This window comes from Galeopterus variegatus, unplaced genomic scaffold (genome assembly GCF_000696425.1).
Source record: "Galeopterus variegatus unplaced genomic scaffold, G_variegatus-3.0.2 Scaffold2404, whole genome shotgun sequence".
NCBI lineage: Eukaryota > Metazoa > Chordata > Mammalia > Dermoptera > Cynocephalidae > Galeopterus > Galeopterus variegatus.
Genome location: NW_007728515.1, coordinates 158,979 through 231,067, shown reverse-complemented (window position 1 = coordinate 231,067; position 72,089 = coordinate 158,979). Strand labels below are relative to the sequence as shown.

Sequence of the window (72,089 nt, the reverse complement as noted above, 5' to 3'; positions counted from 1 at the left end):
CCACACGTAGCTGGTGGACATACAGAGAACAGAATATACATAGAACAGAACAGATATACAGTAGAATAGAAAGTTCTACTGAATGGGATTGGCCTAGACCATTGTCTGGTAAAGGTACTTACTAAATGAACTGAATGATAGCTCCTAACAGCAATGCTTATTTGGAGACTAGGAAAAATACAGTTTGGTTAGTGTCATAGAACAGACTGATGAAACAGTACTGAGACTAGATTATCTAGGGTCTATTATGCCAGATTATAAATTTGAAATGTATTCAGTAGGTAATGGAAATTAACTAAAAGTTTTTGAATAATGCAGAGGACACTGCATGATGATATATAATACAAATTGGAGGCAATATCCAACAGCAATGTTTCTCAAGGGATGAACAAGCCACTGTTATATTGGGGACCAAATGATTTGCAGCGAAGGCACAGTTAAAAAGTTCATTTAGTTGATTTAATAGAGGATTGTTGAATAATTACTATATGCCTGCCACTCTGTTAGTGCTAGAGATACAGTAAGCGAGGAAACAAAGAAAGAGATAGTTTTGGTTCTCTTGAATCTTACAATGGTATCAATTTACATAAATGAAAGTAAACTAGGTGCTACAGCAGAGGAGGCAGACGGCACTGTAAAAGTAGATAACAGGAATTGACCTAAAGGAGGAGGGTCAGGAAAGGCTTACCTGAGGAAGTAATAAGATCAGAAGGATGAATAAATGATGACAGGAGTGGCAGAGAGAGGAGGGGTAGGTAGAGAGAGTTTGTTAGAGATCATTTTGACTATAGTGTGAACTGAGGAGAGGAGGGCAAGAAGTTATCAAGAACCTATATCAGGATGGCAGCTGAGACAGGAGGAGAAAGAATTTAAAAAAGTAAATTATCACAATTTTAAAACACTGATTATATGTTGAAATAAGATTTTGGATATACTGGGGCTGGCCAGTTAGCTCAGTTGGTTAGAGAGTGATGTTAATAACACCATGGTCTGCGATTTAATACTTATTACCGGCCAGCTGCCAAAAAAAAAAAAAAAAGATTTTGGATATACCGAGTTAAATATATTAAAATTAATCCACCTACTTCTTTTTACCTTTTTAATGTAGCTACTAGAACATTTAAAATTATATGTGGCTCACATTTTTAATTAACCATGCTGGACTAGATTGTAGGAAAAGGCAAGTGACAATAATGTCTAGGTTTCCAGTTTGTATAAGAGGGTAAGATGATGGTAACATTCAATGAGACAGAAAACACTGTAAGAGGGACAGGTTTGGGGAGGGACAATCACAAGTTCTATTATGGACATGCTGTGTTTAAGTTACCTTTGAGACATCCAAGCAGATACATATTTAGGACTAAAATGTTAAAAGCGATGGACTGAAATGTTAAAAGGAGGTAATCCAAGTTACTGTTCTCTAATTCAGATCTGGTGAAAACAGGAAAATAAGGATATAGCAAGAATCAGTGGCTCAGCTGACATCTTCACATCTTTTGCAAATAACTCCTTGATTCAACATATTCTCTGCCAGATTAAAAACTGGCATATCCAATATAGTAATCAATGTGGATGACTCGCATCCCATCCTAAAACTCATCTATCAGAGAAAAAATGGACTTCCATTTCTCAACCCTGCTTATAATTCTCTTTGTTACAAACTCCATTATTTGGATGCACTTCCAAATATTTCTAATTTTTCAATACTAGGCTACCATAAGTTGAATGCACTGAAAATGTTATTCTCAGGTTTTTCTCAATAGTTTAATTTCTGTTAGAACAGTAGATCCAAATAAGATTCAGATTCATTTATCATTTATTAAGTGCTACTTTCTTTGAAGTATGCTTCACACATGCATCACTTCACAAAAAAGCTTAACAGTTACCAGATACTCTCTGAAGTTAAAAATAGGCAATTTTAAGGTTTTAAAAAAATCTGTAATATAACTGGGCTTGGAAACACCCAGTTTCAAATACATAGAAAACCTACCTCACAAAGCTAAAGGACTTGAAATGCCTTCCTCCAATCTTCTAAAAGATTCTAGAATTTTACATCCATTAAATAAAAAATAGGCTGGTTAGCTCAGTTAGAGTATGTCTTTATCATGGCAAAGTCAGGGTTCAGATCCTCGTACTGGCCAGCCGCCAAAAGTCAATCAATCAATAATAATACCTCCCAAGGATTTTCAGAAAAATCCAAATAAATTAAACACCTATTCTCTCTCAAAACTTTTACCTGACTTAGTAATACCAAAGGAAGTAGACACATTGTAAGACATATTAGGCTAATGTAAAAGTTTTTTACAGAAAAGGATATATTTTATCCAAATGTATATAACAATTTATTTATATTATACTTTTCATAGATTATTTCAACTATTATTTAGAAATTTCATTTTGGGGGAGGAAGAAACAGCAGTTGAATATCTACTCGTTTTTACTGAAACATAATTGATTATACAAATTTGTGAGGTACAGAGTTGAATATCAATACCTGTGTACAATATGTGATGATTAAATCAGAATGAGTATATGCACCATTACAAAACGTAATCATTGTTTGTGACCCTTAAATTTCTCGCTATCCCTCCTCCCCTTTTCCCATCTCTAGTAATCACAGTTCTGTTCTCTCCTTTTGAAAGTTCAGGTATTATTGTAATTGTTGCTTTTCTGTCTTTGAGCAGTGTTTTTTCTGTGCCTGGCTTATTTCACTTAACATAAAAAAAAAAGTAAATAAACAATCACTTAATTTAGAAATTTCTTTTTACCCCTTAAAAAAACGGGGGAGAGGAGGGCTTACAATGCAGCTTAAATCTATAATATCCAGTCTGATGTTGCCACCATTGTGGTAGTCCCAGATTCTCAGAAAATGCCACAAAGTTCTAAATAAACAAAGCTTACAAATATACTATGTTCCTTTTAGTAGTAGAGGGGCACAGAAATCAAATGACAGGATGTTACTTTATGAAAGTTGCATCTGTATTTTTCCCTTACAATTTAAGATTAATTTTCTCCCATAAAATTTATTTTTACAAGGCCAAGAATGATTAGGTTGGAGAAAAAACATAATGAGGAAAGACTAAGATTTCTCACCTGAGAGGTCAGCACTCTAAATTTGTTCCTTTCTTGTTAATCTCCACTAAGATCCAAAACCTTTCAATTTTACGACTTAAGCTTTAAAAATACTACTATTTTTTTCTATTTCCCTTGCCAGTTCCATAAAATCAAAATTAATATTCTTAGCCTCCTCTACTAGGAGTAGACAGTGAGAAACATAACAGCTGGATTAATGGTGATGATGATGAGATGGTAACCAATACGTTTTAATCAAGGGGTCACACATTACATTGCCAGTTTGGCTCTGAAATCATTAACCGTGGAGCAACTGTGGTTGCCAAGATTTCCACAGGATTTCTCAACCTTGATACTACTGACATTTTGGGCCATGTAATTCTTTGTTGGGAGACTGGGGCTGTACCGTGCACTGTAGAATTTTAGGAGCATTCCTGACCTCTACTCACTTGATGCCAGTAGTACCTCTCCTACCCTCCAGGTGTCACAACCAAAAATATCTTCAGATATTGTGACATGTCCCTTATAGGGCAAAATAGCCTCCAGTTGAGAACCACTGCTCTAGAGCATCACTTTCCAAATAGTGTTCTGTGAAACATAATTCCTTAGAGGTTCAAATAAGCTTGGGTAAACATCCTTTTCTTGGAGAACTTCAACGATTATGAACAAATTAAGGTATCTGAGAAGTTCTGCAGTGACAGAAATGTCTGGATATTGTTTCTCAAACTTAACTATTTAGAAAAAATGTTGCCCTAGAAGAGGCAGGGGGAGGAATGGTCACAAAAGGACTGGTCATTTGCTTTCTTGCTTGCAACTTAAAAACAAGACTTCTAGGCATATATGATTTACTAATAACAAAGTTTCCAACCTTTCATTATGAACAAAGGATTAAACATTTTAACAACTTATTAAAAATAATTCCTTTGAGAGTTTCCAAATGCTTAATAAACATAATTCATAAATAAGCTAATAACTTGAAACCCTTAATAGAAATCACACAGACATTTACACAGGTAGTCAATATTTAAAAGCTCATTACGTACATTAGACAATTAAATTAGATACATTAACTTTTTATTATCCGATTAGAATTATTATTATTATTATTTTTTTTCCATATTTAAAAGCTCATTACGTACATTAGACAATTAAATTAGATACATTAACTTTTTATTATCAGATTAGAATTATTATTATTATTATTTTTTTTTTCCTTTTTTTTTTTTGTCTTTTTTACTAACCGGTAACGGGATCGCAACCCTCAGTGTCGCGCCCGCACCGGGGACTGGCAACAGGATCACATCCCTCGGCCCCGCGCTCAGCCAGTGAGCGGGAACCGGTCTCCACATGGGATCTGAACCCTCGGCGGGAGCGCCGCCGTGCTCCCAAGCGGTGCACTCTCCAGTGTGCCACCGGGCCGGCCCTAGAATTATTATTTTAAAAAATGATCTTAAAATTCACCCAGTTCAAACACAAATATCAAAGCCTAATAATTTTAAAGATCAGTGGATTATAATTGCCTAAACCAAGAGTTTGCAAACTACCACCTGCCATCTATTTTTGTAATAAAGTTCTGCAGGAACACAGCTATGCTCATTAAGGTGTATTGCAATGACCACATATTAAAAAGACTATCAATGGTATGTTAAACATTTTAAACTCATAATAGACATCACATGCCCTTTCACTCGCCTCAGCAAATTTGATTAAAAAAGAAAAGGTATTCATTAAATTTTTGTTTGGAAATAGCAAAATAATAATTTGAAATGTTCACAGTACTTTATCAATGAAATATTGTACCACTATTAAAAAGAATGAGGTAAATTAGAGCCATGTACAAGTTTGAATAGATGTCCACAATATATTTAGAGGTGAAAGAAAGTAATTTGTAAAAAAAAAAGTGTAATGTAATTCCACTTTCGTAAAAAAAAAGAAAAAAAAGAAAAATATCCCAGCTACGCACTTGTAATCACATATTTGTATAACTAAAAACATACACATTAGACCTTGGAAGAGACAAAGGGGGAGATATACTTTGTATAATTCTTCAGCATTTAAAATATTTTAAATCAAAGTTAATATAAGCTCATAGTAAAACATAAACAAAACCAACTCCTACAGTAAAGACAGTATTTAACCAAAATAATGAAAAAGCCTCCTGCTCCCCCCACTTGCTATCACCATAAAAAATCCTTCCTTTCTACAATGATGGTCAACCTCTGGAGTTTGACATTTTCTATGTACAGGTATTTTTAATATACCAAAGTAAGTGATTTCTACTTTTATGCGCTGAGGATATCCCACACATCTGAGACAGTGTTTAAACATTATTTTCCCATATTATTCACAACAATGGTAAAGGAATGGTGAAAAAGTAATGAAGACAGAAAACCAGAGAACTGAATATTAAGGCTGATGATACAAAATTTTGATGATAAAACAACACACCTGACAAAAATCTGCGAAATAAGAGTTTCATCAAAAAAAATCCACAGTCTTTATTGTAAAATAGGTCTATAAAAATTCAAAACATTACAGACTATAAATGAAAAGCAGATCCTCCATAATTCTACCTCCAAGAAATATCCATTGTTAATAGTAGTTTATAGTCTTCCACATGCTTTCTTCCATATGTTCACACTGATGTTTGTGTATATACTTTTTTTTATAAACTTTTCAAAGATTTTTACATGTCCTTAAAATAACTTAAAAGCATTATTAAAACATTTGAAAACAGATAGTTCTTAGAAACTAGACAAAAATAGAAGTTTATTGATGGCAGAGCAAAGATGCTTTTCTGTACAGTAAGTTCTCAGCCAGGTAATTTGTCCCTTCATCTCTATCAACCTAGTTTGTATCTATCATACTTATACTAATGGATAATGAAAATATTTGGGTTCTGGAGTCAAAAAGGTACATAACAAAATCCATTTCACTGCTTACTGGTTCTTGGCCAAGTTACTTAACTCTGCTTTAGGCTTCTTATGGAAAGAAGATAGCTAGTATTATCAAAACTCAGAATTGTGATATTTATGACAGTGGCATACAACGGTTGGCACATAGCAATCTTATTATCAACACAGTTATAGCTGACCACATACTTTAATTTGATACCAAATAAGAATTCTTGGCTGTAGTTTTTTTCCCTCATGCGTGAAACTAATCACCTTGATATAATTAAGCCTAGGATGGAAATTCCAATCCCCACATCTACACTTAACTCAACAATGCAAACATGTCTAAGGCCTTAAAAATGCACATCCTCAGTAATTCTACCTCTAGGAATTTATTTGAAGAAATAAGGATTGCATATTTAATTACAAAGATAGTTACTGCAGCACTGTTTACAAAAAAACCCCAAGTATCATAAACAACCTGAATGTCCAATAGAGGATTAAATTAATGATTATACAAACACTAAGGCTGACGGTATAGAAATACTATGTTTTACAAAGAAAGAGGTTACCAGACAACATAAAGTACATCTTTCCCCTTGCCTTGAAAATACACAGAGAAAACCATCTGGAAGTTTTATTTCTGGGTGGAAGTATTATAATTTTAATCTCATCTTTTAATGTGCCTATATTTTCTACAATGAGCATGTACTATTTATATATATTTTTTTTAAATAAGGAAAAATGTTCAGAAAATTTAAGCTATTTTCTCTTCAATTTATGCATGATGTTAATTTCTTTCTCCTTCAACTTATGCAGGTGATGGGAAGCTAGTACAAGCACTCCAACTTTACAGAAGCTAAATCTGAAGAAACACAGGTTAAACTCCTTGCCGTTGGTCCCTTAACTGAAGGCCAGAACTTAAGTAGTTCTCTTTTTCATTTAGCTGTCCTTCTTGCCTTATACATGGGATCCTCCCATGTATAAATAATCTAGTATGTTAAAGAATGAAACAAATGTGGAAAAAGTATGGATGCTAAAACCAACTAACATTTCCTTCCTCTTTACAGATCTTTCTACTGTGTAATTTATTTGCATATTAGAAATACTTCTGCCATACTACCTTGATGTCAGCATCCGGAATATGGAAAACATTTTTTTACAAAGCTAGTTTATATGTGTTATTAAATACTATGGTGTATCAGTAAGTTAAAGATTTTCTAATAGTTACAATGCTTTTTGCTTAACAGACATTCAGTAAGTGAATAAATGTTATGGGACCAGGAAGGGCTATGTTTTTCCTCAATAATTTAAGACCCACAAAGTAAATGCACAGTGTAAGAGCACCAGACCACCATAAAGTACTTTTGTTCAGTGACAACAAAAGATATACCTCTGTAGTAAATGACAATGCAGAGACATGAAGAGCAGAGCAGAGTTGATCCTTCTACCTTAGCAAGTTTCTAGCTTGGATCAGGTGCATTAAATCTAAATATTAGTATTGGCTTTCTTACACACAAATCAGAAATATCACATTAAATCTCAGCCACATATAATCAGCCAATATGCCTAAATGCCTAAGAATAGTGGCAAAGAGACTTCTAGAAGACTCTAGTAGCCCAATTTTTTTTTTTTTTTGTCTTTTTTCGTGACCGGCAATGGATCGCAACCCTCAGTGTCGCGCCCGGACCGGACCGGGACCGGCCATGGGATCACAACCCTCGGTGTTGCTCCCGCACCTCGCTCAGCCAGTGAGCGGCAGGTCTGTATGTGGGATCCGAACCCTCAGCGGGAGCGCCACCGCGCTTCTCAAGCGGCGCACTGTAACAGTGCGCCACCGGGCTGGCCCTAGTAGCCCAATGTTTAAAGAACTTTCTGTAAGTCTGGCCAGACTGTTTAAAGAGTCACGGGCTTACTACTGAAGAGATTTCTGAGCCTGGAAATGCAGTATCTTTCTTCTAGTACTTGTTTCTGATCTTTTAGGATAGGGCTTTAAGGACTAGGGGAATTTCCACCTTATCTCTCACTTTTCTGTCATAGCCAAAGACTGCCCCCATTGACCTGGTCCTTTTAGAAGCTCATATCCGTATGGCTTAAAACAAAATCTTGCAGAGATGAATTCATAAATAGTTCACAATTACTGCTTCAGCCTCTCATTGTGCATGAATGCCAGAAAAAGATATACAAAGGAGAAGCAAGAGTTCGAACAGTACTATAAGGATCAACTGATCTATGCCCATATTTGAGGATATAAATATCCAAAATTTCTATATCAGAAATATAACTTGTACATCTAGCAAAAGGGCATCAAACCTTTTAGAATATTCTTTGAAAGGAATCAAAGCACAGACTGCTTCAAGTAAGCTGCTCTTCAACAACTCCTCGCCATGTTTTTAAACTATCCACAGAACTGTAGTAACTTAGGCATTTAAAGATCATTTTACACTGACCTTTGTTAAGATTAGTCTTATACGAAGGTATTTTTTGACGATTCAGAAAAGTCAAATTAATAGATTTAATGACCTTTCCATAAAAAGTAATACACGAACAATTTTCTTATAAAATTACTGGCAACAGGAGCCTACAATAAGAAGCTAGTTTTACATATCCTAGTATTAATTACATTCTTTGCCAACAAAATTCCCAGACCAGAGAAACGACGGAACACGTGGAAACATGTTTCCATGACATAATGCCACTCCTAAGTCTTTTCATCAAGTGTTTATAATAGAATCACTCCACCATGACGTTTATACAGGATAGTCGCCTCCGACTCTAACAATTCATTCCGAAGAAATATGCTTTTCGTAGGATCTAACCCCTCCACTTTCCATTCAACTGACGTACATTAACAATACACGAGGCTAATGACCCCCACACCTGAGTCTCTTCCTATTAATCCACCATTAACCTACGCCCTGGAAACCGGTCCGATTACCTCCCAACTGTCAAGGACACGGGGTTTTGTAAAACCTCACACACCTCACCTCCCCCAATAAGAAATGGCTTTCGGGGCCAGATGAACCTGCAATTCATCTTCTGACGTGTGCAGTCTAAGCTTTCAGTTCTCACTTTTCTGAGAGAAAGCTGCCACTCAGAGAGAGAGGGAAAGGAGGACCGGCAGGATGAAGAACTCTCTACTCAGCTAGCGGGGAATGCCCGCGGCCGATAATCCCGTGCAAATCCCACTAGAGGCAACCCGAGATCTTTCTCCGATGTTCGGACGCCGAGGAGCTCCCACACCACCCTTTTCCCCGCAACCTAAAGCACAAGTTCTGGCGGACAGCCGCATGGGGAGGAAGGCGTGTGGGGGTACAAAGAGGAGAGATGCACAAACTAGTGTGATCCCTTGTCCTTGAAGGAAAAGCAGCTTTGAAGAGCGAAGAAGTCCGACTGCTACCCGGGCCCGCCAACCAGCGGTCTCTAGAGATTGCAGTTGATGGGCTACACCTGTCACCTCGGGGCTCGGCCGCACGAGAGGGGCAATCCGAGGAAACCAGCAGGCAGGACAAACGTGAGGGAGGGAGAAAATGTTTTCGGGTCGGGGCCATGACCCTAAGAGGCACTTACGGGGTACACCTGTCGCTGTACTCATTGGCGATGGTCTCAATGCCGCCACTCCTGGCTACAGCGACGTAGCAGTTGAGAAAGCCGAGGTCAATGCCAACCACAGACATCCCGCCGCCTAATGGTTGGGGTGCTGGTGCTGAAGCCTCCGATGCCGGGACTGCGTCCTTTCTGGGGTTGTTGCTGCTTGGACTGCGACTCCTACAAGAAGCAAAGGACAGAAGACCCCAAGTCGCCACGCAGAAAATCTACGGTAGGGCGCGTCGGGAAACCGCGGGGTGGGGGTAGAAGCCGCCCGCCGAGCAGACTCTGCAGCCTAGATCTCCCCCCGCTGCGGTTCGGCCACCTCCAACCGGCAGTTACTGGGATCTGCGCCTGCGCGCTTGACGCTGGGGAGGCTCACGAGCCGCCCCTCCGCGCCCGGCCTCCACTTCGGCCGCTTCCGTCAGCACTCGGCAACGGCTGCCCGAGAAGCTGCGGGTTCGAGAAAGATCTGGAAAATGGAGACAGCTAAGCCAACCGGGGGCGGGAGGGAGAGGAAGGCGGGGCGGGGAGGATCTGGGAGGAAAGGAAGCGGAGTTGGATCGCTCGCCATCGCGCGGCAGCAGGGCGCCCTGCGTCTGGGCTAGGTGAGAGGCGGCCGCCAGCCCGGCGGTTTGCCCACGTGTCTTCAGGCACACTTTCTGGTTGCTGTGGCAACTAGAGGCGTGCCTACCACTGCGGCAGGACGCTGCTGAGGCTAGTTAGAAGTCAGGCACCGCCTCCTCGCCCCGTTCCCGGAAAGGGGCCCGCCTGCAGCCAAAGCACCCACCCACCCACCTCGCCGCCCGGAGGGGCCCATCTGCCACCGGCGGCGCGCGCCGCAGTGTGGTTCGAGGTCCAGTCGCGCCCGGCTCTGTGAGGTGGCGCCCATTGTGCGCCGCCGCGCCCGGGGGAAGTGAGTCCTCATCGCTGCATAAACTCCAGTCTCTGTGTGAGGGCAGACCAAACAAAATTTTTTCTTACCATGGTTTGAAATATCAAAAGCCAAACTTGTGGCAAGAAACAAGAGCACAACTTTCCCTTCTCATACCTTCCTTCATACTACTGCAAAAGACGCAGTCCCCTCCACTATCCCTTACCTCTGAAAACCAGTTTTACAGGAAAGTGACCTTAAGTCTGTGTGTCACTCGGAAGCCAGCTAAGCGTGTGCATCGGCCTCCAGCCGCTGCCCTGTGTTCCTCAGAGAGGGGGCCTGGTGTAGTCCATCATCGTCCCTCTTCCTTTGATCAGCATCTGTTGCCAGTCTCTCTACAATTAACCGAGCTATATTTTATACTCACGAAGTTTGGCTGCCCTGTTCTTTTTCGTTCACTTCTTCGTGTGTTCCCTGTTCCTTCTCTTCCAATTCTTCCTGTTTCTTGTTCATACTGGTTGCCATCTTGAAAATAGGCGTGGGGCTTTTACCATATTTTTGACTCTTACTGTCACTAGTTGTCCACTTCTTTAAGGAACTTAGACATTTTACTATGAACAATGCTGCCACAACAGCAGCAAGTGTGGCTATAGCTTCTGCTGCTGTTGCTATGATGACCATGAAATCCATTTTCAAGGGCAATACTGTTGAAACTGGAATGTACACTATTGCTTCGGCCCTGGTTTCTCTCCATTAAAGAATCACTCCTTTCTTCATTTTGGGAGAAAGCAGGACACACAGGCTGCTCTGGTTGACACGCCCTCTGAGAGGTCGCAGGACTAGGCTCCCAGCACGCAGTGCCTGAGCAGAGCAGGGATTGGTGGCTGTGCCCCCAACAGAACTCGGGCCCCAGTCCTGCTGGGCGCCCGCAGCTTCCCTGTTTCTCCTAGGTTACCTCTTCAGCCATCACCCTTTTGGACCCATCACCCTTTTGGACCCACCGCCATCTAGATTTATTCCAGAATATCCTGAAACTCTTCTAGGACCATTTATTTACTTAACTCTACTTATTTATCCATGCTATCTGTAAAACTTGAGGGTGTAAGAATGATTTTTCTTTTTAAAAATCCCCACAGTATCAAAGTAGAAAGAAACAGGTGAGGTCAGGAGCAAGGAGTTATCACATTCCTGACAATTATTGGGAGGACACGGGTGGCTAAACTATGACAGGCTTTGTGGTCTCATAGACTTGGGTTGTAGGCCCAGACTTGCCTAACGTACTACCTGTAGGACCTTTGGCAAATGTTTTAACTCTCTAAGCCCCAGATTTGAAGTCTGTTAAACTAAAGACAAATATACCTATGGGGCTGTTTTTATGATTAAATAATGTAAGCATGGCGTCAGTGCCTGGCACCAAACGGTCAATGAATGGTAGTTACATTTAGCTGATGTTAGAATATAGGAATATTGATTTATATATATTGATCATGTGTCCAGCAACCTTGTTATACTCATAAGTTCTGGTATTCGCAGAGTTTCTTGGATTTTCTGTGTGTAGACCCATATGACCTGGGAAATAACTAATTCTTTAATTTTTAATCCTTTTATTATTTTTTTGTAATTATGTTGCTTATGCTCTCCAGCAAAATGCTAAATAAAGGCAGTAATGGTAAGCATCCTTGTTTTGTCCTTAACATTAAAGAAAATACTTTTGTATTTATGATGTAAGACAATTAACAGAAGTATCTTCTATTCCTAGTTTGCTAAGTTTTTCTCAAAAGTGGATATTGAAACTTAACAAATGTTAATAATCATATAATAAAGTGACTCCCCCCCTTAATATGTTAATATAGTTAATAATGTTAATAGATTCTTCTAACATCCTTGTATCCTGGGATAAGCCAGCTAGACCATGACAGTTCTGATTGTTTTTAGATACAGTAGATTTGGCTTGTGATTATTTTATGTAGGATATTGTATCTATATTCATAAGTGAGACTAACCTTTAATTTTCTTTTCTTTACTCTTATTGGTATCACGATTATACTAGCCTCAGAGGAAGTCAAAGGTGTTTCCTATCTTTTTAATGTTCTCTAATGACGTTTTGATAAGACAAGCCTGTAAACCATCTTGGCCTGGAGCTTATGTGATTTATGACCACTGATTAAATTTCTTTGGTGGTTATAGTCTATGTTTTCTATTATTCTCAAATCAATATTGGTTATTTATACTTTCTTTAAAAATTTATGATTTCATCTAGGTTTTCAAATTTATTGGCTTAAAGTTGATCATGGATGATTGAAAAAATATCTTCTGTAGCTCTATGTCCTTCCTTGCATTCTTAATATTGTTTAATTGAATCTTTTCTTTTTCTTGGTTCCTGTCACTAGTGGTTTGTTAAAATAACCAGCTTTTGGTTTTCTTGACTTCTTTATATACGCGCCCTATTTCATCTTCTCTTTATTATTTCCTTCTAAATTTTTATTTATGTTTATTCTTTTTCTAATCTTCTGAGTTGAACATCTAGCTCATTAATTTTCCAGTTTTCTAACAGACATTTGAAGGCATAAATTTCCTTCTAGATATTATTTTAGCTATATCCCTACCTGGGTTTTCAAATAATTGAGATAGGAGTAGGCAACGGAGACAAAAAATTTGCTTCATTAATGATAATACTGATATAAGAGAAAGGATTTAGGTGCCTTAGATAATTACTGTACCCCAAAATTAAGTAGACATACCTACCATATCAAAGTAATGCACGCTAATGCCACATGTGGGCCTGCCCCTATAAAACATATCAAGGAGGAAGAGATCAGAATGTGTACAGGCTCCCAAGAGAAGTGAGAATAAGGCTATTTCCAAATTCACTATGTTAAGTCTCTTCTCCCACCACAAAGTGCATTTTTCCTTTTACATCCAGTGTTTATCTAGGTTTACCAACATGTTTACCAGTTTGTTGATTTCATTGCTTCTTGCATCCTACTCCTTCCTTCTGGGTTCAGTTTTCTTTCAGTAATTCTTTTAGCAAAGGTCTCTGAATAGTGAACTATTTTTTGTTTTTGTCTGAAAATCTTATCTTAACCTAACCTGAATAATAATTTAGCTGAGTACAGAACTTGTGATTGACAATATTTTCCCATATCTTTTGGCACCTATTATTCATGAGTCTAAAGTCATGTGTTTATTTTTTCTATTTAAGTCAGGAGTTTATTTTTTCTTTTGATATTTTGCTATTTCATTATGATGTTCTTAATTGTGGCTTTGCTTTTATTTATTCAGAGGTTTTTGTTAACTTGAAGATGAACAGATTTTTAAGGCTCTGGAAATTATCAGACATTCCTTTGATTATTGCCTGTCACTCCTTTTCAGTTTCTTCTGGATCTCTTATTAGAATATATGGGGTTCCTTCATTTGAACCTCAATGGCTTAGCCCCTTTTAGTCATGTTTTTAATTTCAGATGCTCTATTTACCATTTCTAGATGTTCTTTTTAAAACTTGCCTGTTCTTTCATACTATACTATTTTTATTTCTCTTCCTTTTATAAAAACCTATTAATCATTTTAAACTTTCTAATTTTATAGTCTCTTTTACATTATCCTATCACATTTTTAGTACCTGGAGTGCTAATTCTGTTTGTTATATCTACCAACTGGCACACAGTGTTTTGAATATGAATTCATCTTCATTGAAGGGGATACTATTTCTGTGGGATTTTTGTATGTTCTGGATTGTACAAGTGTCCCAGAAAGGTTTTGTATTTGTTTTTGTCAGAGCCCTGAGGGAGTTGAAACTGAAACATACTACCCACAACCAACCCCCTTCTTTACCAGGCCCAAGTTGATAACTCCCATCTAAGTGTCGGTATCAAAACCCCCTTAGAATCTATATCTGTTTCTGAAACTGGTGGACTGTTACACTGTTAGCTCCTAGTTACTCTCCTGGCCTTGAGTATGTTCTTCATTTCTGACATATGGTGTTTCTCTTTTTATTAAAAAAAAAAAAACTACAAAGCAAAAAAACTCTTTTGGCCGTATTTTATCTAGCACATTCATGTGTTTGTGAGGAAGGGCATCTATGTCAGCACAATCTGCCATATTGCTAGAATATTTAGCAGATATACTTAAAATATCTGATGATCCAGAATCTCTATTTCAACTGGATTAATGGTTTAATTTCCGCCTTGGTCTCTACCTTCAGCCTTTCTCCCATTATAGGGCCAAGGTATCTTCCTAAAGCATTGCCTTTGACTTTGTTATTCCACCTGATCAAAAAATTAACGATGGTTCTCTACTGTCTAAACTTTTTATTTTGGCATTCAAATCCCAAAACAGTCTGACCCCTGCTATGGTTTGAATGTGTCCCCTCCAAAATCTAGGTATTGCCAATGTAATAGTATCAAGAGGTAGGGCCTTTAAAAATTGATTAGGCCATGGGACTCCTCCCTCAGGGTTCAGTGCCCTTATAAAAGAGGCTCCACACAGGTTCAGCTGGCTTATTCTTCAGCTCTTCTGCCATGTGAGGACAGAGCATTCTGCCCCTACGGAGGATGTAGCCTCACCAGACACCAAATGTCAATACCTTTATCTTGGACTTTTCCAGTGTCCAGGACTGTGGGAAATAAATTTCTGTTCTTTATAAATTACCCAGTGTCAGGTATTTTGTTACAGCAACATAAAAGACTTAAGACAGCCCCTGATCTTCTTTTCAACCCTCTTTCCTATCACTTTTCTACATTTACTGTTTAATTTTAGCCAGTCTTGACAACTTGCTATTGTGTAAATATGACATGACTTTCTCTACCAAGTTTTTGTGCCAATATCTTTCTTTGGGATACTGCTTCACTTTTACATGTTTAAAATCTTCAATATTGTTTAAGACTCAGTTTAAAATATGATGAAGCCTCCCATGACTGCCTCAAGTTGACTTTGTTTCCTTCCTTTGCTAGCACTTTATCTTTCTTAAGGTATTTTTCACATTCTGTTCACCAGTTATTTGTGTTGTCCATTTTACTAGATTATGAACTTTACTAGATTATGAGCATATGAAATGTATTTGTTTTTGTTTCATACTAATTAAGGCCTTGAACTTGGAGGTGCACAATATTTTTTGAAATAAGAACTTCACCCTATAATAAGTGCTATAGTAGACATCTGCATAGCAGTCTAGAAGCTTCTGTGTTTGATAGACCAGCCATGGGATTCCTGTCTGGGGTGAGGAATCCTTTGAGGCAGGAAGGTCTTCTCAGAGGAGGCAACTTTCGCATTATGCTTCAAAAAAATAAGTTACTTTCCAGGTAGGTAATGAGAAGGAAGAAAACTAATGAGCAGAGGGTAAAGAAGGTACAAAGAAAATAAATGATATATAACAAACAAGGTGCAATGGCACAGAGGCATCAAAGAACATAATTGTATTTGGGGAATCAGAAGTTACTGGTATGCCTGCAATGCCTAGAAGGACAGGTACAATGTGTAACCGTAAAGAAGGTACAAAGAAAATAAATGATATATAACAAACAAGGTGCAATGGCACAGAGGCATTAAAGAACATAATTGTATTTGGGGAATCAGAAGTTACTGGTATGCCTGCAATGCCTAGAAGGACAGGTACAATGTGTAACCAAAGTCTAGAGATACATCATGAAGGGTATTGTATGCCATGCTAAGAAGTCTTTATTCTATAGGCCAGCAATTTACCTTTCCAAGAATGAGGTCTCCTTTTTAATGTAAAAAAATATGTCTACCAAAGTAACTATTTTTTTTAGCGTTTATTGAAATAATAATGTCTGCATACTACTATGAGTTCAATAACACTTCAATATATAACTATTTTGCTAATACCCAAAGACTGTATATATATAAACAAAAATTATACATACACACGCCTCATTTTAAAATTCAGTTTTCAATTTTAGTAAACACAGACACTCCTGGATTACTTGCAAAAACTGTCCCCTCAACCTCTGTCAATTTGGATGACTTACAAGTTAGGAACTACTGCTATAAGATATTTAGAGGAACTGAAAGAGCTTAGGTAGAAACTGACATGATGAGATTGGAGTTTAAAAAGTACTTTGGTAGCAGCGTGGAGAATGGACTGGAGCAAAATGAAATTGGATGCAAATTATCACTTAGTTAGCTGTGGCAGACTCATAGCTGACTATCAACATCTACTATTTCATCTTATACACGTGGCTGCTCAATTACAGACTATAGTTCCCACCTTCTTCTAGCTATGTATGGCCATGTAAGTAAAGTCTTACCAATGTGTGTATGTGATATGTGCAACTCCACCTGCCCTGATTTATCTTTCCCGTTTCCTGTATGTGGGAACACAGTTGAGTCAGAGATGCAGCTTTGACTATGCAGATGAGTGTAATGCTCTAGGACAGGGGTTCTTTACCTGAGTTTCCCAGATTCCCAAAGGATCCATAGATAGAGTTAAGGGTGTGTGTGTGTGTCTTGAACTAAACTTTAACTGAAATTTAACATTTCCTTCAATTATGAATGTAGGCACAAATCAATGTGGTATTAACAGTATCTGTGATTATTCCCATCAATAGAAATCAGGTATTTTCATCCCACATTGTAATTGATGGATATATCTCCAAACAACATTAACGGTCATCACTTCTTTGAAAATATGGTAATTATTAGGCTGTTAGATCTTATAAATGTGCTAAAAAACACATATTACATCACAAATTTGTATTTTTAATAACCATATTTCCAATATTGTTTCTTTTGTAATCCTATGTATTTTATTTTTTGTATTTAAAAACTTCATTACAAGAGGGGTTTTATAGGCTCTACTAGATTGACAAAGGTGTCCATGGCAGAAAAATGGTTATGAATCCTTAAAATTTTTAAATCTTGGGGATTTCAAATGTAGTATCTTCTACAGCATCTCTGAAAAACTAGACAGACTCCTTTATGAAACCTTGGAAATGCTATTTGTATTTCTCCATTGAGAAATACCTTTTGTTTTCTGTCTTTAAGTCAGTTCCCACTTCTGACAAGTATTTTACTATCCTCTGCTCACTAATAAGGTTAGATTAAAAAGGCTCATTTATAACAGTTTTAAACTTCCTTTATGATCAATGCAGAATACACAAACTAATTTTCAGGGGTGTATTTTTTCTTCAAGGTATATTCACTCTAGCAAGATTTTATTTATTTGAAAGATAAAGATTAGCAGATAAGCCATTTTGTTTTATTTTCCAAATGCAGTTTTTATAATATCATTAAAGTCATCAAATTTTTTAATGATCAGATTTACAGCCTATGCTTATAAAAAGCTATATGATACTATAAATATGATACACAGTAATACCAGGGCTGTCTTACTAGAGATGTAGAATAAAGCTTATTTATGCCTACAGATATAATGATGACATCTTCTGATAAGCTCTTAAGAAATATTTGTCATACCATGTGATTTTAAAAGAAGGGAAGACAGGTATATTAAATGAATAGAAATTTCAAAAAGATACTTTCATTTGTTAGGTTTTAGCATTATACATTTTAATTTTTCATCACAAAAGTAAGAAAAGAATTTCAAACTAAGAGAAATAACATATACTACTTATAATAAGTAAAGTGTCCCATTAGAGTTTGATTCTAAGAGGGAAGGAAACCCACATTTATCTGACTTTAGTATTTAAATCCTTGAAAAAAAGCCTATGCTTTTATTGCAAAATTAGCACTTTAAGAAAATATTGACAGTAGTAATGCACTATCAAAATGTACACAAATGGCAGCTATGTAATTTACATGTTGAAACAAATTAAATACATGTATTTCTCAATTTAATTTCTTGATGAACTACCTCCAATATCAATATTAAGGAATTCTTTAATTTTGTCATATAATACCAACACCAAAGCACCCCCTGTACCACGAAGGATATTGGAGAAGGCACCACGAAAAAATGCATTGATTCCCTCATGTTGGTATATCTTCACAAAGCAGTCTAATGTTCCTTTATATTGCCGTTCAGCTTCACCACTCTATATAGAAAAGACATAGTTTGCCATTATCTTAACTTTTTTTTTTTTTTTTTACCTTAACAAACATAGTTTTCTATCAGCACTAAGGATAAGATTAACACTGGAGTAACACTTCATTGAGTTGATTGGGGCATATACTGAATATTTTTACTTAGTGGTTAGAGAATATTCTTACTTTTCAGGAACATTTGAAAACTGACCATATACTAGGTTTAACAAACGTCAAAGAATTACATCATATAGAACAGGATTTATCCTCTTATCACAATGCAATTAAGTGAGAAATTGACAGCAAAAATAACTAGAAAAATATGTTTGGATATTAAGAAAAATGCCACTTCTTAGAAAATATAGAAAGCCAAAGGATAACCACAAAATCCCTTAACTAAAATTATAAGATGCAGCTTGAGTGGTAATTTATAAATAAATTAATGACCATGAAATCTTAGAAAAGCTGAAAATTAATGAGCAACCTAAACAACTTTAGGAAAAGTATAAACCTAAGGAAAGTAAAAATAAGAAAATGACCATCAGAAATAGAGGAAATAGAAAACAAACACAACAGAGAGCATAAAAAGTCAAAAGATAATAGAAAATAACATAACAGAAAACATAAAAAGTCCAAAGTTAGTTCTTTGAAATTCTTAGCTGACAAATTTCTTGAAATACTGTTTAAGGGAAAAAGAGAAAAAACCCCGAGATTATTAGAGATGCAAAAGTAATATAAATGAAGATAATCCAGAGATTAAAGAGAAAGATGATATTATTAAAAACTTTATGACAATTATTTTTAAAACTCAGAATGGATGTTTCCTAGAAAAGTATAATTTACCAACAGAATAGAAAAAAATAGAATAATACTATAATTGCTAAAGAAATTCAATCAGTTGTTGAAAATCTTACAAGGAAAACCGCATGTCCAGATGTAGAACTTACATGTAAATTCTATTAAACATTCAATGAACATTTTAATTCTAATCTTACAGAAATTATTCTAGAGAAGAGAAAAAGTAGGAAGACTAATCAACATATTTGATGAGGCTTGCATAGCTTTGATTCCAAAGTCAGACTAGTACAACACAAGAAGCCAAAGTCACTGAAACATGAATGCAAAAATTGTGAACAGAACCCAGTAAATCAAATCCAACAAGGGATATAAAATACATCATGACCAACCTGGGTTATCCCAGGCATATAGGGTTGGCTTAGCTCTAGACAACAGATTAATGTAATATAATATGCTAACACATTAAAAGAGAAAAACAATACTGATCATCTCAATAGATATAGAAAAAAATGACTGCCATTCATAATTAGAAATTGTTGTAACCCAGGAACAGTAAGGAATTGTCATAACACGATAAAAAATAACTACAAAAACCCCTACCCCTAACAAACATTAAATTATATAACATTGAAGGGATTCACTATAAGACTATGAAAAAGACAAAGTTTCCAGGTATTACTTCTTTAATATATAATATAATACTGAACAAGAGGTTTCAGTGAATATAGAAAAGAAAAGAAAATAAAAGGTATAAGAACTGATAAGGAAGGTGAAAAAATTGATATTATTTGCAGATTATATACCTTTTTACGTAAATAAAAACCCTCAAAGTGCATACATATATATTAGTGTTTGTAATAGGGTTAACAAAATCGTGAGATATAAAATGAAAATACAAATTTAAAGAGTACTGTTATGGGCTGAGTTGTATCCCACCAAAATTATATGCTTAAGTCCCCAGTACCTCAGAATTCAACTATATTTTGAGATAGGATCTTTAACGGTAATTAAGGTTAAATAAAATCACTAAAGTAGGCCCTAATCCAATATGACTGTCCTTATAAGAAGAGGGACAAAGGAAGAACCACATGAAGACAAAGGAAGAAGATGGCCATCTACAAGCCAAGGAGAGAGATCCTCAGAAGAAACCAACCCTGGCAACACCTTGATCTCAGGCTTCTAGCCTTCATAACTGTTAGAAAATAAATTTCTGTTGTATAAGCTGCTCAGTTTATAGTACTTGTTATAGTAGCCCTAGCAAGCTAATATATACACATACATATACATAAAGATCCACATACCCACAATTTTTTTTCTGTACCATTTTGAGAATAAGTCACAGACATCATGCCTCTTATCCCTAAATACTTCATTGTGTATTTTCCAAGAACAAGTATATTTTCTTACATACCCAAAGTACAGTTATCAAAATCAGGAAATTTAACATTGATACAGTACCATTTACCCAATCCACAGCCTCTATGCAAATTAATTTTCCATTTTTAAAAGTTTCTCAATGTACTAAACTAGAGCTAGCTATAGATCGAGAGGAAACACAGATGTAAAAGGAATAACTCTAAGTATAGTCCACAAATGAAGTAATAGGTTAGCTTTACCCTTCCAGGTGGTCTACGGGGTTCTTCCTGGACCATTTTGTAAATAACAAAAATGAGGATAATGATAGTAACTATACCTCATAGCAGTGTTTTCAGGATTTATTGAGTTAAAGTGTAAAATGCTTAGGATAGTATATGGCACCCATTAAGCACTATTATTATGATTGTAGCTTTCTGGCATCATTATTTTCACTTGCCCTCTTGAAACCTATGGTCTGGCTATACTGAACTACTTCTCAAGTCTTACCTCTATGTATGTCTTTCCCCTATGCTTAGAATATTTTCTTTTCTTTTTTTTTTTTGTCTTTTTCTGTGTCCGGCAACGGATCACAACCCTCAGTGTCGCCCCCGTACCGGACCGAGACCGGCAACGGGATCGCAACCCTTGGTGTTGCCCCCGAGCCTCGCTCAGCCAGTGAGCGGGAACCGGTCTGTATGTGGGATCCGAACCCTCGGCGGGAGCGCAGCCGCGCTTCTCAAGCGGCGCACTAGCGCAGTGCGCCACCGGGCCGGCCCAGAATATTTTCTTACTGTCTGAAGAAAGCCTATTCACTGAGATTTAGCTCTCCGAGAGGCCACATCTGTTCACTATATGCATTTGGGTGCCCCTCCTCTGTGCATTCCTGGAACCTATACAATATTTCTGTTTAAATCATTAACTGTATGTCTTCAATACTAGACTATGAGTTTGAATGCAATCTTTCTTATATTTTTTGTATCATAGCTTAGCACAGATTAAGCACTCAAATATTTGTTGAAGGAATGAATATAACAGATAACAGCACTGGAGATCGAATGTATCAAAATTCTGGTTTCGGGTTTATATTTAGAACACAGATCATTATAAACAATTTTCATCCTTGGAGTTCAAAATTATTTACTTTTCTGAAAATATACTACAACAAATGATGACACATCAATAGCTTGTGACTGGGCTTATTCTACTTCATCTAATATTTGAGTTAAAATAGACATACTCATCCAATAACTGCCATCCCCCTCTACCCTCCAAGGAATACATGCTGCAGGAGAAGGCATTTCTGTTCTAATGGCAGATGAGGAAGAAGCTTTGCTGGCTATTTTAGGAGTAAAGAATATAAAACACAATATATCGTGTATTTATTTTAGCTAAGTAAAACAAATGACCTATTTATTTCTGCCAAAATTTTCTGCCAAAATTTCAGCCAAAACTTTTCTAAAATTTGAATAAATTATACCTGGACAGAGATACTGGATATATCGTGTATTTATTTTAGCTAAGTAAAACAAATGACCTATTTATTTCTGCCAAAATTTCAGCCAAAACTTTTCTAAAATTTGAATAAATTATACCTGGACAGAGATACTGAAAAACTCAATTCAGCTTACAAATAATAATATTAAATACCTGCATCATCATACGTCTTCTAACTGTGTCAAAGGGATAAGAGAGTATTCCAGAACATGTAGTCACAACTTGCGCAATGAAGAAGGAGACAAGAAATGGGGTTTCCTTTGGTTTTGGTAATAAGCCCTAGGAAAGAAAAATGTATCAAGTAACCACCTACATTTCTAAAATATGTGAAATCATTAAGTCAAAGGATAATTTCTATAAATACATGAAAAAGGGCTTAATTATATTTAAAATGCAATAAAAACCAGTTGGTTTTAATAGTGGCAGATCAGAAGAAAAGGGAAATGATACACATGAGTAATTTCCATGAACATATCTGTCTAAAAGATACACTAAAAACTAAAAGTAATCTGTCAAGACCACAATAAAAATGACATTTAATTACATTTATACTAATGAGGGAGGGCAGAGATAATATATAAATCTATCATAAAATTTCCCTCAAGTTTTAAGCTTATTTAGTAATAATACTGATAATAATTTCACTGCTTCCTTTTGGAAGCATTATGATATAGTGATTAAAATATGAACTTTTTGCTTGCCATTTAACAATTACTTAACTGCTCTAGGTTATTTATCTTAAAAACAGAGATTTAAAAAGCTATCCCAGCACACTGTGAGGATATAAAGTCATTAACAAGGTTCCCAGAACTAAGTGATAGCTCAAAAAATTGTAGCCATTATTACAATCTTTCTTTTTTCCTACCTTAGGGAAGTGCTATTAAAATTTGAAATGAAAATGCGAATCGCAGAACAATCTGGAAAATATAACACAGAAGCTAACAGTGTCCAATAGATAACCAAGCTACAGTAGTATTTATTGTAATCAATTATGTCTTTCCTACTTCCACAAATGATAGTAAATTGATTGTCTGCATGTAAAAAAGTGATAATAAAGTTAAAGTTAAATCTGAAAAACTATTAGAAAGTGCCTTTCTATCTGCCAAAGATTTGATGATGATGTAAGCCTGAGCATGTTTTCCATTTGCACTATGATGTATAGTGCAAACACCACAAAATAATGTTTTGAGACATACTTTATATCTAAGGTCAAATCAATTATAATTTAATTAGGTTATGGCAAAGTCATGATTAAACAGAATTTCATGTTTCTCTTATCTCATCCTTTATTCTGATTTCTATAATTAAAAGTAACATATCTGCTGAATACATTACTAATTAGAACAATAAGAAGAAACAAACCATTTATTTCATATATCTAAGTTAAAGCCCCCAAATTACCTTAACTGTGTCATAAGCTCCAAAATAAGAGGCCCGGTACACAATAATGCCCTGAACTGAAACACCAAAGCCTTGGTATAAACCAACAATTCCATCTGATTTTGCTATTTTCATAATACAGTCACCTAAACCCTTGAATTGTCGCTCTTCAGGACCTAAAATAAAGGCATTTAAAATCTATTAGCAACATTTTATACCAAATACTTCAAAGTTATTTGAACATTTTACAGACTTAAATGACCTGGATTTGCCACTTAGAAATCTTTCTAACAAAGAAGGCACAAATCAAAATCCTCTTGTTCATTTAAAGATAATCAACATTTCAAGTAGTATCTTAAACGAAATTAACTGAAAATATTAATCTTATAAAAGGACTCTAACTCATCAATCTGACTTAAAATTTTATTAAAATTATCAGAAAATACTTAGGAATGAAAAACTCTATGACTCTTGAAAAGCAAAAAGACAAAGCTAAAAACTGGTTAAGTTTCGGACAGTTAACATTTTAGATGCATTGTCATATTTTTCTAGTTTTTGCTGGTTTTGTTTTGTTTTTCCCTTGAGAAGTTCTAACTTCTTGACAATATTTTAAAACTATTATATGTACAACACAATCTTCCAAAATAAACTAAATTCTCCTAATTTTGATAAAGAAAGCAAAATTACAGAACTTAAAAAAGATACATTGAATTATTTTGTACCTTCTTAGCAATAAAAAGAAAATCTGGACTTCCAATTAAACGTAATAGATAGAAGTCATATTTTCATCTTTGCTCAAACTGCCACCCCTTCTGAAGCATTTTATCTGATTACTTATCTAAACTTGGCATCACTCTCTTCTAATTTTTTTCCTAGAATTTATCACTAAGTGACAGTATGAGGGTACTTCAAAAAGTTCGTGAAAAGATTTGTCTTATCTTTTAATTCTATTTTTCCATAAACTTTTTGAAGGACCCTTGTATATCTTAGTCAATCATTCATCTTTTATTACTTGTGTCCTCCTCTAAACTATAAGGTACATGAGGCATGAGCTCCATGTTTTACGTTAAAATGATAGTAAAGGAATAAAACAGGTTTAAAGTCACATAGGCCAAGAAGTGTACATGACAGAGAATGAAATCCATACATTTTTGGAAGATGAAAAGGGGAGGAGAGAGTGGTAACTCACTAAGTAGAGCAAAGAAAGCTATTTTCTTACAGAGGGAGATATTGTTAGGAAGCAAGCCATTTGACCCCAATAATCTCAAAGACTTAGAAATTAGAGAAACTAAGTACTACTCCTAGGGGAAAAGCACAGAAGCAGCTGAATGCTCAAAATCTACAATCTCATCTGGGGTAGCCAAATTACTTATTCCACTGCCATCCTTAGAACTGAGCACAAGTCTCCAGACTGAATATGGCCAATTGAGTGATATCTATGATTATGGAAAACAGAGACACAGAGAGATACATGATTGTGGAATGTAAAATCATCAGGGATAGAAAGTAACTAAGAAGAAAAACCTGTCACATACTAAAGTATCAGGAGTAAGAGATCTGATTTTTTTTTTTTTTGTGGCTGGCCAGTGAGGATCCGAACCCTTGACCTTGGTGTTACAACATTGCACTCCAACCAAATGAGCTAACTGGCCAGCCTAGAGATCTGATTTCTTAAGAGCAACATTAGAAACTAAAAGCCAAGGTAATGCTTTCAAAATTGTGAAGGAAAATAACTTTAAAATATGAATTTTATATGTGGCCAAATATTAATCAAGTGAGAGGGTAAAACAGTTTTAGAAATGAAAGATCTCCATTTATTTCCTATTTGCTCTTTCTCAGAAAGCTACCAAAGAACATATTCTACCAAAAATAAGGGTATAACAAAAAAATAGGAAGATGTGATATTTAAGTAAGGATAGAAGCAAAGGGAATTTCTAGGATGAGTTGTACATCTTTCCTAGAGAGAAGCCACAGTCAAGTCAGGATTAAGTGTATGGGGGAATCTAGGAGGGGCTCTGTAGGAAAAAATGGAACTAAATTGTAAGAAGTCTTTGTGTTTATTCTTTTGTAACAACAGGACTTCCCCTTCTCTCTTTTAAGAGAGAAAACAATAATTAGTATAGTTTAGGCCCTATGACTCTACCACTTGGTTGAGAATAAAATTTGTAAACTATACCTAGTAATACAGTTGTTATATCATAACTCTACAATAAACAATACATAGTTCAAAACACAAAGAAGGAAGAATTAGTTATTTCCCCAAATCCCATACCTTTTCCAACATCGACCCCTAATCGGGTCCGGGCAAAATCTAAAGGATACACTACACATAAGGATGTTGCCCCAGCAGCTCCACCGGAAGCCAGATTTGCCAAAAACCACCTCCAGAACTGAAACATATTAATTAAAAAGTGGTTATTAAACTACAGAATCTGGCTGTTTAAACAGCTGGTAAATTCTTATTTTTATAAACGTTTAAAAATTAGATTTACAAGATGCTTTTATAAAGTAAACACATATAATAACATATATCATATTATCTAAAACATTTCTCTTCATATCCATATAGCCTTTGTTTCTCAATAGGCAGTTTGGGAGATATAATTTAGATGCTGACATATTGAAATTCCAGGATATTTTAATGTTCTCCAGTGAAAGCAGCCTAAATTAGGAAAAGAGGCCACATAAGATCATCATCTCTCTAGACTGCAAAATTTTTTTTTGTAAATAATAGTATTAGCTACATACATTTTTTGTTAATAATAGTGTTAGCTATGATTAAAATGTCATTTACATATGGAAAATTTAGTTGTGCTCTTTTTGGAGAAGGGCAGTAGTACTTCGTAATACCCCAATTTTACTTCGTAATTTTAGTAGCATTAAATTTGAAAAGCTCAAAAATGTAAATTTAATTATGTTCAAATGATGACATGAAAATTGACAGACACCAATTACAATATAGTTCAGTGGCATGTAAGTTAGGTTTTGTTGGTCTGCTGGTTCACATGGACTATTGAAGAAGTATAATTCTTTTTTATAAACATTTAAAATGTGCCCTCTCCAGGTCAACAAGCTGCTTTTCAACATCTAGGTCTTATGGGAGAAGAAAGGAATATCTGAATCAAAGCTGTTACAGAAAATCTAGGGTATAACCATTAAATACATTAAAGAAAACAATATTCTAGTCAAGCTCAATTTCTTGTTTTATTCTCTAGCTCTTATTTCTAGCAATAGTTTTAAGTCTCAGATAGCTCTGGAACTCTTAATTTTCTCTTGGCCTGGATGCTGTTCCTATTTTTTGTTTTTTAAACCAAAAAACAGTTATTGCTTTGTGCTGTAATTCAGTTTCTCTCTTTTCCATGAAATCTTCTCTGATCTCCAATCCATGTAAAACTGTAATTATTACTCTCTTCCCATAAATACTTCATCTGTGTCAGAGAATTAAAGATGCATCAAAAGACCAATATGTAAGATGTGTCGACATGTTCCAGACTGTCATTTTTAAAAGTAGTACAGTACTAATAATCACTTTCTACTTTATAATTATTTGTGTGTATTTATACTCCTACAGACTATAAAATTCTTAAGGCCAGGATTATTTTCAATTAACAGCTTTACTGAGATATAATTCACACACCATACAATTCACCCAATTTAACAGATTGTTAGTATATTTAGAGTTGTGCAACCATTACCACAGTTTTAGAACATTTTCATCACCCAAAAAGAAACCCTGTACTTGTTATAAGTCACTCCACATCTTCCCTAGGTAAATTTCTATCTCTATAAATTTGCCTATTCTGGACATTTCACATAAATGGAATTGCATAATAAGTAGTCTTTTGTAACTGTCTTCTTCCATTTAACACGTTTTCAAGGTTTATCCACATTGCAGCATGTATTAGTACTTCATTCCTTTGTATTGCCAAATGATATTCTGTTATATGCATATATACCACATTTGATTTATCCGTTCGTCAGCTGATGGACATTTGGGTTGTTTCCATTTTTTTGAGACCAGGATTCTTAATTCATCTGTCTATTTCACAGAGCAAGTCATGGGGCCTTGCCCAGAGATATGCATTCAATAAATATTTGTTTACTGAAGTGTACTGGTAATACCAGACTCCCATAACTCATTTTAAGTGTAGCTCATCAGTTCTACTACATAAGTATCCATGTTTCATTATTACACAAAGATGATTAGATTGGGAGGTTGCATGTGACACCAGGGTTGCTAATTCATAGTATAGTAGATGATCTGTAACCTGGTATGAAAAGATGAGCTGGGCCAGAATTTGACTTTAGGGATTCTATGCCAGTTAGCAGTAAGGACAGAAATGGAAAAGTTAAGTAACTTTTTTTTATGTCTCAGACTTCTTTGACACTATTGAAAGCTATAGACCCTCTCCCAAGAAAAAGCACACAGGTATAAACATATACTTTCAGTGTGTTTAGTGTATTCTCGAAGCATCCATCAATCCCAGGTTAAGAATCTGTGACCTATAGAAAGGTCAGAAAGGATTACTATATTAACAGTGAACTTAAAGAGATATGAAAACATAGGTAAGTAAAAAAGGTGGGCAGTAATGAGAAAACAGAGCAAATACACACATGAAAAGGAGGTAATTAGAAAGAACGCTAGACGACTTGGGAGAGAAAGATGAAGAGTATAGTTTGGTCCTTAGAGCTGACTTTGGTTCAAATTCAAGTGCCAGTGTATCATTACAATAAACCCCCTCTTTCCTGAGGTAATTTGAGTTGATCTCTGCTTCTTAAAATCAAATAAGTCAAACCAAACATGAGATAAAGCATAAATGTTTATAAAATAGATCTTAGTTCCACTTAATCATTTTTCCTTCCTAGATAAAAGAAGTCAGATCAATGACTTTTTGGGTGGATAATCATATAATTTATCATTCAAACCAGACAGTTCTGATACTGAAAGGGGGAACTATGAAAAAAATGACACAGGCAAGCACAACGTGTGCAACTAGTACAATCTACTGATGGAAGGAAGAAAGGGAGGGGGATGGTAGAAGGAAGGAAGGAAAGGAGGAAGGAAGGATACGGAGAAAGGAAGTAACAATCTGCCTGCTGTAGATTGTATGCCCCCCCCCTGCATTGAAGCTTAAACTCCCACTGTAACTGTTGAGGGTGGGAATTCCTATTACAGTAATTAAAAGGTGGGGCCTTGAAGAGGTGATTAGATTCTGAGGAACATGCCTAGTGAATGATTTAAAAATGGTGGTCAAGGGCTGTCGGGCTAGGGCTCAGACCTTTCAAACCCATCGTACAGACTAGGTCACAGACCCATCACATGCCAGGCTGGGTCACTAGATCCCTCATGTGCCAGGCTGGGTCACAGACCCCTCACATACAGGTCATGAGCTAGGTAATTGGGAAAGATCTTGGGAGCCACTGGCAGAGTTGACAGGTTCATTCCAATGAGACCTCTGTCCTCAGCTTCCTTGGCAGCAGCTTACAGCAGCCTCCAGCAGATCTGGCAGAAGTGGCAGTGGCCTCCTGGAGCACCCAGGGGGCCCTGGCAGCAACGGCCTCCAACAACAGTAGGGGCCTCCCTGTGGCCCCTCCGGGGAATCCCGGGGGCAGGGGGCATTATGGATCAGAGCCGTAAGTCCTTTATACTTAAGCCTGATAAGCCAGGAACACCTGGGTGCGAGTCAGACAACCAAAGAACACCTGGGCACACATGCGCAATTACATCAGACAATAAAAAAAGAAAAAACTTGGGCACACGTGCATAGTTATGTTTATATCAAATGCCCGGCTAGATTCCAAAGCCCTGAGGGATCCTGACCATTTTACCTTCATTTTCCCTGCATAAGCATGGTTCTGAGGGCTTTAAAAAGAGAATAAATGAGGAGGTTAGTCTCTCTCTGCTCCACCATTTTCACAGTGTGATACTCAGGGTCACTGCTGCCACCACCAGATGTGTTCCTTGGACTTTGGACTTCCCAGCCTCAGAAACTGTAAGCAATAAATTGTGTTGTCTTTATAAAATACCCGGTTCCAGGTATTTTGTTATAAGTAACAGAAAAGGACTAATACAATACCCGTGCTGAATGATAATCCTGCAAGTATCTGTGTAACAAATAAAACCTGTCCCTCCACAATTAAGCTTGAAAATAAAATAAGACACATGAGAGGTAGTGTATCAGTATAAATGAGTTTCAGTTGTTAAAGTTAGTAATTTAAAGTATTACTATATTGTAAAAGGAAGGAACATGGAAAGAAATCAGGAAGGGAGAAGAGGGTGAAAGTCTGAGGATTCTGAAGGAAAACAATCCTGTTTATTTTCAACTGTTGACAAACAGATACTGTGTAAAGAGACTCAATGATACATCATAGAACAAATACCCTGGGACCAAAATTCTAACAGAGTTTGTCTGGGCTGGGAAGAGAGGTAGAAGTTCTAGTCTTTCCTATTGAGGGTTATACTGGAAACTGCTAAGGGTGGCTGAGAAAAGGTTTGTATCTTGGCCCAGCTGAGGCTCATCCAATCTGGTCACACCAGCTGAGTATGGGAGTTAGACTGGAACAAATTATTTGGGAAAATGCTATAAGCTCCGAGTCCTACTTTTCTTATCTATACACCTGGGATAAAAATAACTACCTCAAAGAGTGAAGTGAAAATTCAGTGAAACAATATATGGTTGGCACATACTTTCCTTACCATGGTTTATTTAAAAAAACCCCAACAACAAAACTTTATTTTGAGGTAATTTAACATTCTCATGCATTTTAAGAAATAATAAAGAGGCTGTAAGCTCTTCAACCAATTTTTCCAAATGGTAACATCTAGCATATCTATAGTACAGGAAAGTAACACTGATAAAACCTACCTTATTAAGACTTTGCCAGTTAAACATGCTCATTTGTATGTTTTTTTAGTTATATGCACTTTTATCACATGTTCAGATTCACATAATCACCACCATGGTCAAGAGTTCCATGTAAGGGGGCCGGCCTGGTGGCGCACTGCTACAGTGCCCCGCTTGGGAGCGCGGTGGTGCTCCCGCCGAGGGTTCGGATCCCACATACAGACCGGTTCCCGCTCACTGGCTGAGCGAGGGGTGGGCGCAGCACCGAGGGTTGCGATCCCGTTGCCGGTCCCGGTCCGGTACGGGCGCGACACTGAGGGTTGCGGTCCGTTGCCGGACACGAAAAAAGACAAAAAGGAAAAAAAAAAAAAGAGTTCCATGTAAGGATACTTCATGCTACTTTTTTAGCCACAGCCACTTCTTTTCCTCCTGGCAATCACTATTCTATTACCCATCACTATATTTTTTTCATTTCAAGAATGTTATATAACTGGAATCAGGAAGCACATAACCTTTGAGATTGGCTTTTTTTACTTATCCAAAATTTCTGCACGTATCAAAAGTTGATTTCTTTTTTTTAATTAAAAAAAATTTTAATGAAAAATTGTCTTATACAGACAAAAGAACTAAAATAAGGAAAAGGAAACAAGGTAGGGTATATCCTAAAATGTCAATAGTGGCTATTTCTAGATGGTGAGCAGGATGGTGAGATTACAAGTGATTGCTAATTTCTTTCTTTTTAAATAAAATTTAAAAATTTTATTTTTGGCTATAAAAAAGTCTTAATACATTGAAAAAAATAAAATCATAGAAAATTTGTTCTCTGATCATACTAACAGAAGGAAATTTAGGAAATTCACAAACGTGTGGGAATTAAACAATACTCTCCTAAATAAACAATGGGTAAAAAGAAAAATCACAGGAAAATTAGAGAGTACACTGAGATAGACCAAAGCACAGCATATCAAAATTTATAGGATGCCAGGCTCATGCAATTTTTAGAGGAAAATCTGTACTTGTAAACACCTACATTGAAAATCAGAAAAATTTCAATAATGTAAACTTCTACCTTAAGAAAATAGAAAAGGAAGAGCAAACTAAACCCAAAGCAAATATAAGTAGGAAATAAAGATTACAACAGAAATTTATAAAATAGGGAACTCAAAAAACAATAGAGAAAATCAACAAAACCAAAAGTTGATTCTTTTAAAAGATCAACAAAATTTACAAACCTTTATCTAGATGGACCAACAAGAAAGAGACAAGACCAAAATTACTAAAATCAGAAATAAAGTAGGGGCATTATTAAATTCTCATTATGGTTTTTCATGGTGGTAAGATTGAGTTTCTCTTTCTTGTTTGCATTTTTGTTCTACCAGTGGGTTATATTTCCTGTGTATTCATGGTAGTGATTATTGTTTTTTGGATTCCAGATGCAGGACTTCTTTGAGGATTTCTTGCAGGGCTGGTCATATGGTGGTGAACTCCTGCAGCTTTTGTCTGGAAAATACAATATTTTCCCCTCATTTCTGAAGGCTAGCCTTGCTGGGTATAGTATTCTTGGCTGACAGTTTTTTCTTTTAGTATTTTGAATATATTCATCCTATTTTATTCTGGCCTGTATAGTTTCTATTGAGAAGCCTGGTGTTAGTCTGATAGGGGCTCCCTTGTAGGTGACTTGATGCTTTTCTTTTGCTTCTTTTAAGATTCTCTCCTTATCTTTGAGTTTGACTATAATGTGTCTTGGGGAGGATCTTTTTGGGTTGAATCTGTTTGGGGATCCTTACCTCCTGGATCTGAACATCTCTATCTCTCCCTATACTTGGGACATTTTCCTTTATTATTTCATTGAATAGGTTTTCCATGCCTTTTCCTTTCTGCTCCCCTTATGGAACACCCATGACTTGAAAGTTTGTGAGCTTAAGATTGTCAGCTTGCTTCCTTAGATTTTCTTCATTTTTTAAAATTCTTTTTTCCTTTTCTTCATCTGCCTGGGTTATTTCAAAAAGACTATCTTCAAGATCAGAAATTCTTTCTTCTGCTTGTTGTAGCCTGCTGCTTAATCTATTGGTTGTGTTTTTTATTTTGCTTAGTGAATCTTTCAATTCCATGAATTCTGCTACATTCTTTTTTAAGGTATTCTCTTTGTAAACTTCCTCCTTCATATCCTGTTTTTTTTTTTTTTTAATATCCTGGATTTTTTTTCTTATTTCATTATGGTCTAACAGAGTCTTCTTGTAACTCAGTGAGTTTCCTTAAGACTGTTAGTTGGAATTCCTTTTCAGTAATTTCAAGGGTTTCCTACTCTAAAGGGCCTGGTATTTGAGAATTACTGTATTCTTTTGCTGGTGTCATATTTTCCTGGGTTTTTGTATTTCTAGTATCTCTACATTGATATCTCGTCATCTGGTAGAGTAGTTGCTTCTTCTATTACTCTGGAGTTAGCTTTGAGGAGAGAGACATCATCTTCTTTTTTTGTTCTCCACTGGTGACTTTCCTTGTGTCAATGCAGTTGCAGGCCTCCTGCATGGTGGCTATGGCTGCTCTGGTGGCATCAAGTTTTTGCAGCAGCCATGGCTGTGGTGGGCCACCTGTGTGGAAGTGGTGTTTTCAGCATGCTCTCTTACCTGCTTCTGGGAGGAGAGGGCTGCCCTTGACTCCTGCCTAGGGCCCCAGGTGTTGCTCTTATACCTGCTTCTGGGTGGAAGGGGCTGCCCTTAGCCTCTCCGTTCCTTTTTTTATAGTGGTAAAATATGAGAGTGCTTCAAAAAGTTCATGGAAAGATTTGTATTATCTTTCAATTCTATTTTTCCACAAACTCTTTTTTACTGTTTGTTTTATTTTTGTTGCTGGCTGGTATGGGGATTTGAACCCTTGACCTTGGTGTTCTAACCCTGCACTCTAACTGAGCTAACAGGCCAGCCCTAATTTTTCCATGAACTTTTTGAAGTATCCCTGTATACATAAGATTTACCATTTTAACCATTTTAAAATTTATGATTCAATGGCATTAAGTACATTCACAACGTTGTAAACATCACCATTATCTATTTCCAGAACACTTTCATCATCCTAAACAGAACTCTATAGTCACTAAACAATAAATCCCTATTATTTAACCCACCCTCATTTAACCTCTATTCTATTTTCAGTCTCTATGAATTTGCCTATTCTAGGTACCTAAGTGAAACCATACAATAATCGTCCAATCAAGTTTGTTCCTTTTTACTGCTGAGTAATATTTTACTGCTGAGTAATAACCATGGTGGGATTCACCATAGGTTGTTCAACCATTCACCTGTTGAAAGACATCTGAGTTGTTTCAAGATTTTTCCTATTATAAAATATGTGTACACTGGTTTTTATATGAACGTGAATTTTTATTTCTCTGGAATGAATGTTCAAGAGCATAAAAAGGGTCATAAGGTTTGCCTGCACTGTTATCAACATTTGATGTGTGTGTAGTTATATCTCATTTTGGTAGACCAATGACTTTTTAAAAATTTTACTTCTAATTGACAAATAATAATTGTATACATTTATGGGGTACAATGTGTTTTGATACATATTTACATTGCAGAATGATTAAATCCACACTAACAATTAAATCCACTAATTAACATATCCATTACATACTTATTTTTTTGTGATGAGAACATTTAAAATCTACTTTTAGAAATTTTGAAATATACATTATTATTATTAGCTACAGATCTCTCAAACTTATTCCTCCTGTCTAACTGAAACTTTGTACCTTTTGGACAACATCTCCCCATTCCACACCTTCTCCCCATCCCACACCCCCCACCTCCAGCTTCTGGTAATCATCATTCTACTCTTATGAGTTGTAACTTCTATACTAGAGTTAAAAGTGATTTATACACCATCTTTACAGTATTAGGGTATTCTGAACGTAACTATATATTTACCTTTTCCTGTGACTTTTACACTTTCTTGTTTCATGTTGTTATTTAGCATCCTTTTATTTCAGCTCAAAGAATGTTTCTTGTAAGATTGATCTCCTGGTGATGAAATCCCTCAGCATTTGTCTGTCTTGGAATGTCTTTCTCTTTCATTTCTGAAAAACAACTTTGCTGGATGTAGTATTCTTGGCTGGCAATTGTTTTTTCTTTTAGAATATATTACCCCACTCCCCTCTGGCTTGCACGAGTTCTGTAGAGAAGTCCACTCAGCCTTATGGGGGTGTTCCCCTATATGTGGCAAGTTTCTTTCCTATCACTGCTTTCAAGATTCTTTGTTTTTGACTTTTGACAATTTGACTATAGTATGCCTTATGTATTCTTTTTAATTTATATTGCTTGAAGTCCTTAGAGCTTCCTGAATATGGATATCCATGTCCCTCCCAAGATTTGGGAAGTTTACAGACAGTATTTCTTTAAATAAACTTTCTTCCTCTTTCTCTTTTCCTTCTTATACACTCATAATTGTTATATTCATATGTTTGATGGTCTTTCATAGTTCTCTTATACTTTTTTATTCTTTTTCAGTTTCTCTTTATTTCTCTATTTGGCTAATTTCAAATGACCTATCTTTGAGTTTGCTAATTCTTTCTTCTGTATGATTGAGTCTGTTGTTGAAGTTTGCTGTTGAATTTTTCAGTTCTGTCATTGTATTCTTCAGCTCTAGGATTTTTGTTTGGTTCTTTTTAATAGTTTCTATTAAAGTTCTGATTTTGTTCATGCATTATTTTCCTTCTCTCATTCAGCTGTCTATCTGTACTTTCGTGCATCTCACTGAGCTTCTTTAAGATGATTATTCTGAATTCTTTTACAGGTAATTTATATATTGCCATTTCTTTAGGGCTGGTTATTGGAGCTTTATTAGTTTCCTTTGGTTGTATCATGTTTGCCTGATTCTTTGTTATCCATGTAGCCCTGCACTGGTGTTTGTGCGTGTGAAGGACAAAACCCTTCTTTCAGTCTTTACAGACTGGTTTTGGCAGGTTAAAGTCTTCTCCTATTAGGTCTCCAGGCTGACAGGCCTGCCTCCAGGATGGTGGTTGAATGGGGTTGTATTCAAATTACGTGGCTGCTGTTAGGTCAGCAGTAGAGACTGCAGTTGGTGGGCCTCTTACCAGGAGCTCCAGTGGGTATGGATTCTATCTAGTCCCTGGGTGGACTAACTGTCTTCAAGACTTTGGTGTGTAAAGCTGGTGCTAAGATGAGTGTCTGCTTCATGGTTCATAGATGATGGGCCTTTATAGGAGTGCTGATAGGTATGGCTTCTTCCCATCTTTGGGATGGCTCCTGTTGGATCATTGAGTATGTCTCTGGGAAGGCCATAATGCCCTGGACCATGGCTGAAGGAAGCTGGAACCAAGTCACAGTGTTATTTCAGGGTCCACAGCCAAGACCAAGATATGCAGGCCAGTTTCTGGGGTCACAAACTGGTGTGTCTCCTGGAAGGTTCCTGGTTGGGCAGGCCTGTTTTCAGATCAGTGTTGAAAAGAGCTGGAGTCAATTTATAGGGTCATTTCAAGATCTACAATGGGACTGAGATCAGCAAGTCAGCCAAGATAGTTTATGCTAAACAGTTTATGTTAAACTGTTTTGTTGTGTGCCTGGGGCTTTGGGCTAAGCTTTATCAGTTTGACCTCTGGAGGGAGCTAGAGACTGAGTAGCTAAGGTCAGTCACATTCCATGCCTATACAACTAACCCTGCATAAAAACCCTGGACCCCAAGGCCTGTGTGAGTTCTCTTGGTTGACAACAAACGTATGTGTTGTCACAAGTTATTGGGAGAAGTGCTGTCCATCTGACTCCACTAGGAGAGGACAACTGGAACTCTGCACCTGGTTTCTCTTGGACTCTATCCTATTGTGCCTTTTCCCTTTGATGATTTTAATCTGAATCCTTTTGCTGTAACAAACCATGAGTATAACAGCTTTTCTGAGTTCTGTGAGTCCTTCTAGTGAATCACTGAACCTGAGGGTCTTGGGGATCCTGACAGAGAGAAAGGAAGATTCTGAGTCAAAGGAAGTTCCAATTATTAGAGTTGCCAGCTAAAGAATATAGGAACATTTTACTGAATGCTTATTATAAAGCAAGGCACTATGTTAAGCACTTTACATGTAATCTCATCTAAACTTCACAATAAAACCAAAAGATAGGCATTATTATTTCCAATTCTCAGACGAGAAAACTAGGGATCAGAAACGTAAAGTGAGTTTCAAAAACTCACACAGCTAAATAGAATCCCAGACAAAATCCAAATTCAAATCTTCTGATTCTATGTCTAAAGAATTTTCTTAGTTACCTTTATACATTCCCCATAACATAAATGACAGTGCAAAGAATTCAATAAATACTTGTTAATGAAATAAAGTTCTGAAAAAATGGGAATAAGGAGTATAAAAGGAAATTTAAAAGATAGCAATAAGGAAATGTTCCATTAAACCGTTTTTTTAAAAAACCTGCTAGGACAGTTTGGTTGGTTGGGGCAGGGGTGGAGATGAGGAGCAGAAGGGAGAAAAAAAGAGACAGGATGAGGCCAGAGAGAGATTTTATAAGGGTGAGGGGAAGATTTTGGAAATGATGTAGGTGTGTATTGAATCCAACAAAACAAATAGAAATCAGGACATTTAATTCATATTAATAGGAAAATTTGCAATTGAGATTTTGTAACCAAGGGAGTAATTATGTTGAAAAACAAAAAGCACCTTTGCAATAAAAAATAAAATACTCTAACTTAAATATATAATTTTCCTGTTTTGATTTGATTTGGTATTCCTATACACTTTAATCTCAGATCTTTAGTCATAAAGAAGAAACAATTTACTTCTTTAGGGAATAAATTACCTCAGTAGTAGGAAATACATATTGTTGACCACTCTCTTTACTTAAGAAAAGCAGGTATAATGCTGAATTTCCTCAGTGAAGTAGAACAATGATTAGAAGATGCACATTACATTAAATTTAATGTTTACTCAGAGAAATATTGCCTCAGACAAAAGATCTCTTACTAATTAAATTGTGTTGATAGGTTTAGTGAAACTTGTAAAAGTTAATGTAATTCTGTTTTCATATACAATTTCTGTAACTTAATCCATACCATAATAAGTTAACAGTCAATATGTTCTGCTTTATTTTTTCTGCCACTTGAGCACCTCCTCTTTAAATAAAACATCATAAGTAAGACAAACCTAACCATTTCTTAGAAAATTTTATAGATATTCAAACATAATTACCTGTTTTTCTTTATTAACTCCAGACATGAAAAGTTGTTTGTATTTGTCCTTAAAAGCAAAGTTGAGAGCTTGTGTTGGAAAATACCGTATAACATTTGCCAGATTGCCACGCCAATAACTGAAGAAACCTACAAAAGAAAACATACAAATATATAAACCTGTATTGCATTATTATTAAATAATTGGCATAGTTTTAACAAATTTGGCTATTTGAACTATTTAAAACATACTTTCTCATGAGAAAAATAAAGTTAATATGTGTGTCTCCACTGAAGAAAAAAGGCAGTGTTAATTCTGTGTACCCCATTCCAATTTTGTTTATTTCAAATAAAAAGCCTTGAATACCTAAAAACCTATGGAAAGCATTATCCATAGGTTTTCGTTGGGCTGAATATAGGGCTCTTTACTAGTACAGAGCTCACTAATATCTGTCAGAGGCATAATAACCCTTAGTCTTATTCTCAAACCCCGATGTACAATTTCCATGATGATAAGGCTACACTACAAGTGGCTACACTAGAAAGAACAACTATGTCCACTTATTAGTTTTTACATGTATTTATGAGAATGTGAAAGGGATAAAAGAATCTAAAGTGCCTTCCATGTTCTGGAACCATTTTGATTGGGGGCTGAAATCTAGTCACAGAAAGGATGTATTTTAATTCAATGAAATATCTAGAGGCCCGATGGAGAGACTGGAGGAAATTTTTAAGGTCAATAATCTTTCTATCTCAATTCTCCATGGGCTGACTAATAACCTTTTTAATTCATATATTGTATAACCCTTAAAATTCAGAGCTGTGCTTATAATCCAGGGCTGATCTAAAACATGATAGGGTTAGCCCTTCAGTAGCCTGGATCGTTTTCATTAGATTGAAAATTGTCGAATGGTTTGACTGTGCTACTCTGAATAGGATAACTCTGGTTGCAGCTTGGAGAATACCCAAATTCAGTCTTAAAAATAAAGATTCAAAAGAAAATCATCTCAACTGACTGTGTCAGTGCTCAAAAACTGACAGAGTTGGATTACATAACTATACAGAGGTAAAGATATTTGTCAAGTAAGTATACCCTGTGGAAGAAATATAGAATATTGGTGACTCCAAGGCTGAGTATAACGTGGTTGCACAAAGACAATTAAGCATATTTAACAGTGAAGAAATAATCTTCTCAGTGCTCATAGCTGACTGTCTTTATATGGTATTAAACTTGTAATGGTTACAGCTACCACCGACCAATCATTTACTGTAAGCCAGGCACTGACAAAGGATTTATATGTATATTTCATTTAATTAACACATTATGCTTATGTTCTCCTACAGTAGCCATTTTAAACATGCACAAAGTGAAACTTTAAAAAATTTAAATACTGTCTAAGGAAATAGTTAATAAATAGCCAAACCAGGATTTAAAATAAGGCTTTCTGTCTTACTCCAAAGCTCTGTATTAGGTCTCATGGCCAGCTTAAGGCAATTGTGCTGGACTGGAAGGAATGCTTCAGAAGCCTATGCCCTAACTGACCAGATGTTACTGGACAAGGACTGTGTCACCTTGCATACCACTGATTTTGAAATTTCCTATTACTCTGCCAGAACCCTCAAAGCCTTATACACCTCCTGCTTTCCTTTGTTCAGGGGAACTGATCTGATTCAGTCTGCCCCTCCACGTTGGTGGAAATAAAGCTGCTTGGCTGAAATAGCACCTCACTCAGGTCCCCCCCCCCCCTGCCCCTTTCCTGTCTTGCCGAACCTAACACTCTATTCTAGACTTGGGTTTCTGGAGAAAGATATCATAGAAAAGTTCTAAAATTATTAAAGTATGATAAATAAAGTTCTATAAAAGAAAAAAGAAACATTACTATAAAATTTTTGAACAAGAGAAAAATTAGAAAATTCTCAAATATGTGGAAATTAAACAATACACTCCTCAACAACCAATGGGTCAAAGAAGAAATTAAAAACAAGATGAAAATATATTTTGAGACAAATGAAAACAAAGACACGATATACCAAAACTTACGGGATGTAGCAAACACAGGTATAAGAGGGAAGTTTATAGCAATAACTGCCTACATCAAAAAAGAAAAAAGATCTCAAATAAACAATCTAACTTTACACCTCAAGGAACCAGAAAAAGAACAAACTAAGCCTGAAGTTAGCTGAAGAAAGGAATAAAAAAGTCAGAGCAGAAATAATTGAAATAGAAATTATAAAAACAATAGAAAAGATCAATGAAACTAAGATTTTTTTTTTTGAGGAGATAAATAGTATGAAAAAACCTTTAGCTAGACTAAGGGAAAAAAAGAGAAGACTCAAATAAATAAAATTATAAATGAAAGATATTACAACTGATACATACCACAGTAATATAATGGACTATAAGAGCCTACTGTGAACAATTATATGCCCACAAATTGGATAACCTAGAAGAAATGGATAAATTCCTAGAAACATACAATCCACAAAGACTAAATCATGAAGAAATAATAAATCTGAACAGACCAACAAATGAGTTAGGAGATTGAATCAGTAATCAAAAATCTTCCTGCCTTCTAAGATATGATGACTTCACAGCTGAATTCTACCAAAATTTAAATAAGAATTAGAGTTCGGAACCCCAAACTGGCCAGCTGCCAAAAAAAAAAAAAGAATTAAATCAATCCTTTTCAAATTATTCCAAAACATTGAAGAGGAGGGAACACCTTGAAGCTTATTTTATGAGGCTAACATTACCCTGATACCAAAGCTAGACAAAGACATTACAAGAAAATAAAATGTAGCCAATATCCCTTATGAACATGTGCAGAAATCCTCCACAAAACACTAGTAAACCAAATTTGACAGCACATTAAAAAGATCATTCACCTTGATCAAGTGGGATTTATCCCTGGGATGCAAAAATGGTTCTACACAAATCAGTAAATGTGATACACCATATTAACAGAATGAAGGCCAAAAACAATATGAGCATCTCCACAGATGCAGAAAAAGCATTTGACAAAATTCATCCTTTAATGATTAAAAACTCTCAACAGTTTCATTACAGAAGTACAGTAGAGGTCATAGCTAACACCATACTCAATGGTGAAAAGTTGAAAGTTTTTCCTCTGAGATCAGAAACAAGACAAAGATAACCACTCTTGCCACTTCTATTTAATAGAATACTTGAAATCCCAGGCAGAGCAAATAGGCAAGAAAAAGAAATAAAAAGCATCCAAATATGAAAGGAAAAACTTAACCCTGTCTGCAGATGACATGATCTTTCTTATACAAGGGATCTTCAAAAAGTGTATGGAAAGATTCATATTATCTTTTAATTCAATTTTTCTACGAACTTTTTGAAGTACCCTTGTATATAGAAAACCCTAAAAATGCCACAAAAAAACTGTTACGACTAGTAAACAAATTCAGTAAAGTTTCAGGATACAAAATCAACATACAAAAATTAGTTACATTTCTATACACTAACGACAAACTATCCAAAAAATAAATTAAGAAAACAATCCCATTTACAACAGCATAAAAAACTAAAGAAAACAAAATAACCTTAGGAATAAATTTAACCAAAGAGGTGAAAGGAGGTGAAAGATCTGTACAGTGAAAAGTTAAAAAAAAAAAACTTTAAAACTAATTAAAGAAATTGGAGAAGACACAAATAAATAAAAAGATATACCATGTTCATGGGTTGGAAGAATATTGCTAAAATATCCACTTTTCCCAAAGCAATCTACATATTCAGTATAGTTTCTATCAAAATTCCAATGGCATTTTTCACAGAAATACAAAAAATGATCCTGCAATTCATATGGAACCACAAAAGACCCCAAATGGCTAAAGCAATCTTGAGCAAAAAGAACAAAGCTGGAGGCATCACACTACCTGATTTCAAAATATACTACAAAGCTATGATAACCAAAGCAGCATAGTACTGGCATAAAAACAGACACATAGACCAATAAAATATATGAGGGAGCCCAGAAAAATGTCCGTACATATGTGTTCAGTTGATCTTTGACAAAGGTTCCAAGAACACATAGTGGGGAAAAGACAATCTCTTCAATAAATGGTGCTGAGAAAACTGGATATCCACATCAGAATGAAAAAGTACCCTTATCTCACACCATATATAACCATTAACTCAAAAGACCTGAAACTGTAAAGCTACTAGAAGAAAACATAAGGGAAAAGCTCCATGACTGGTCTGGGCAATATTTTTCTGGATATGACCTCCAAAGTCCAGACAACAAAAGCAAAAATAGACAAGTGGAATTGTATCAAACTAAAATGCTTCTGCACAGCAAATGAGACACAATAAAGAGCTCATGGCTTTGGAGCAAATATTTGCAAATCATACACCTAATAAGGGACTAATGTCCAAAATATATAAGGAAATTAATAGCAAGAAAAAAAGATCTCAACTAAAAAATGGGCCAAGGATCTGAACTGAAATTTCTCAAAAAAAAAAAAAAAAAAAGACATACAAATGGCTAACAGGTATATGGAAAAATCACCAGAGACATACAAATTAAAATCACAATGAAACATCACTCACATCTGTTAGAATGGCTGTTATCAAGAAGATGAAAGACAAGTGTTGGCAAGGAAGTAGAGAAAAGGGAACCCTTGTATACTGTTGGCAGGAATGTAAATTAGTATAACCATTTTGGAAAACAGTATTAGAGGTTCCACAAAAAAACTAAAAGTAGAACTACAATATAATCCAGCAATCCCACTTCTGGACATGTATGCAAATGAACTGAAATCAGTATGTTGAAGATATAACTGCACTCTAATCAATTCACAATGTATATCAAAATATCACCTTGTACCCTTTAAATATATTTGCTAATTTTACCTCAATAAAGCTGGGAAAAATTATTTTTGAGGCAATTTTTTTTTTTTTTTTTTGGCAGCTGGCCAGTGTGCTTGAGGCGGTATTAATAAAACAATGATTACTTACTAGGAACTGCTTTTAACTAACTTAATCCTCATAACCTATGAGGTAGGTACTATTAGTTCCCCCCATGAAGTAATGAGTTAAAAACAACTTCTAAGGCACAGGAAAGTTAAGTAACTTGCCCAAGTTCACTTAGTCATAAAGTTGTTGAGATAGAATTCAAACCCAAGTAGTCTGGCTAAAAAATTCGGTACCTTAACTATAGGACTTTTCTATGAGTACTTTGGACACACTAATATTTTCTGCACTAAGAAAGATCAACTGTTTCTTTAATGGAAGCAAAATAAATATCTTAAATCATGAGAAATGTAAGCAAATTAGAAAGGAATATTTCTTGCTAATTAGGCCTTACTAACTACTAAGAGATGTTGGTGAATCTAATTTTTGGAGTTATTTTTAGTGGTACTTAAGCTCTTAGCAGTCAATAAAAACTTTTTTTCTTTTTTTTTTTTTGTGTGACTGGTACAGGGATAGAACCCGGAACCTCAGTATTACCAACACCACATTCTAACCAATTGAGCTAACTGGCCAGCCAGTCAATAAAAACTTTTAAGAACACAGTTAAGCATTTGTATTTTCTCAGAGGTCAGACCTCTGGAAGAGAAAGAATATAGAAAGTGAACTGTGACTGTGTAAATGATGTTTAAGAATAAGATTTGATTTTCGGAACCACAGTTTACAGTAATACAATGACAGGGTATTGGCAGAGGGTAAAGTTGATAACCAAAAGAATCTGCTCTGACCAGGTTAGCTAAATTATAGTGCCTTGGGAGATCTAGGATAAGTCAGTAATCACATCCACTTGTCCTGGAAAATGTTATCATAAGACCATTTTACTTAGCAGCAGCCAAACAGCACCAGCAAGCCATAAGATAACCTAGAATACTTATTACCCTTACCCTACATCCCTCCCTGCAAGAAGGATGAAACTAACAATCCCAAATCTATATGTCATGTATAACCAATAGAAAGCCTGATGATGTAATTAGGCAGGGCTGTCTTTCTCCTTTGACCCTTCCCTCTTCTGTGGTTATAAAATGTTAAGCTCTGATGGTCCTTTTCAGAACATATTTTTCAGTGTTCTATGTGTCTCCCTAGTTGCGATTGTCATACTGGCTCAATAAATCCTTGCTATATGTATTTGGTCTCAGTTGCTTTCTAGGTCATCATTTTGGAGACCGTGGAAAGAACTCCAGAGCAACTCCCCCGACCACTCAGCATTTCTATTTTATTAAGATAAAGTAAATATAAATAAAATACCTAATATGTTCTTTCCATACTCCCCAAAAGTCATCTTTAAGATGAACCCTAGGGTGTTAAAAAATCTCACTACTCTAGCCTTCAGAAAAATTGGTTTGGAAATGTTCAGATGGAAGATAGCTGATAAACTCATTGGCGTTCTTTCCATACTCCCCAAAAGTCATCTTTAAGATGAACCCTAGGGTGTTAAAAAATCTCATTACTCTAGCCTTCAGAAAAATTGGTTTGGAAATGTTCAGATGGAAGATAGCTGATAAACTCATTGGCCAGGAACTTCTAAAAGAGAAAAGAGTTCTGGTAGTCCCTTAAAAATGAGACTGTATAAATCAGATCTGTTAAGAGCTATGTTGAGAATAAAATAGAACTGAGGCCAATAGAGGTGGGAGAGGGGCAGGGGAGGTTAGCAAAAAATTGGTAAAGGGCCACAGAAAAATGATTATAATGTGTAAGGTTGAATATACTAATAATCCTGATTTGAACATCACATATTGCACACAAGTATTGATATTCAACGTTGTACCCCACAGACATGTACAATCATGTGTCAATTAAAAAAACTATGTTGACAGTATATTAAAAGTCATTTTAATTAAATATATGAACATATGCATATTTTAGTCAGTGCAAAAGCATAGACACCAAAATGTTAACTATGATGATTTCAGTAGTGATTTGTTTTGACTTTTAGCTTCTTTTTATTTTCTAATTTTTATAATAAACATGCATTATTTGTGCAATAAGTTTAAATAGTATTAAATAAAAGCACGCATACCAAGTTGGAAGGTGATAAAACCAGTTAAAGAATAGAGAAGATCTTTAAGAATAGCATGAGTCAGGATAAATCCAGAAGCTTTTGTAAGCCAAGAAAAGCTTATAAAAGTATCAAAGACATTCGATGTTTAAAGCTATATTTAGGGAAACAAGAGATCTGTCCTTGGGGTGGAAAGAAAGCAGAGATAAGGTAAGAAGATAGTGAGAGAGCATCTAATTGCACGTTCCATGTTCATGTTGCCTAAAAAAAAGGCAAAGTTGTCAATAAAATTAGAGAAAACATGAAAACTAAGAGAAACTTCAGAACACTTGAGATGGGCATGTATCTTGACTTTCAAAAAAGGGAGAGAAGGCAAATTACAGAAAATACAGTCTCAGAGTTTGATTGTCCAGTAAAATTCCAGAATGATCTAGCATGGTGATTCTCAACCTACCAGGCTCAAGTCGTCTACATATAAGAAATATTTTACAATATTACCTTTACTGGCCAGAAATAAAATTCAAAGACAATGTCCTAGTCAGCAGTTTTTAGAAAATCAGTATAATGCCCTTGCTACCATATTAAGAGAGAAATTAAGGGAATCTATAATGTATTTTAACATGTAAATTGGTGGGCCATAATCATGCCATAGATATACTAGTCATATGCTTCCCTCTATTTACAATGAATCAGTTACAATTAAACTACCCATTGATTGAAAAAAGGGCTTAATAAACGTATTTGTACATATAAATATACAATCATCATGAATGTAATAGCTACAAATACAGATGATATAAGTGGTGACCAAATATCACAAGCAGAATTGCTGATATGAGTTTTCACAGTGATAAACAACTCTTAGTAAAATTCTGAACAAAATAAAAGTACAATCATCCCCCTACTTCCTTACATGGTACTTGCTCTACAGGAATCAGTGTATACTAAAACTTTATCCCAGATACTATGTGTTTTTAAGTAAATCATAGTTAGGTTCTAAGCTCAGATAATCATAAACAGGTTTCACTGCTATATGAATGTTCAATGGAAGATCTAAAAGTCATTCGGGTTGCAGGATATGTCTTCATTGTGTAGGACTGGTCCATGTAAAGCAGCAGGATGTTTAGCATCCCTGGTCCTTGCCTTTCATATTACTGCAATTTAGGGTTACACCTGTCTGTGCTAAACAAAAAATTCCCTCAAGCGTCTCAAAATGCCTCTAGATGGCAATATTATCCCTGCTGTGAATTGCTAATCCCTTAGCATAGGATGTACCATAGTGTACTTATAACAATGCCTTGTACATAAGAATAGAAAACATCTTAAAGTTCTGCTTATGATCATCTCATCTTGGAAGGCAAAGAAAACAGGGACCTTTCTATATTAAAAATGATCTCAACTTGCAGGAGTCATATTGAACATATTTAGGTTTAAATATTGCAAAAAACATTTAAAATAAAAATAAATTAGCATCGATCAGCACAGCGTGACCAGAATACTTCACTTTACACGACTAAATAAAGCAAATGAGCTAATAATAAAGAGACTCCTACTTCTCTGGAGAGGTCTTAAAATTTGAGCTAAAAAGAGATAGATTTCTGCTTTTCCTGTAAAAAACCTTGGGGGAACTAAGAGGCTTGTTCTGACAAAACAAATGGGAATGGAGAGGGGGGACCACTATTAAAGATCTGAGCTCAGCCTCCAGTTTGGCATTCTAAGTGCACAGTTTCGGATGATGCCTTAAGATTCTACTCTTGACCCCATATACTTCACCCAATAGGTTAAGAAGAGTTGTAACCACATTCCTAGGGAGAAAGTGCCCTAGACCTGGGAGTGGAAGAAAGGACTGCATGGGAGTTGAAGCCCCTTCTTTTCTTGTTCAGAATACACAATAAGTAGGCCTATTTCCTTTTGAAAGTTCATATAGATTTTTCCAAGTACATGGGTTGATTACATAAGATTTCTGATAAACATTCCCTTAGCTAAGATAGATGCCATTTTGCAGCAATGGTTCATAAAGCACTTCCATTATTTATTCCTACAAATCATTTTAATTAGTGGAAAAAATTCCATGATAAACAAAAGTAAAATTTTAAATAAAGACAAGGCCTGACACAAAAAAGAAAAACTGGTAATACTGACACCATCTTTATTTAAAATTTTTATAGTTTGTTCATGTTTTTACATAACTTTTGATTTTTAAAAATATTTCATTAAAATACTATTTATCTTAATTACTGAGTTTTTTGGTACCCCTTAAATTTTGTGGAAAGGTGAGGGCCTAATTAGTCTATACTCTGATCTTCAGTAGTTCTCAAGAATAAGCAGGATCTCTTCTCACTAATAGGTATCAGAGTACTGGGAGGCCCCAAGACTTCCAGATTTGTACTTCTCCTAAGCATACCATTGCAACGAACATATTAAAAACTTAAAAATGCCAGATTCTCACTAATAGGTATCAGAGTACTGGGAGGCCCCAAGACTTCCAGATTTGTACTTCTCCTGAGCATACCATTGCAACGAACATATTAAAAACAAAAATGCCAGTTAACATACAGCAGAGTGCCTAATGGCATCTCCCTCGATCCTGGGAGGTCAACCACTTTCCTTTTGGCCAGGCACAGATGTATCAAGATGTAAATCATGCTACAGCAGAGAAATTTAGGGAAAAAGAAGGGAAAGCAGAACCTGTTAGACTGGTTAAAAACTAAATTCTGGAAGGTTAAACATCAAACTCATCACCGACAGACGTGGCCGAGGCACCCGCAATGGTCCCGCTCCCGGCCAAGCCCCACCCCGTGCAGTGGTCAGGAGTTGGGAGAGGCTGGCCCAGGGGCCTGCCTTACGCACCCTGCTCACGGGGAATCCGCACCAGGCAGTCCATCATGCCTTTATAGCGCGCCTCGGGGCTGATCTGCTTGGAAGACGCCTGAACCTGCAGCAGCAGCTTCACCCGCTCGATGGGCGCCACCGCTGTCTTTGACACAGCCGCTGCGACCCCGCCAGCCAGGAGGTCTTTCCCGAAGGACACAGCATCAAACAGCCGTTTTTCGGCCTTCTTCTCCTGCTTTTTTTTCCCTTGCTCACGCTGCATGGTGGGAATGGTGGACGTAAATACAGGCAGCAGTAGTTCAAGACGCGGACAGGAGCGACAGGAGCGACGACGAAGGGAAGTAGAAAATCGCTTCAGCGTCCTCCTGGCGGGAAAGCGGCGCTCAGGACGTGGGAGCTGCGCAGGCGCCTCCAACGGCCTCCCGCCACTTGGCGCCTGACACGTGACTCCCAACACGTGGCTGTCGGACTCACGCGCAGCCTCCGCACGTGTGAATGCTGGGACTTCATTGCTGCAGTCAGGAAGCAGTGGGTTGAGGGTGGGGGAGGTGCACGGAAACACCTAAGGGAGCCCCTTCTCTGTAAGGAAATTCAGCTGCCGAAACTAGTACAGAGCGGTAAACCACTGGCATGGGATTAATCGAATTTAGTTTTTGTTCCTATGGCTACTGCCTTCGCTTTCTCTTAGAAATTGCTTTAATCTGTCCTTTTAATTTAGCAGGGGTCACATGTCTAGTCACTTTTGCACTGTGTGCTTTTGCTGATTGCATCCCCTCAGCATAATTCAACACCTTCCACTTTTTTGTATTTAAATTTATAATTTTATCTACAGCCCTGGTGTCTCAATCCAAACTGCGGATTCAAGGGGGTTTGGATGTGGTTGTTGAATTGATGCTTGGGTTTAGGCCCTGACCATTAAAACAATCTCTGGAAGGGAGGCCTCATGTCAGTATTTAAATTCCCCAGGTAATTCTAATATGCAGGGTTAGAAACGGATGACCTATTCGAGAACAGAAGCTTACAAACTTTTTGATTTCAGTACCTCTTTTCTTTCTTTCTTTTTTTTTTTTTTTGACCTGTAAGGGGATTGCAACCCTTGGCATGGTGTGGTCTGCACCACGCCCAGCCAGTGAGTGCCCCGGCCACCCCTATATAGAATCTGAACCCACGACCTTGGCGCTACCAGTGCCGCACTCTCCTGAGTTGAGCCATGGGCCGGCCCTCAGTACCTCTTTTCACTCTTAAAAATTATTGAAGACCAAAAAGAATCTTGTTTTTGTTACATATATTGACAATTTACCATATCAAAATTAAAACAAAATCTTAAAGTATTAGTTTGAAATAATACTAAGTCCATTACACAACAACATAAATAACACTTTCAAATAAAAACTAAAACATTTTCCAAAACAAAATAGTGTAGTGATGATATCGGAGGTAGGGTCAGGGGGCCCTGATAGTGGGCCTCAACCCACCCTGTCCTCTTACCAGGTTCTGGACTCCACCACAGGAAAGAATTCAAGGGCAGAGTCACAGTAGAAAGTGAGAACAAGTTTAATATAGAGAATAAGAGATACGGACTTCACAGAGATAGAGCAGCATAGCTCCAGAGACTGAGCAGGGTCAACCTCAAGTTTAACGTCAACCTTAAGAAATACACACCTTAAAGTTCAATACAGAAGTCAGGCTGGCTCAAGATAGTGAGCAGCCGCTTGCTGAAAGTAAGTTTGATAGAAAAAGAAATACACACTCCATAGGCAGAGTATGAGCTGGCTCCAGGAGAGAGCAATAGCCCTGCCTTCTGCTGGCATTCAGCTTTTGTAGTTTTGCTATCTAATAAATATTCAGTTAAGGGGGTGGTTCCCAGTTATGTAACATTAGTCTTGCAAATGCTCAGTTGGTCTCTTCTCAGAGCATGTTCATTGGTCAAACGGTGTCACATGCACCAGGCATATTTAAGAATATTGTGTGCTCTCTATCACCTATAGCGGAAGGTCATTCAACTACCAGTGTTATTATAACCCTTCTCTACTGAGCATGCCCAGCCACTAGATTTGCATAAGCCAGACCCGTGTGGTGCTGAACAGTAGCTTTCCTTTAGGGGAGGGCCCAGAGGAAGGTCCTGGGATCCTTGGGGAGTGGCTTGAAACCCAGAGGTGTGTCCTGAAATCTGAGCCCAGGGAAACTGAGCACCTCCTACATCAGTGAGAATGTTGGTGCGAGCAGGACTGAAGTCATGTTGGGACTTAAAACTGCATGGACTGTAGGCAAATTAAAAAGACAGGTTTTTTTTCTTGGCATGCTCTCTTTCTCCGTGGTTCTATGATATTTTGAGCCTTGGTTATGGGGCAAGATGACATTATTTACATAAATGTAAAGTTGTTTTCCAGCCTGCCTGAAGCTGCAGGCTTGCAGTGAGGCACATACTATCCAGCAGGACCCTGACATAAGGACAGGACCAGAAACCAGATGGAGCTTTGGCACGAATTGGCACCTGCCCCTTGTATGTCCCACTAACCCCCTCTGCCCCTTCTTTAAAAACTCCTCAGTAAATCTGGAGTCTTTGATATGGTTTTAGTCCGGCGATTCTCTTTCAGGTTTACGGGAGAGATGGGTTAGCCTGCCATCTCTTCTCAGGTCACCAGTATTCCTGAATAAAAGCTGACTTCCAATTTCACCAACATTTGACTTTAGAGTGGTTTGTTTTTGAAACGGGGCAGGCAGCCAGACCTGTGCCCCGTGTGCCCTGTAATAAGAATAGCATTGTTTTATATGTTTGAAGCTCCATTCACCAACATTTGACTTTAGAGTGGTTTGTTTTTGAAACGGGGCAGGCAGCCAGACCTGTGTCCCGTGTGCCCTGTAATAAGAATAGCATTGTTTTACATGTTTGAAGCTCCGTTTGGCTTAGTAAATGACTGCTTTTGCACTGTCTGTTCCAATATAACACATGTAGACAGTGGACTGTACGCTAGGACAGAATGAAAGTGAAAAAGGCAAATAATGTCTTGGCATCATTAAGAAAATAGTTTTGACCTCATGGAGTTGCTGAAAGAGTCTCAGTGACATGGAGGGGTCCCCCATACCACACTTTGAGAACTCATCTGGAGGGTATCAGATTCAGGTTTCTTTGGCAAGAATACTCAGCAGAAGTACATCTATCCTACACATAATCTGTCTCTATTTCCTTCCACCTCACTTTTTTCATTTAATATATTCTTGAGATCCCTCTATAGTATATTCCTGATTGCTTTTTACAGCTTATTTGATTGTTTTTAATACATGGAGATCCCATCTTATTATCTATAGGACCTGCAGAGCCTTGAAACACATTTATGAAACCTGAGGTGTTTCTGGCTTTTTTTAAACTTTAGGTTCCAGTTTTTTCTTAATTATCTTAAATGTGCCATAACCCTTCTAATGTTACTTGTCAATAGTAAAAAACCATTTAGACCGGAAGGATGCCAGACCAGGAATCTCGTTAATGTTTTGATTACCTCCCATAAAATCAGTTGGCAAGTCCTACTGGTACCATATGGTTGGTGCTAACTTTTTTTCCATAGTGGCTTATCCAACCCTTAAGTGCGTTTTTCATTCTCAGTGTCTCTCTCCATTTTACATGTGCTCCCAGATTAATCTTTCTGAAGTAACTGCATTAGTCATTATTCCTAGGCTTAAATAATTTAAAGTCTTCTCATTGCACTGACTTCAAAATCCTTTGAGAAATCCATTGCAGATTCAAGAAATGACTGGGTTTTTATCTGAAAAAATATGAAATATGAAAGATTGGAGTCTCCTTTAAAAGAATTTGAAGCATAAACAAGCACACAGGGAGAATTTTAAGGGGGGGAGGGGTGGGAATGACTTGAATCGCACACCAGGTAAAATCATCTTTTTTAAGGTGCCAAGAAAGGTCAAAGGAACCATTTCTGGTTACAGGGAACATAAGTGTTACCAGACTCAAGGGGTTTGCCTCCCAGAGAGCATATTCCAAACAAACTCTACCAAGATCAGATTGAAGAAAGGGAATCTTTATTACTTGTAACAAGTAAGGAGAACACTGAAGATAGCTCCCAAAGCAGTGTCTCCCAGGAGAGAAAGTTACAGCCTCTTTTATTTAGTATAAATACGAATATGCAAAGATCTTATTTAGGTCATTGCATGTAGAGATAGGGATTTGTTGGTATGAACTCAGTTTCACATCATGCTTGTTCATACATCCTGTTATGTTAATGAAGCTTAAGCTCCTCCGTGGGCGGAGAATTTAGCATTATAAGGAGCAAAGTTCTTCCAAGTTCAGCTCTTTAGCTCCCTAACTTTGGCTGATGCTGTTGCTGCTTCCTGCAAAACAACTTTAAGGACTGTTACTGCGACAGTGCAGTTTAACCCTTTTCTTACTTCCTCAGTCTGCCCACATAAGTATCTCTGAGGACAGAAAAGAAAGTGTTCCTCGGCTCCCCAGGGCAGCTCGCCCTCCCTCCCTACCCCATAATTTGACTTCATATTTGACAATATTTATAGCATATTCCTTTATGATATCAAGCTTATTTCTGACATGTGTTCATGATAAAAGACAGACAAAAGTAAAAGTACCTACTTGGAAATGTAGCTTTTTAACTTTATTGAGAGCTCTGAATCTACCCTTTTCAATAGACTGGAGCTGAAAATGTTTAATTTGCTGCATTGCATTTTATTTACTGATTTAGGGAAGGAAAAAAGTTCTAGTGACTTATGTTGCTCTTAAAAGTATAAAGTCTCAGGGCCTTTGTTTTCCTTAGAAATTGGCATTGTTAGTTTCCTCACTTATTTCATGTCTGGGGTCACCACAGCAACCCTTTCCCTGGACACCCTTTCTGCCACATTTCATACCCCATTTTCTTGCTTTACTCTTTTCTCTCTTAGCATTTATCAACATATTTTACTTATTTATCTTATCTGTGGTCTGCCTTTCCCATTGGAACATAAACTCCATGAAGGCAGGAATTTTGAGCTGTTTTGTTCACTGCTATATTCTTAGTATCCAGAACAGTGCTTGGCACAGGGTAGAAATTTTTAATAAATATTTGTTGGATGAATGCATGAACAGGCAACACAACTGCAAACAAACCTCCACGTCATTTTTATTTAAAACTATCAATATAGTATAAAACTAGCTTTAATTATATAGAATATAGAAATACAACTCTGCAAAATTAAATTATTTCATACAGTTCGGTGTATAGATTAAAGTTTTAATAGCATTTAATAATATATTTTAAAATATCCAATGTATAAATCCCGGGAGAAGAAATGGTGGACTAAAGGTACAAAACAAAACTATGGCATCTACCCTAAGTTAATCATTGTGCAGTATATGTATGTATTCAAACAACATACTGTACCCCACAAATATATACAAGTAAATGTCAAAAAACAACAAAAACAAAGTATAAACCATTGTTCTCAAAACTGTTTTGTGATGAATACTTTTTCTCTGCTTCATTCCAGTATTTTGTACAGTACCAGGTATGATTTAGCTAACTCCTTGATTTTCAACCAATGGATATTTAATAATAGTAGTAGCTAGCAATTTTATAGCATCTAACATGTGCCAGGCACTGTTTCGAGAAAACTAACACATACAGCAAATATAACGTACAAAGCAGAGAAATCTAGTAAGTTGGTTGCATAGCTTTTCCCATTTATATTAGAAATATAAAAAAGCAGGAACTGCAGAATTACTGTCTTGCCAGTATGCATCATCATCAATAGGCCTCAGCACAAACAAGAAATATTCTCCTGCTAGGCACAGTTCTCTGATAACAACAAAAAAGAGTTAAAGAAAGGGGAAACCGGGAGGGGAGAGAAATAGAAGAAGGGAGAGAGAAACAGAGAGAGAGACTAAAATGTAATTTTGGGGGGCTAAAAAATATGATGGTAATAAGACAGTACTTGACATTTATATAACCTTTCACATTAATAGTATTTAGTGGCAGGGAACATTTGATGCTAGTAAAACCCAACTTAAGAATGTTTCTTTGTCTGATAAAGCATAGCTCTGGGGTATCTGCACTGTCATTTTGTCTCCCTTTATCTAATAAAGAGATAGATATTCAATATATTGTCCAATAGAGTGATCTACTCTCAGATGTGAATGTGAACATATTTGGAAAAACAGGCCACTAAGTTTACCTACACGGCTTACTTCCATGTCCATGTAGAGATGAAAAACAAGATAATGTTTGGTTTTACTTCTTAAAAATGCAATGCCTCTGCAACATGGAAATTATAGTGCACATCTACAATATAGCAAATAATGTTCCTTTATTAAAAGCAGTCCGCTTTACCTTCTCATTTCAGTTAGAGTGGTGATCTCATGATTCTTTGACAGGAAAGCTATTTAACAGATCAAAATTTCATTAAATGAAACAAAAAAAGTCCCCTGTGATAAAACTCCAAGTCTTCATTCACAGTCTGTCTGAAAACCTGAGGCGATCAATAGCTGCATTTATTAATAATTCTCACCATTAAACATGGATGAACTTGGAGAAAATTATGTTAAGTGAAATAAGCCAGGCACAGAAAGAGAAATACCGCATGTTGTCACTCGTAAGTGGGAGCTAAAGATAAAAATAAAAAAATAAATAGAAAGAAAGAAAGAAAAACAACAATTACAACAGGAGAGAACAGAACTGTGGTTATTAGAGGTGGGAAAAGGGGAGGGGAGTTAGTGAGAAATTGGTTAAAGGTCATGAATGATTATATTTTGTAATGATGAATGTACTAATTATTATAATTTGATCATCATGTATTGTACACAGGCATTGATAGTCAATTCTGTACCCCACAAATATGTATAATCAATTATGTTTCAATAAGAAAGTAATAATAATTCTCAGCATTAGAAATAGCTCATGGTGGGGGCCGGCCCGGTGGCACACTGCTGTAGTGCCCCGCTTGGGAAGCGTGGTGGCGCTCCCACCGAGGGTTCGGATCCCACATACAGACCGGTTCCGGCTCACTGGCTGAGCGAGGCGCGGGAGAAACACCGAGGGTTGCGATCCCGTTGCTGGTCCCGGTCCGGTACGGGGGTGACACTGAGGGTTGCGATCCGTTGCCGGACACAGAAAAAGACAAAAAGGAAAAAAAAAAAAAAAAAAAGAAATAGCTCATGGTGTTTTGCGGGGGACATATCCAGAAATTTACAACATTTAATAAATACTTTTAAACAAAGTACCTTAATACCAATATATGTACACAAGTAGTCCTAAGACAGTAGTTAGGAATCTACCATTTGACTCAATATTGTGATCTTAAGGGGAGGATATGGGAGGATATTCCAAACTATTTTCTACAACATTTCAGGAACCAAGGTTTCTTACCCTGATTTGAATTCCAAAATTAAGGCCCACAAGTCACTAACATGACAAATATGCAGTGGTTTGCATCTTAAAAGCCTACTGAAAATCTCTTAAACTGATGACAGAGGGATAATAGTGTTTTAAGACCAAATGACTCAAATGGTGCAGCCACTATGTTTTGCAGTTAGCTCTGAACTGGAGGCTCACGTTTGAGGTAGGGGAAATGCAGTGACTGATTTTAGATGTGCTGGTATAAACTTATCTTCCAAAGCTTAAGTCCTGAAGAAGAAACAACCCAGTATTCCAAAGTCTTGGGGGCATCTGAGCCTCCAGGAGGATCCACTGGGTAAATATCAATTAAAAATGTGGTATTTATTATGTTTTTCCTTTCTCTCAATCTACTAATTCTCACAGCCACAAAACATTTTCATAGCATTAGTTTTCTTTTCCTACTAAATGTCAAGTAAATGATTGTTCACTAAAGTGTTCCCCCTTTGGGAAAACCCAGTACCTAATGATCCATATTTGTAATACAAAAATTAATATTTTACAAAAAAGTCACCATATTATTTCTTTAGCCAAATCTTTTCAGTGTTTTTAACATGTTTTATTTTTTAAAAAAATATTTACATAAAACTTTCCTAAAATTCATAAACTGTATAAAATGTGTGTATACCTGAATGAATTTCAACAAAAACAAGGAAAGTTTACAGATAATTTAAAAATATATCCTACTCAAAATAGAGCTTACCTGAAAGAGTAAAGAGAATCAAATAAATAAAAAATAAGATTAATTTTCATTTTCCCTCTTCCCCACAGTGAGGTATCTACTAAAATGCTTAATCTAATGAAAAGTATTTCATCTGATAAGGAATCAGTACTTGGACATACAAATTTAGGTACGGACCAACAAGCAAGAGGTAAAAAAAAAAATAGTAGCACGTTTTACTTAAGAGGGACTTTTGAAACCTCAATGCAATCATCTCATTTGTACATGAAAACTCTGAGCNAAAAAAAGGAAAAAAAAAAAAAAAAAAAGAAATAGCTCATGGTGTTTTGCGGGGGACATATCCAGAAATTTACAACATTTAATAAATACTTTTAAACAAAGTACCTTAATACCAATATATGTACACAAGTAGTCCTAAGACAGTAGTTAGGAATCTACCATTTGACTCAATATTGTGATCTTAAGGGGAGGATATGGGAGGATATTCCAAACTATTTTCTACAACATTTCAGGAACCAAGGTTTCTTACCCTGATTTGAATTCCAAAATTAAGGCCCACAAGTCACTAACATGACAAATATGCAGTGGTTTGCATCTTAAAAGCCTACTGAAAATCTCTTAAACTGATGACAGAGGGATAATAGTGTTTTAAGACCAAATGACTCAAATGGTGCAGCCACTATGTTTTGCAGTTAGCTCTGAACTGGAGGCTCACGTTTGAGGTAGGGGAAATGCAGTGACTGATTTTAGATGTGCTGGTATAAACTTATCTTCCAAAGCTTAAGTCCTGAAGAAGAAACAACCCAGTATTCCAAAGTCTTGGGGGCATCTGAGCCTCCAGGAGGATCCACTGGGTAAATATCAATTAAAAATGTGGTATTTATTATGTTTTTCCTTTCTCTCAATCTACTAATTCTCACAGCCACAAAACATTTTCATAGCATTAGTTTTCTTTTCCTACTAAATGTCAAGTAAATGATTGTTCACTAAAGTGTTCCCCCTTTGGGAAAACCCAGTACCTAATGATCCATATTTGTAATACAAAAATTAATATTTTACAAAAAAGTCACCATATTATTTCTTTAGCCAAATCTTTTCAGTGTTTTTAACATGTTTTATTTTTTAAAAAAATATTTACATAAAACTTTCCTAAAATTCATAAACTGTATAAAATGTGTGTATACCTGAATGAATTTCAACAAAAACAAGGAAAGTTTACAGATAATTTAAAAATATATCCTACTCAAAATAGAGCTTACCTGAAAGAGTAAAGAGAATCAAATAAATAAAAAATAAGATTAATTTTCATTTTCCCTCTTCCCCACAGTGAGGTATCTACTAAAATGCTTAATCTAATGAAAAGTATTTCATCTGATAAGGAATCAGTACTTGGACATACAAATTTAGGTACGGACCAACAAGCAAGAGGTAAAAAAAAAAAATAGTAGCACGTTTTACTTAAGAGGGACTTTTGAAACCTCAATGCAATCATCTCATTTGTACATGAAAACTCTGAGAGAATCAGTACTTGGACATACAAATTTAGGTACGGACCAACAAGCAAGAGGTAAAAAAAAAAATAGTAGCACGTTTTACTTAAGAGGGACTTTTGAAACCTCAATGCAATCATCTCATTTGTACATGAAAACTCTGAGCTCATAGAGGTACAAAGAATTGCTCATGTTCACAGCACTAATTAGTAGTTACAGAACCTGATTACCTTCTCCCAATTTCATGATTCTTTCAATTGACGTCAATATTAGTTTTGAGAAAAATAAACAATAAGTTGGGTATTTTTCTAAAATAAACACTTTCTATATTAATTTTGTACAAAAAACTTCACATTATTTTAAATTAGTCAATGCATTAACATTACATACCAAAAGGGCAATAAGTTAACAATCCCTTCTTCATATTTTGGATGAAGTATATTCTCAAAAGTCTCACAATACTACATGATATTTAATACATCAAATCCAACAACATGTCATCTCAAAATTTAACAATATCATGTTCAATACTGAACGGTAAAGAGAAGCTAAGTCATATCTCTTTGTGTATTGATTTCAGCAATTCTAGCATGGCTTGATGCTCTATGCATGTGTTGCTGTGCATCAGGAAAACACAACTACAAGGTTAATCCAAAGAACAATTTAAAAGCCATTTCAATGGCAATTTCTGTGACCGAGTCATGAAAACAGACATAAAGTTCTTGAGGTTTTGGATGAAGGAAGAGTCTCCTGCAAAAGGAAAGACATTCATTTCAGAAATTAAAAAAAAAAAAAAAAGAAAAGAAACCCCAATCCTTCAATTTATTTTATTTTATTGTTTCTGAAAGAATCAGTAGTAAATTAAAAAATCACTAACATAAATCACTAATGTAAATATGGGAAGTACAGCTAGATTTATTTCTAAATAAATAATATACGTGATAGGGTCCATTACTTTCATTGTTCTAAGGGAAGAAAGACAGAGGAGAGGAAGGAAAGAGGTAAAGGAAGAGAGAGGAAAGAAAGGAAGTAGGGAAGAAGAAAAGAAATAGGAGGAAAATTGTGGAGTTATTCTTTTTAGTGTATTACTAATGTAATTTTGTAAGATAATTGAATACTTTTTAAAAATAGAAAATGACTTGGGAGGGATTTAAAGGAGATACTTAGCAAATAAAATAAAATTCTAAATATATTCAAGTATTATAGCTAGATTATTAGTTTCATGCCTACTTTTTAAAATGTTAACTTCCTTTACCATTTTTCTTTCACTTTTCTATCATTTCACTTTACTTTTAAATACTTTTTTTCCCCACTTACCCTACTACCCAGTAAGCTATAACTGGTGGTGCTTTTTTCTGATCAGTCCAGTTTTCAGGTGAGCATTCAAACAACACACCATGTTCTTTCACAGGGTGAAGAGATGAGACTGAATTTGTAGACTCTGAATAACCTTTACCCTTTAGTACTTTCTTTTTCTGTAAATAAATAGATACTGTTAGTATTAACTGATATTAATAGTGTTACTTTAAAAAATGTTTTCACATATAGATTTGAATTGGCTGATCCTAATATTTAAGAGCCTGCAATGACATTCTTCTCCTTACCTTCTACTTTTCCTCAATACTTATATTAAAAACCATCTCCCAAAGGAGACTTTGTGTGTAAAGTGTCTCTTGACTCTTTCAGGGAACACTTTGTTCATGGCCCAATATTATTAGTATTTACATCAAATTATATCAGCAGTTTATAGGTCTGTCTTCCACAGTAGAAGACAGATTATAAACTTTCTTCCTAGGGCACAGACAATTATAGTATTCATCTTTCTATTTTTTAAAGCAGCAGTGCCTGTCACATAGTAGATGCTTAATAAATATATACTAAATGAATAGATCATTCTATAATAAACTTAACACACATATTTAAAGCAGTATTTTTTCTTCCTTTGATGCATAATCTCTAAATTTCCCATTGATAAAAGCATTAGCAAAACAATGACAAGTCTGGAATTTTTAAAGACTTTTTATAAAGACTTTTTATAAGGCTCGGGCCAAAATAGTAGAGTGACCCTTGACTCTTCCCCTTCTCTCATAACCTTTGTCTAATCCATCAACAAGTCCTTTTGGTTCACCTCCAAAATATATCCATAATCCAGAAGACACCAGTATTTCTTGCTTTGAGAGTTTCAATAGCCCCCTAGCTGATCCCTGCCTCCACCCTGGCTACCCTACCGACAAGTAGTGACCCTTTAAAAACTAAGGATCATGTCTCTCCTCTGCTTAGAACTGTGCAAGAATGTTCCACGTCTTTCAAAACAAAGCCCAAAGTCCTTATCATAGTCTATGAAGCCTCACATGATCTGGCCCTGCTACCTTTGTGAGCTCATCTCCTTCCACTCTCCTCCCCACTCAGGCTGCTTCAGTGCTCTCTCTCCTAGCCATTCCTACCTCTGTGGCTTTGCACATACTATTCCCCTCTGTCTGGAAGCTCTTCCTCCATGTGGCTCACCCCTCATTTCATTCAGATCTTTGCTCAAATACTACTTGACATGATTAGAGGGACCTTTTTATATCGGAACCCTCATCTTTCATCCTTACCTTGTTTTATTATTCCTCTTGACACTTACCCTTCCTGACATACTATTCGCTAATGACAGTTGTCACTTGGTATTGATAGGGAATTTGTTCCAGGATCTCCCGCAGATATCAAAATCTGCAGATGCTCAAGTCCCTGATATAAAATGGTGTAGTACTTGTGTGTAATCTATGCACATCCTCCAATATACTTTAAACCATATCTAGATTACTTAGAATACCTAATACAATGTAAATGTTATGTAAATAGTTGCTACGCTATACAGTGTATGTTTGGAGAATGACAAGGAAAAAAGTCTGTACAGGTTCAGTACTGATGCAATTTTTTTTCTGAATGTTTTCAATGTGCAGTTGGTTGAGTCCACAGATGCATAACCCACAGATACAGAGGATCAACTACACATAGGCTTCATGAAGGAAGGGACTTTGTTTTGTTCACTGTTGTATCCCCAGCTCCTAGAATAGTGTCTTATGCAGAGTAGGTACCTCAATATTTAAATAATATGGGAAAAATAATTTACATTACTAAATATTGTCAAATAAGTTAATAAAATATTCCTTTATAGAATCTAGCAGTTATGTTAAAAAGGGAAGGAGGAGCATAAGAACCTAAAGCACATAGGGATACATGGTAAACATAACATTTTTACAAAATAACAATTTCTGAGAACTCAAAAAAGAAATCCTATGAGACAGAATTTTACTGCTGAGTGAACCCTGAGAGATAATATAATTCAGCCCACTCACTTTATAGCTGAGGAAAGAGTCCAGGATTCCTTAATTCCCATCCTAATGTTCTTCTACTATTAAATCCAAGTTCTTCACAAATTTGGTACCCTTAACACGCATATTGCTATATACATTACAACTATCTTCAGATAGTTGTGTTTTTTTTGGCTGTATATGTTTGACCAGTTGTAAGTAAACCTCCTTATGTTTCTCCTTTTCAAGAAATCAACACCTACGGGCCGGCCTGGTGGCGCACTGCTACAGTGAGCCGCTTGAGAGCGCGGAGGCGCTCCCGCGGAGGGTTCGGATCCCACGTACAGACCGGTTCCCGCTCACTGGCTGAGCGAGGTGCGGGCGCAGCACCGAGGGTTGCAATCCCGTTGCCAGTCCTGGTCCGGTATGGGCGCGACACTGAGGGTTGCGATCCGTTGCCGGACACAAAAAAAGACAAAAAGGAAAAAAAAAAAAAAAAGAAATCAACACCTACCTGTCCCTGCCATTAAAGTAATCCAATTGATACGTTAATTATATACAGCTTTACTTCTTATCCAGCAGGTACAATATTTAATGAAACTTCATCCTGATTTGAAATGCACGCAAGCAAGCAACCAACTAACCAGTGCTAAAATGTGGCAATAGTATGAGGGTACTTCGGAAAGTTCATGGAGGGGCTGGCCAGTTAAGCTCAGTTGGTTAGAGTGTGGTGTTACAACACCAAGGTCAAGGATTTGGATTCCTGTACCAACCAGCTAGCTGCCACCTCCTCCCCCCCCCAAATAAAGTTCATGGAAAAATGGAATTAAGAAATAATATGAATCCTTCCATTAATTTTTTCAAGACCCCTCATATTGTGTCTATAGCTGCACCTTAACCCATCATGTTCCAAAACACCTTATATTGCTGGCTGAATATTTAAAGAATTATCAGAGTTATCTTAGGAATCAATTGGTGGATATCATGGCCAAGTAATGGCTGAGTCACAGAAATCAAATGTGGGAGGTTAATTTATATTACAAACTACTACATCCCACTTTGCTATAGAAAACACGGGTCCACCATTTCCTGAAATAGTAACCCAGGACATCAAACTCAGTATTATGAAACAAAATTAAGTACTGTGAGTATAAACCTTTAGGGGTCCAAGTTAGATTCCATGACTGTTTAAAAAACACTTAATTAAATAAAAATATTGCTGGACATATTGATTATAGAGTAGAGAGAATTTTCAGAGATCTGAAAATGAAATTGGCAGAAAACTATATTCAGAATAGTGGCCTACCTCTTCTGCCAATGTCTGTTGGAAAAATGCACGAATGGAAAGACAACACTGATGGAAATTCTTTATAAGCTGAGGGTGGATAGAGCCACCTAGCTGTGCCACCTCTTCATGGGTAGGAGTAATAAAAATTCCTTGCACTGTTTCTAAGGCAACATAGTGGAAAAGCGTGTTCTCAGGACCAGACGTCAGTCTTGAAAAGAAAAACAGAAAAGAAAAAATAAATTGAAGTAAATTTTAAAATGTTGCTTCATTTTGAATTTTTTAGGCTTCTTACAAGTTTTATCAACAATATATTATCAGTAGTACAATTAGGGAAGGAAAACTGGGTCAAACATTTAATTCCCTCTTCATCCTTAACTGAAGTACAGGCTAGGATTATTATTAATTCCCTTAACGGAGGCAAACACTACATGTTAAGCAGGGATAAACAAACACCAATTCATTTGTAAGCAACATTAACTGTTCCTTTGCTAAACAACCCAAACTGTCTAAACCCCTCTTTTACATGGTTGGTAATGAATAACTTAGCTCATATCTAGCCCAGATATCTATAAGCCATGAACAAAGTATCAGTATAGGGTAGATCACATATAAAAATACCTTCCAACAAACTAAACACATTTAAGTTAGTAGCACTAAACTCTATTACCATGATAGACAAACTGATGATCCTAAAGAAAAATAAAATTATTATTACCAGAGGCAGAGTAGGATTAATATTGTATAATGCCGTGGCAATTACTGGTAGTATTCTACCACTTATCATTGCAATCTCCCTTCTCTCCTGTGTTCTCTTACTATTTTCATTTTTCCTTTCTTTCCCATCCTCTTCTCCCCTATTAAATCTCAGACAGACAAGCAGAACCTATAATACCGCTTATTTCTACCAGAAATAAGAAGAGCTAAAGAACAAAAATAACAGCAAGAACAAAATAATCATAGTTTATATACTGAATGTCCTCTATGTGCCAAGGTACGTGCTTTAACATACCTTAGTTTTAATTCTCATAATGACCCTGCAAGATATTAAATATTACTATCCTCATTTTAACCACGAGGAAACCAATGTTCAGAGGATTTAGATGAACTTGCTTGCGGTGGCATAGCCAGATGGCAGAGCTTAGCTAACTCCGAAGCTTGCTCTACTATACCTTGCTTTTCCCTCTGCACTGCTGACTTATGATTGGCAATCTTTAAATATACAGACAGCAATTTCCCACCTCAAACACTCAAGCTGCCCCTTTCAAATCCTTCTATGATAGAGACTGTCTATACTAAAAACTACCTTCAGTTGATTGTTCTTTCCAGCCATAAACACACAGGCAAGGAAAAGGCATATTTCAGCTGTTAATCTAGATACTGCCTCAATTATCCATGATAATCAAATTCCTGTATTCCCTCATATTACATCCTGTTATATACAATTATTATTGCATTATTATTTTTTCTATTGTAACATAGTTGATTGTACATATCTGTGGGGTACAAAGTTGAATATCAATACCTGTGTACAATATGGGATGCTCAAATCAGGATAGTTAGTATATTCAACATTTTGCAATATAATCAGTTTTCGTGGCTCTTTACAAATTCCTCCCATCCCTCATTCCCCTTTTCCACCTCTGGTAACCTTAGTTCTGTTCTCTCCTTTTGAAAGTTCAACATATTATTGTGGTTGTTGTATCTTTCTTTCTTTCCTTTTTATTTATTTGTTTTTTAGCTTCCACATGTGAGGACATGTGGTATTTCGCTTTCTGTGTCTGTCTTATTTCACTTAACATAATTTTCTCTAAGTACACCCATGTTGCTGCAAATGGCAAAATTTCATACATTTTCATGGTTGAGTAGTATTCCATTGAGTATATATACCACATTTTCCTTATCCAGTCATCTGATGATGGACATTTAGGTTGGTTCCAACTCTTGGCTATTGTAAATAGAGCTGTGATAAACATGAGAGTGCAGGTATCCCTTCAACATGATGATTTCCATTCCTTTGAGTATACACCCAGCAGTGGAGTTGCTGGACTGTATGGCAGTTCTACCAAAGTTGTTTGAGAAACCTCCATACCATTTTCTATAAAGGCTGCACCATTTTGCAGTCCCACCAACAATGTTCCTTTTTCTCTGCAACCTCTGCAGCACTTATCATTCTCAGTCTTTTGGATATTACTCATCCTGACTGGAGTGAGATGGTATCTCAAAGTGGTCTTGATTTGCATTTCCCTGATGCTGCGTGATGTTGAGCTGTTCTTCATGTGTCTGTTGGTAATTTGTATATCTTCCTTTGAGAAATGCCTATTCAGCTCCTTTGCACATTTTTAAATCAGTGTATTTATTTATTTATTTATTTTTGTGACCGGTAAGGGGATCGCAACCCTTGGCTTGGTGTTGCCCGCACTGCGCTCAGCCAGTGAGCGCACCAGCCATCCCTATGTAGGATCCGAACCCGTGGCGAGAGCGCCGCTGGACACCCAAGTGCCGCACTCTCCCGAGTGCACCACGGGGCCGGCCCAGTTTATTTGTTTTTTAACTAAGTTATTTGAGTTCCTTGTATGTTTAGGGTATTAATCCTTTGTCAGATGCATATTTTAAAAATATTTTCTCCCACTCTGTAGGTTGCCTTTTCACTCTGTTAATTGTTTCTTTTGCTGTGCAGAAGCTTTGTAGTTTGATATAAGCCCATTTGTTTATTTTTCCTTCTGTTGTCTATGCTTTGGAGGTCATATTCATAAAGATTGCACAGTCCTACTTCCTGAAGTGTTCCCCCTATGTTTTCTTTTAAAAGTTTTCTAGTTTCAGGTCTTATATTTAAGTCTTCAATCCATTTTGAGTTGATTTTGGTATATGGCGAGAAGTACAGATCTAGTTTCATTCTTCTATATACGGATGTCCAGTTTTCCCAGCAGCATTTATTAAAGAGGCACTCTTTTCCCCAATGTATGTCTTGGTGCCTTTGTCAAAGATTAGTGGGCTGTGAGTTTGTGGGTTGATTTCTGGGTTCTCTGTTCTGTTCCACTGATCGAAGTGTCTGTTTTTTTATGCCAGTATCATGCTGTTTTGGTTACTATAGCTTTGTAGCATAATTTGAAGCCAGGTAGTGTTATGCCTCCAGCTTTGTTTTCTTTGCTCAGGATTCCTTTGGCTATTTGGATTTTTTGTTGTCCTATATGAATGATAGGATTGTTTTTTCTATTTCTGTGAAGAATGTCATTGGTATTTTGATGGGGATTGCACTGAATCTGTAGATTGCTTTGGGTTGTATGGACATTTTCATATTGCTGTTTCTTGCAATACAAGAGCATGGAACATCTTTCAATCTTTTTGTGTCTCTCTCAGCAGTGATTTGTAGTTCTTCTTGTAGAGATTTTTCACCTCCTTGGTTAAATTTATTCCTATGTATTTTACTTTTTTGATGACTGTTGCAAATGGGCTAGCTTTCCTGATTTCTTTTTCTGCTAGTTTGTTGTTAGAGTATAAAAATGCTACTGAGTTTTGCATGTTGATTTTGTATATTGTAACTTTACTGAAATTGTTTATCAACTCAAAGGGGTTTTTGGTAGAGTCCTTATGCTTTTCTATATATAGGATCATATCATCTGAAAATAGGGACAATTTGACTTTGTCTTTTCCAATCTGGATGCCTTTTATTTCTTTCTGTTGCCTGACTGCTCTGGCTAGAACTTCCAATAGTGTGTTAAATAGAAGTGGTGATAATGGGCATCATTGTCTTGTTCCCATTCTTAAGAGACGTCATTCAGGATGATATTGGCAGTGGGTTTGTCTTATATGGCTCTTATTGTGTTGAAATACTTTCCTTCTATACCTAATTTGCTGAGAGTCTTTATCAGGAAGGGATGTTGAATTTTGTCAAATGCTTTTTCTGTATCTATTGAGATAATCATATGGTTTTTTCCCTTGATTTTGTTGATGTGGTGTATCACATCTATTGACTTGACTATGTTGAAACATCCTTTCATCCCTGGGATGAATCCCACTTGATCATAGTGTATAATTTTTTTGATGTACTTCTATATTCTATTTGCTAATATTTTATTGAGGATTTTTGCATCTATGTTCATCAATGATATTGGCCTGTAGTTTTCTTTTTTGGTTTTATCTTTGTCTGGTTTTGGTATCAAGGAGATGCTGGACTCATAGAATGAGTCCCGGAGAATGGACTTTGATTTGATATTTTGGAATAGTTTGAATAGAATTGGTATTAATTACTCTTTAAAGGTTTGGTAGAATTCAGCAGTAAAGCAATCTGGTCCTGGGCTTTTTCCTTTGTTGGGAGTGTGTTGATTGTTACTTCAATCTTGTTTCTTGTTATTGGTCTGTTCAAGCTTCTATTTCTTCTTGCTTCTGTAGTTCTTGCTTTGGTAGTTTGCATATATCCAGAAATTTATCAATTTCCTACAGGTTTTAAAATTTGTTGGTGTATAGTTTTTTATAATAGTCTCTAATGATTCTTTGTATTTCTGTGGTATCCATTCTGATGTCTCCTTTTTCACTTTTGGTTTTTATTATTTGGTCTTCTTCTTTTTTAGCTAGCCTACCTCATGGTTTGTCTATTTTTTTTATCTTCTCAAAAAAACAGCTTTTTGTTTCATTGATCATTTGTATCATTTTTTTGGTCTCTATTTCATTTAGTTCTCCTCTGATCTTAATTATTTATTTGTGTCTACTAATTTTGGGATTGGATTGTTCTTGTTTTTCTAGTTCCTTGAGTTGTAGTTTAGGTTGTTTATTTAAAATCTTTCCATTTGTTTATGTTTATTGCAATAAACTCCCTTCTTAGTACTGCTTTTGCAGTATCTAACAACTTTTTATATGAGGTGACTTTATTTTCCCTAGTTTAAGAAATTTTTGAATTCCTGTTTAATTTCTTTTTGGATCCATAGGTCATTCAGGAGCATGTTGTTTAATTTCCATGTATTGTACAGTTTCTAGAATTTCTCCTGTTATTCATTCTAGTTTTAATCTGCTGTGGTCTGAAAAAATACTTGAAATGATTTTAATGTTTTTAAATTTGTTGAGACTTGAATTGTGACCTAACATGTGGTCTATCCTGGAGAATGTTTCATATGCTGATGAGAAGAATGTATATTATGTAGTTGTGGGATGGAATGGTCTGTAGATATCTACTAGGTCCAGCTGGTCTAGAATGTAGTTTAAATCCCATGTTTCTCTGTTGATTTGCTGCCTAGATGATCTGTCCAATTCTGAGAGAGGAGTGTTCAGGTCTCAATCTATTATTATATTGGGGTTTATCTCTTTCTTTAGGTCTAATAGTGTTTGCTTTATTAATCAAGAGTTCTCTTGTTTTGGGTGCATACATATTTATGATTGTTTTGTCTTCTTGCTAGATAGATCCCTTTATTATTATATAATGCCTTGTCTCTTTTTATGGTTTTTGTTTTAAAGTCTATTTTATCTTATATAAGAATAGCTACTTCTGCTCATTTTTGGTTTCCACTTGCATGGTGTATCTTTTTCCAACCTGTCACTATTAGTCTGTGTGTCTTTACAGGTGAGGTGAGTCTCTTGAAGATAGCATATAGTTGGGTCTAGCTTTTTAATCCAATCAGTCAGTCTGTGTCTTTTGAGTGGGGAATTTAATCCATTTCCATTTATGGTTGTTATTGAAAGGCACTGTCTTACTTCTTGCATTTTATCAATTTTCATTTGTATGTTTTAAATATCTTTTGTTCCTTTCTTCTGTTGTTTTCTTTTGGTGTTTGTTGGGTTTTTGAGGTGGTAAGATAGAGTTTTTTTCTCTTTCTCATTTGCACTTTTGTTTTACCAGTGGGTTTTGTTCTTTCTTGTGTATTCATGTAGTGATGATCATTTTTTGGATTTGACATAGAGCACTCCCTTATGGATTTCTTGTAGCTCTTGTCATGTGGTGGTGAACTCCTATAGTTTTTGTTTTTCTGGAAGATACACTATTTCTCCCTCATTTCTGAAGGCTAGCCTTGCTGGGTATAGTATTCTTGGCTGGCTTTTGAATTTTGAATTTATCATCCCATTCTCTTCTGTCCTATAGAGTTTCTGTAGAGGAGTCTGCTGTTAGTCTGATGGGGAGTCCCTCAGAGGTTACTTGATGCTTTTTTCTTATTGTTTTTAGGATTCTCTCTTTGTCTTCGAGTTTTGTCAGTTTGACTATAATGTGCTCAGACAGGACGTTTTTGGATTGAATCTGTTTGGGGTTCTTCGAGCCTTCTGTATCTGAAGGTATGTGTCTCTCTCTATACCTGGGAAGTTTTTTGCTATTATTTCATTGAATATATTCTCGATGCCTTTTCCTTTTTCCTCCCCTTCAGGAATACCCATGATTCAGATGATTGTGTGCTTAAGGTTGTGTGCTATCTCTCTTAGATTTTCTTCAATTTTTTAAATGCTTTTTCTTTGTCTGCCTGAGTTATTTCAAAGAGACTATCTTCAAGATCAGAAATTCTTTCTTCTGCTTACTTTAGTCTGCTGCTTAAGCTCCCAGTTGTGTTTTTTACTCGGTGAATGATTGCTTCAGTTCCACGAGTTCTGCTACATTCTTTTTAAAAATATTAATCTCTTTGTAAATTTCTTCCTTCATATCCTGGATAGTTTTGCTCACTTCATTGTGTCATCTAACTGTGTCTTCTTGTATCTCCTTGAGTTTCCTTAAGATTTTTACTTGGAATTCCTCTCTAGTCATTTTGAGGGTTTCCTGCTTGGAGTCTAGTTCTTGAGAGTTATTGTATTTCTTTGGTGGACTAATAATTTGTTTTTTCATATTTCTAGTATCTGTATGTTGATACCTGGTCATCTGGTAAAGCAGTTGCTTCTTCTATTACTCTTTTTCACTGGACTCCGCTGGTGACCCTCCTTGTGTCAGTTCAGTTGAGAGGTTGGCAGTCCACTTGCACAGCAACAGTGGCTGCTGCTGTGGTAGCAGGCCACCCTTGTGGTTGTGGTGGTGACTTTGGCAGGCTGCTCGCATGGCAGTGGTGGCTCCAGCAGTGGTGCACTGCTCACACGATGATAGTGGCCACCTGGTGGCTCTGTTGGTGTCAATGAGTACAGCAGTGGCAGTGGCAGCAGCCACTTGCTTGGCTGCAGTTTCCACAGCAGCGGCTCATGCAGCTATGGTGACCACAGCAGCAGTGGGGTTACCTCACAGTGGTAGCAGTGGTGCTGGCGGCTGCAAGTGTCTACCTGGCTTCCGCAATGTCCTTGGAGGCAGTGGGGTTACCTCATGGGGGAGGCAGCAGGGTTACATCATGGGGAAAGGCAGCAGTGCTGGTGGCTGCAACTGGTTCCCTCTTGTTTGTGGTGTCCTCCTCAGCAGAAGGAAGATTACTTCATGGGGGCAGTAGCAGTGCCAGCAGCTGCAACTGACTTCCTCACATCTGCAGTGTCCTTGGCGACAGCGGGATTACCTTGTGGCACTGGCAGTGGTGCCAGTGGCTGCAACTGTCTCTCTTGAGTCTGTGATTTCCTTGGCAGCATCCTTGGTGGCAGCAAGGTTACCTCTCAGGGGTGGCAGCATCACCAATGGCTGCAACTGCTTCTCTCATGTCTGCAATGTCTTTGGCAGCAGCAGGGTTACCTCATGGAGGTGGCAATGGCAGCCGTGGTTGAAGCCAACTCTCTTGTGTCTGCAGAGTCTGCTACTGCACGAACAGGCCACAAGTAGGACTGCTGCTCTGTGGGGAGCTGCCCTGCAATGGGTGATGGTTCTGAGACTGGACAATGGCTCTGGCGACTGCAGCAGCAGTAGACCCATTTTTATCTTCTTCTGCAGAAGGAAAGTGCCCTGGGCATCTCTAGTCCACTATCTTCTATACCATCCTTTTAAAAGGAACAATGTAGTATGAAAACACCTTTCCATGTCAATAATGAAAATAAACACACATCTTTAGCTTCTTTTTAAATAAAAGGACCTATGATCTACACTACATGTGAATAAATGTTTAAGCCACTGAACTTGAAAAAAGAGCTTTCTTTTGTTAGAGATAACACCAAAATAACATACATATGTTAAAAACCTGATATGGAGGTGATAAAATTTCAGAGCAGCAGGTTTTGATAAACATAGGAGGAGAGTTTTGTGAAGGTATTTTAGGGTTCCATAAAATGTTTGATTCAATTTATTTGTTTAAAAAACATTTTTAACTATTAAAAAATTAAACATTCATAGTTGTAGACAATAAATACCAAAATTTTTTTTTGTCCTTTTTGAGACTGGCCACACGGCACTCAGCCAGCGCCGCACTCCCAAGTGCGCCACGGGCTCGGCCCATAAATACCAAATTTTAACATATTAGATTTCCAATGCATTATTTTACGCACAGAAGTTACCTTGTTTTTGCCCCATCTTCAGAAAAAATTTATTTCCTGATAACTCTGTGACATATATATTTGAACTTATTGTAAAATATTTCAATGATTAAGAAAATGGTAGCTCTGCACTTCTTTTTTTGTGAATTCTATTTGTACATGTCTAATTGTTCAAATAAAAGGGTGCAATTGAGTTTATTACATCAATTGATCCCATACATGGTACATAAATACCAGGTAAGGCTCAGGCAGACTTGCTTGTCACCACATAATAATTGCAAAGAAGTGAATACATAACATTTGATATTGTAATAATTATAGACAGTTTAAGTGGCTAAACATTCTTTCCTCACTCAGTTCCTTTTACTTCAGAATTCCCTGTTCAGTGTAAGTTTGAGGTTATACCCATTTTCTAAAAAGGGTATCTTGGACCAGTTCCCTAAGACCCAGACTTTGAGAGGGAGATGTACAGGGAGAAAGCTTATTGGGAAGTACTCTTGGAAACAATAGCTGTGGGGGCGGTGTGATGAAAGCAGGATTGAGAAGAGGGAGAAGTTCGACTGCTTCAGTTGAAACAGAGGTCTCAGCAGATACCACTGAGAACTCTGAAGCCTGGATGGCCTTTCAGAATTGTCTTGAATTTAGGTGAGGAGCCAAGCCTCTCTGCCCATCTATTAGTCATTAGAACTCTCAGGGGAAGGACTCAGCTATGAGCCATTAGCAACCACCACTCTCAAGAGTTGGGAACAGTACCCTGAGCTAAGGGGTAACTGGGCAGCCCACGACTGCAGACAGCCGAAAAATAGTAAACTCCAATTTCAAAATTATATTAGACGCACAAAAGGGAGGTTACCTGCAGAAGAGAGAAAAGGGGGGACTTTCGCATTTTGAAATATTACTAAGTTTTGATCTCTTATAACATGACTATGTTCACTTTCCTAAATGTGTAATGAAACATTACAGAAATACCATAGATATTACCTGTAATATGTAAGATATACCATAATTATATTTGTTGAATAAAATCTCTGTTCTGGAATTATACTTTCTCAGTGTAAAAATTCCTCAAAGACAGAGAGTTTAAGTGAAAAACAGAATTATGAGGAAGTTTCTTACTTCATTGTGTTATATATTTCCAATTCTTTTTCTGAAAGGTCCTTTTTCAAGTTTCCCAAATGAAATGGATTTGGAAGAGTAGACTTCTTTTTAGTGACCTGAAAAATACAGTTAAATAGATCAGTTTATATCTAAAAATGAAATCAAACAGCAGAAATAATTAAAAAATTAAAAATCCTTCTAGGAAAACTTACTATTTTGCAATGGTCCCTTTAAACACTTTCAATGCTAACTTGTACCTCTTGCTTATCCTTTTCTAAAAGGGATCCCAGGGCTGTGATGGTGTTCCCTGAAAACTTCCTACCAGAGCCATTATGGAGTCATTACTAAGTTTGTATGTGTGCATACCTGTCTCTCTCCCTAGATTCTGCACTCCTCAAAGTTAGGGACTGTGTCTTATTCATCTTTGTATGTCCTTTGTGTAGCACAGCCCTTGGCACTTAGTAACTAGGTGTTCAATCAACATTTGTTGAATGGCTGAATCATAAAGTTTAATTCAGTTACTCTTAGGAGCTGTTCATGTCTTGTTATTCTTAAATCTCTCCAAATCCTCTTAGACTATATATATATATAGGAGCTGTTCATGTCTTGTTATTCTTAAATCTCTCCAAATCCTCTTAGACTATATATATATACATATATATATATATATATTTTTTTTTTTTTTTACTGTCCGGTAACGGGATCGCAACCCGCAGTGTCACGCCCGTACCGGGGACCGGCAACGGGATCGCAACCCTCGGTGTTGCGCCCGCACCGCGCTCAGCCAGTGAGTGGGAACCGGTCTCCACATGGGATCCGAACCCTCGGCGGGAGCGCCGCCACGCTCCCAAGCGGCGCACTCTCCAGTGCGCCACTGGGCCGGCCCTCTCTTAGACTATATTTGCTACCAATTTGACTAGGACAATGGATATAGTACTGATGTGAGTACTTCCTAAACACACTTAGGGGTCCAAGAGTGTTCTATTGTTTAGAATTAGGAGATTGAATCTATGGTTATTTATACCATGCCACTCAGAATCTCATAGTTTGTTTGTGCCCCTTCTCAGACTCCTCTTTACTCATGCCTTGTCTGGCATTACCTCCATCCACCCAAATGGCAAGTTTTAAACATTTTTTGAAAGAAAAAAGCATCACTAGAATAAGTATAAAGCCTACCAGGGTGATTATTTTGATAATTATTTGGC

The 72,089-nt window shown here is 36.5% G+C and overlaps 3 protein-coding genes across 3 annotated transcripts in view; all 3 read right to left on the bottom strand.

The window, feature by feature from the left end:
- The window catches only part of HSPA4L (heat shock 70kDa protein 4-like), a 57,087-nt gene extending 47,230 nt beyond the window's left edge, over nt 1-9,857 (bottom strand). The window contains exon 1 of the mRNA XM_008581614.1: nt 9,537-9,857. Within this exon, the coding sequence (XP_008579836.1) occupies nt 9,537-9,643 (107 nt within the window). The 5' untranslated portion in view covers nt 9,644-9,857. The remainder of the gene's footprint in view (nt 1-9,536) is intronic.
- A 6,324-nt stretch (nt 9,858-16,181) lies between these two features.
- SLC25A31 (solute carrier family 25 (mitochondrial carrier; adenine nucleotide translocator), member 31) lies at nt 16,182-47,567 on the bottom strand. The gene is made up of 6 exons (XM_008581611.1): nt 47,324-47,567; nt 37,507-37,634; nt 25,727-25,844; nt 23,476-23,630; nt 22,228-22,353; nt 16,182-18,437 (listed from the first exon to the last, which is right to left on the bottom strand). The coding sequence occupies exons 1-6, from the start codon at nt 47,565-47,567 to the stop codon at nt 18,237-18,239; spliced, it is 972 nt and encodes a 323-aa protein (XP_008579833.1). The 3' UTR covers nt 16,182-18,236.
- A 9,424-nt stretch (nt 47,568-56,991) lies between these two features.
- Nucleotides 56,992-72,089, bottom strand: part of INTU (inturned planar cell polarity protein) — an 80,535-nt gene continuing 65,437 nt past the window's right edge. Inside the window, exons 13-16 of the mRNA XM_008581610.1 lie at nt 70,903-71,000; nt 61,465-61,654; nt 58,183-58,340; nt 56,992-57,615 (exon numbers count right to left, since the gene is read on the bottom strand). Of these exons, the coding sequence (XP_008579832.1) occupies nt 57,504-57,615; nt 58,183-58,340; nt 61,465-61,654; nt 70,903-71,000 (558 nt within the window). The 3' untranslated portion in view covers nt 56,992-57,503. The remainder of the gene's footprint in view (nt 57,616-58,182; nt 58,341-61,464; nt 61,655-70,902; nt 71,001-72,089) is intronic.

Coding starts and splice junctions, on each gene's coding strand:
- SLC25A31 (XM_008581611.1), bottom strand. CDS start 47,567: ATGCAGCGTGAGCAAGGGAAAAAAAAGCAGGAGAAGAAGGCCGAAAAA. Junction 22,354..23,475: donor GAGCTTATGACACAGTTAAG/GTAATTTGGGGG, acceptor TTTCTTTCCTAG/GGCTTATTACCAAAACCAAA. Junction 18,438..22,227: donor GAAGACGTATGATGATGCAG/GTATTTAATATT, acceptor TTTTCTATATAG/AGTGGTGAAGCTGAACGGCA.